This window comes from Quercus lobata, chromosome 8 (genome assembly GCF_001633185.2).
Source record: "Quercus lobata isolate SW786 chromosome 8, ValleyOak3.0 Primary Assembly, whole genome shotgun sequence".
Lineage (NCBI taxonomy): Eukaryota > Viridiplantae > Streptophyta > Magnoliopsida > Fagales > Fagaceae > Quercus > Quercus lobata.
In genome coordinates, this window is record NC_044911.1 from 45,606,915 (window position 1) to 45,679,003 (window position 72,089).

Below are 72,089 nucleotides of genomic sequence, written 5' to 3' on the forward strand. Positions count from 1 at the left end.
AGGGCATACATTAACCGGACCCATTGAAATTTTGGCAAGATTCCGTTGACATATAGGGCAAGTAAAAATCTCTTCACTTCTCTCGCATGCTAAAATAAAATAAAATAAAGAAAACATAGAAAAAAAATATAAATAGACGCACATTAACCGGATCCATTAAAATTTTGACAAGATTCCATAGATATGTATAGGGCAAGTAAAAATCTCTCCATTTCTTTCGCATGCTAAAATAAAATAAAATAAAATAAAGTAAACATAGTGAGAGAAATATAAATCGTCTCAGGAAACTTCACTCGATGTCTGGTCCGTTATGGTTGATTGAAAAATAGCCAATCATGTCCCCAATACGCAGAACCCATCACTATCACAATCCTGAATCCTCACGCGCTACAATGACAGGAAGATTTTTTTTTTTTTTTTTTTTTACGTAGAAGTATAGAACACATCAGAGCAGCCAACCAGGGACGGAACCAGGATTCATAACTGAGGGGGGCAAAGCTTAAAACCAAAAGAAAAAATTATGAAAATAAAAACTAATATTTATTTCATATTCAACAAAATACTACCTACAAAATAAGTATTTCTTAAAAATTTCATATTATAAAACACATCAATAAAGTATAACATACAAAATAAGTGTTTCTTATTTTGTATGCGATTTTTGTTTAGTCCATATATTTTTTTTATATTTTTTTATTTTGGTTTTGTAGTTAAAGGGGCATGAATTTTAATTATTTATTTATTTTCTTGTAGGTCAATATCTAAATATTTTAGAGGAAGAGAGACAAATATATATATATAAGGACAAATCTTAATTTTTTTATACTAGTTTTTATTTTTTATTTTGGGGGGGGGGGGAATGGCCCCCCTCTTACATAGTGTAGGTCCGTCCCTGCAGCCAACAAATTATATCATGTACCGTGTGTAAGAAACATATTTAATTTAATTAAAATAAAATAAAAAGATATTTTCAAAACACGATTTTATGGTTTCTTTAATATAATTAACACGATGTTAATTATAGTGCGTACATAAATCAGAGTATGTATAACAAAATGTCAAAAACTGACGTATGTACTACGCCCGAATATCAATTCTTACCCAAGGGCATATCAGTAAAATCACACTAACCCAATCAATCTAACCTCTTCTTACGTATCTTACAAACAAATTACTATAAAACGTCATTTGACACACTACTAAAAGCCAACGGCTCCTAATGTAAATGGAACAACTACCATACACTGAAGATGACACCACCACCACCACCACCACCACCACCACTAGCACCACAAGCACCGCCTCTCCTCAAAGCCAACGCAGCGGCACACGACACCCGGTGTACCGCGGAGTCCGAAAGCGAAGGTGGGGCAAATGGGTGTCCGAAATCAGAGAGCCCCGCAAAAAATCGCGCATTTGGCTCGGCTCTTTCCCAATCCCAGAAATGGCAGCCAAGGCATACGACGTCGCAGCCTACTGCTTAAAGGGTCGAAAGGCGCAGCTCAATTTCCCCGACGAGGTCGAGCAATTGCCGAGGCCGTCCACGTGTACGGCCAGAGATATTCAGGCGGCAGCAGCCAAAGCAGCGCACATGATCGCTTCGGAGATAACTAGGAAGACGAACATTAAGAATAAGAAGAGCCACGTCGTTAGTTCGGATGCCGATGATTTCTGGGCCGAGATTGAATTGCCAGAGCTCATGATTTCTTCTGGGTCATGTGGGTGGTCCTTTACCAGTGACGGTGCCACGTGGCCTGATGGAGACGTTGCACAACCATTCATGGCATGCCTCTGAATCTTGTTGACGCTAATGTACTGTTGGTAGGGCTCGTATATTTATGTGTGTTTTTTATCTTTTTCTTTTTTTATGAATAGTGTTTTTCATCGGAAGTACTGGTTATTGCTTTTGTTTGCTATTTCTACTTTTAGATATATATGTACGTACTTATTTGTTAATTGTTAGAGAAGGGTTTATCGTCACAAGTACCCTTATTAATTTTGGGCATTCTAGTGCATTAATTTGAGCTCGCTTTGATGGGTTTAAAGCTGTTGAGATTTGTGTCCCTCTTCTCTCAAAATCAACAGTATATGTTTTACAGAGAAACTGTAGAGATTGCTTCATAAAGGAAGTAGGTGCTCAAATATGTATAATTAATATTTATATCAATAAATGTATTATTTAATTAATTCCACAGCTAATAATAAGATGATAGGGTGTGGTTGATAAAACTATGTAAAAATGAAAGTGGACCAATCAAAATTCACTGCTCAAAATAAGTTGGAAAATAAATAATAATTATAATAAAAAGTTGTGGAATTTAAATTTCTTTTTCACTGTTATGATTAATTAGCTGCACAAAAATATGTTAAAAATAGTAGTTTTAGGAACAAAAATTATTCCAAATTTTTTTTTTCCCACAACTCTAACGTAGCAGAGTGTTAATCATCATTTACACACTTTAGACCCAACATTTTTTTCACTAATTAGACTACCATATCAAAGTTGTGGTAAAAAATTGTGAAAATTTTTGTGATTCTAAACTTTTCCTAGTAAAAAATGCTGAGAGAGAGAGAGAGAGAGAGAGAGAGAGAGAGAGAGTTGTTGCAGTCCGTGCGTGTAAAGCCAAAGTGCAATCGCTGTACAACCACCAAACGCATTTACCAGTTAAGTTAATACATCATTATCGTTTTTTTTTTTTTTTTTTTTTTTACCTGGTAAGCAATTTTATCTTCCTTGTCATGACTCATGATAAACGTTTTTACATACTCTATTAGTTGACTAAGATAGGTATATCTCAAGGAAAACCTATATATATATATATATATATATTCTTGAGTCTAATTGAGATCACCTTCATAAAGTCAATACTTAATTACATTAACGTGTTGTGATGCCTTTGATGGTACATTTGAACATAGAAGATTATGATATGACATCTTATAATTTGTGTATAAAATTATTGGCTAATTAATAACAAATATATATAGGAAAGAAAAGGATGTGTTACAACTTACAACTTTCACGGACTTGACCTTTTCTTTAGTGTTTAACTATCATTTGTAGCAATGAGTAGGTTTAGTACCAGCCGTGTAATTTTCTCGTAAGAACATATACATACGTCCCAAGTCACGAACGTTATAGAAAGCAAATTCGGGCAATACATTTTTCAAGGAAGTTCCAAACAGGGCTTCCGTCATATGTTCTTCTTCTTTCTTCTTTCTTCTTTCTTTCTTTCTTTTTCTTTTTCTTTTATTTTTTTATTTTAAAGATGAGATAAAAAAAGAAAGAAGTTTAGGGCCCATTTGGATTGAGGGGAGATGAAGGGAGAGTAGAATGGAGTAGAATTTGTTGAAAATAAGCTAATTTTAAGTCATTTTTACTCTACTCTACTTTACTCTCCCTCATTTCCCCTCAATCCAAACGGATCCTTAGTCTCAAGAGAGAAATTATACAATAACGTGGTATCAATTCCATCCTCTCAGATAATATTGGATTTTAAAATGAAAATTTGTAGTGAAATCCGCTATTCATATAAGATGAAAGAGTACATGGTTTTTTTATTTAAAGAGTGTTAATAATTTTCTAACTCTGGAAAGTCTAAAATAATGTCATTTTTGTTATCATGAATTAGTGGTGAAATTTTTTCTTTTCCCTTATTCATCCGAATTAAGTAAAATAGTAAAGAGAATCGATTTTGAGTTGTCTTACGAAGCCTCAAAAATCATGAATTTAAAAAAAAAAAAAAAAAAAAAAAATCACTCACTGTCTACATCCAACCTTATAGACATCGAACTAGTTGATTCGGGTTGGTTTGCTTTAAATCTTGATCCCAAAGGTAGTATGTCAAGATATCTTTACAATGGTATGTTATAAGATTCTACTAGAAAGACAATTTGTTTCGAGTTGTTCAAAGTGAATTTGATTACTATGAAACTTTTGTCAAACTTGATGGACAATCAACTTCATGGCTATAGAATTAACTTGACTTGACACTTGACTCAATTTATAGCATATCACGAGTCGTCACAATGATGTATGATTTGAGGGTGAAAAGGATTAAAAAAAAATCGCTATTCAAAATGCTCAAAACACTCTATACCACCATGAAATATCTGAAAATTTGAAGTTTGAACCCAACTAGTGCTATGCCCAGTCTTGGCCTTGAGAAAGTATGTGAGACCCACCATAGAATCACATGACAAATTGAGAAGCACACCAATGTTAGTGAATAATTTAGTTAATTTTATATAATCATAATTTATGGATAATTTTTTTTTTCAAGAAATTAATTTAGTTTATATAAAATATAGTAAAAGAAAAGGAGAGAATGAGGACACATGATAAATTTTTTATATTTTTTTTATATAAGTTGATAGCTATAATGGAGAATGAGATATTTGAATCTTGAATTTTTTCATTAAAAATATCAAAAAGTGTTTGTTGAATTACAAAACTCTTGATATTATAAATCGTTTCTTGGTTTACCTAAGTTTGCTTTTCTAAACCTATAAATTGGTCATTTTTGTCATTACCCCCTCTCATTGAATGAGAATACAATTCTTGTGGACCATAGAACTCTAATTTTAAGAACTAGATTTTATTATATTTTATACGTATGACCTGGATTTTAATAACTCATGTAATAATTGATACATTTACCTAATATTAATTGGACAACTAACCATTTGTTTCTCCCAAAATAATAAAAACCATTTGCTTAAAAAGATTTTTTACCCCTAGAAAAAAGGTCGGGTAGAACCACAAAAAGAAATTCTTTTTTTCTAGAAAAAAAGAAAAGAAAAGAAATTCAAATATATGCATTTTATTTGAATAATGGAGAGTGATAATGCTTTATTTAATATAAAATTGACCAATAATCAAAAATTGGCCTTGTGAAATTATCATCCATTTAAATTTCTCAACATCATTTAAATAGACATGGAGACATTTATTTATACCATTAAAAAATTCATATGGCATGTCATGTACATGTGTAAAGTTTGAAAATTATACCCAAGGTTTACAAATATGTGAAAGTATTTAGACAGAGGGAAGTGGTTATTGGTTAACACAAAAAGTTGTAAAAATACCTCCTTGATATTAAAAATAATCCATATAAACTATGTAAAATCAAATAAATATCACGTGTCTCGTAAATCACATCTAACTAAAAACAATTCAAAAATGAGATGGGAGATTATCCTATTCTCTTGTGTGGTATTGAATAGCTAAAACAAAATTTACTTCCTCTTCATATTATGAGATTATGATTGGCAAGCAAAACCACCACTTTAACAAATTTATCTTTCATTTATTTTAAAAGTACGTAGTTGCAATTTTAGTGCCTTAAGAATAATATAGCAATTGAAAGAGAGTGAACTGAATAAAGTTTAGAGTTTTCAGTTGCAAAGCTGTGACACTCAATTGAATGGAACCTTCTCGATGAAGAGGAGAGGTGGTTATATATAGCTAGTGCCAAGAGATTATTTCTCTCACGGTGGACTAATCGCAATCCACAGAAGAAGTACTGGAAAAAGGCAAAAAATATAGATAGAAGAACTAAGGATGACAATAGAACAGGACGGGTTTGGATCATAGGCGTTTCATTTCTGTCCCGTTGCCTCTTTGAATGGTAAAAATCCATGTGAAATGGGTGCGAGACAAGCCGAAGAAAATCTGCACAGGGCAGAGAGTAGTACGGGAGGATGGATCAACATCTTTGTCATCCCAAAGTCAATCACAGTACTGTCATGTAAAAGTTACAGCACTAATTAAATCAGCTGGACAAACAGAGGCCCGCAAGAACATGATCTATTACACTCAAATGAGGATACACTTGCTTGATTGGACAATGAGGCCCAGTAGTAATGTTGTGTATAAGAGAACTGAAGGGTCATCACTGTCGTGATTGTGATTTGTGAAGGTTCTAGCTGCACTTACCATTATAGTTCATCAAACTTTTTCTTTTTCTCTTCTATTGGAGCTTTCAAGCCACGAAAATGACCACGCGTTTCCAGCAGGGATATAAATTCAACCGACAAAGAAGCATAAAAAAAATGGTTTGACAAGACGTGCTGCTCTCAACCAAGAAAAATGAGCCAGCTTGCAATCAATCTCCGATCTCTTAGTTGAGCAATCTTAGGCACAATTTTTTTTTTTTTATTAAAGCATGTTTGGTATTCGATATTTTTATAGATTAGTTATTTGTTAGTTTGGTTATATTTTTATTATAAAAAATAATTATTCCTAATGAAATTATTCATTAAAATAAAAAATAATTATTCTTCTTTAAAAATAATTGTAATAACTATTTCTTAATAGATGTAATAATTTTTAGACAAAAATTTAAAACTAATCCTCTAACTTTCAGTTTTGTCATTTCAGTCCTCTAATTTTTAATCGTTACCAATTTGATATTTTGTTAACCATCTGTTAAGTGTCTTTGTTAAATGAGCAAAACGACGCCGTTTTGGCTTTTTTATTTTTTTATTTTCATAATTAAAAGAAATTAAAAAAATTGTTATTATAAATAAATTATTTAATAATAATAATAATAAAAAAAAACCGAAGTTGAAGAAAGGAAAACTTTGTCTGTCTGGGTAGAATAAAGCAAAGATAACATGAAGAAAGGAAAAGAACCCACGTGCTTGATCGATTTTCGGATGCGAGTTGAGGAAAGTCACGGCCTAGAGAAGTGATGAAGTGGGAAGAGTCCTGAGCAGCGAAGAGAAAGTCAAAAAGGTAGCTTCCGATTTCAACATTGCTAGTGTTTGGTGGCAGTGTCGCCGCGATTTCACTGGATTCAAATAAAGCTGTTAACTTCTTCACAGTCACTTGCATCTAGAAATCAATCAAGCACGTGGGTTCTTTTCCTTTCTTCATGTTCTCTTTGCTCTATTCTACGCAAACGGACCGAGTTTTCCTCTCTTCAACTTTGCTTTTTTTTTAATAACAATTTTTAAATTTCTTTTAATTGCGAAAATTTAAAATAAAATGAGAGCCAAAACGGCGTCGTTTTGCTCATTTAACGGAGATAATTAACAGATGATTAACAGAATACCGAATTGACAATAATTGAAAGTTAAAAGACTAAAATAACAAAACTGAAAGTTAGAGGACTGAAATGAAAAAGGCTGAAAGTTAGAGGGTCAATTTTGGATTTTTGCCTAATTTTTAAAATTAATATATTTTTAAATAAACAATATTTCATATACACATAACAATTATATAAATAAATAACTCATCTTTCTCTCACTTTTAAAAAAAAATTATTTTAAGGAAATATAATTGTATGAGTAAGATAAATCCTAAAATAAATCTTAAGTTTTATTATAATGTTACAACTCATAACCAAATTTATGAATAAGTTTGGTTATGGACAAAATTTAGTTACAAAATTGGTTGTAACCTTAGGCTACAACCTTACTCAATATCTTTTTATTTGAGGTAAATTTTGACAAATTCACCAATTGATTATATATTCTTCTTATATCCTTCATGTGTGCAAACTTTCTAGAAAATTGATTGTAACCTTAGGGTACGACCTTACTCAATATTTTTTTATTGGAGGTAAATTTTGACAAATCCATCAATTAATTATATCTTCTTCTTATATCCTTCATGTTTGCAAAATTTTTAGAAAATTAAAAATCAAAAACTATATCATCAATAAATTGTTTAAATTGTAAGTTTTTGTAATATAAAATTATGAATAAAAACCTTATAGATCATATAGTAAAAAATATCTTATTAACACAAAATTTGACATGCGTATTAAGAGTATAAAAAACATGCAATTCAACGATTGGATTTTCAAAATATGGAGTAATTTTTATTTTATTGAGTAAGGTTAAGCTACAACCAGTTTTGTAGCTCTAGGTTACAATCAACTTTGTAGCTAAATTTTGTCCTTTAATTATTATAATACATTTTAAGTAATAAAAATTATTATTTATGTCGTAATCTTCATTCAGTGTACCAAACGTGCCCCAAGTTGAAGAACAAGTTTTTATTATTTGTCATTTACGTGTATTATTGATATTATTTTATCTATACTGTTTATAAGAGGATTCCTCTCTTTGGACTCGACTTTTATGTGGTTCAAAATACCCCTTAATCTTACGTTTAATAGGGAAAAAACTTGAGGACAATCCACTAAAAATATATTTCAACTCCATTTAAAATACCTACAAAATAGGATACTCTTTTACTAATCCATACCTTCAAAACAAACTTATCTTTTTTTTTTTTTTTTAATAAAAGGGAATTAAGACACTAGACCAAAAAAAAAAATGCTCAACGCATGCGCAAAGCGCGCGTGATGAAGCTAGTTATTTATAAGAGTGTTGTTAATAGGTATCTTTAAGGTAATTGTTAATAAATTATTTTATGAAATTTTTTGCACAACTTTCATGGGAAATATAATTTTTTTTTAAAAACTGTCAAATTTTTTTTTTCTATAAAAAATTTCTAAAAATATTTCATAAACCAATCTCCTTAATCAGACTAGGTCATCCGTTAACTTTCCCTAATTTATAATTAATAACATGTTATTTGTGTACTTGTATGGTATGAGCAATGTTAATCACACAATTTTTTTATAACATTTTTTACAATTTATTAAAATGACAAATAATATTGAAATAACATCATCTCACATCTTATAAAATATAAACATCATTTCACATGGATATTCAGACCAAGCAGGTAAAAAATTGTTTTAAAAAAATCAGAAACAAAATTGATGCTGATATGAAGGCTATCGATAAAAGGGTTATCTTTTTCTTTTTTCTGTCTTTCTTCCTCCCAATAACTGGCAGGTCCGAGGTTGTTTTTATTTATTTTTTTATAATATATATATATATATATATATATAATTGGGTGATTAGGCGGGTGTGAAAATTCTCCGCCTAATAAACTCAACTTAAACACATTTTTTAAAAAAACTTCCCCGTGGCTGCATGCTATTGGATAAGGGGATTTCATCTTATCCCCAATCAGCTAATTCACCTCTCACTCTTTCATTTTCAAATTTTCAAGTATTTACTTGATTTCTCCACCTCTTAGCTATGCGTCTCCAGCTCTCCACCATGTAATCACAGTTACATGGTCGACTCATGTCTCACACCTTTGTAAGTGCGCATGCCATGAGTCGGTAAAAATATTAGATCGAGTGATGATTTGACCCTCATTTATAAATTGGTAGTAACATTTAAATTTTTGTATGCTTGGAAGCACCTATGGTGCATTCCAAAGCCATCCTAAAATCTAAGAATGTGTTTGGTTCAATGGAAAATGTTTTTCAACCATAAAATATATTCAAGTGTTTGATTGCGTTATTAAAAATACTTCAAAAAAAAAATTTCAAGTGTTTGATTTTATTCTTGAAAATGTTATGGAAAACTCATTTTGATTATTTTCTACTACTTTTTTACATTTCTCATCTCCCAAGCTCATATATAATTAACAGCCGCGGGTGGTAGTTGGGTGGGAGACAATGAGTGGAGTGGGTAAATAGTAGAGGTTTGGCTGATAAGTTTTGGGTGAGACAAAATGATTTTTGGAAAATAAAAGCGTAAACTAATTTCTACTATAAATGTCTTTATTTTACGATCAATCGGAAAACAATTTTCGATTGACCTTTCGTTGCTCCAAACATCTATACTAAAATGCATAAAATATTTTTCGTCAAATCCAACATGACCTAAGTTGTCTCAGTAGGTGCTGCTGAAGGATATGAAACAGAGTATAAATAGGAGAGGTCATAAAAATGTAAGACCCTCGTGTTCTGGCTTATTGCAAAGAATAATGTATTGAAAAAAAAATCCCCCTACAAATGACAATTTTAAAATACCTCATGTATTTTAATTTTTTAGTGTAAAATACATTTTTGTTCCTCTAACTTCCATATTGTTTTTCCCTCTCCCTTTTGTGTGTTTGTTTTTAAAAATAAAAATAAAAAACTTCCATATTGTTATACATCTGGTCCCTCAAGATTTAATTTAAACAATTAATATCTTTATATATATATATATATGATGATACATATTTCATTTATGAGGTATGAGTTACATCAGATACAACACAAGAGGATCTGGTTCAAGAAGTCAGGCCTTTCCTCTGTCCATATGCAGTAATCATTGGTCCGAGTATTGGTTTTCTACGTGTTTGTTTTTAAAAATAAAAATAAAAAACTTCCATATTGTTATACATCTGGTCCCTCAAGATTTAATTTAAACAATTAATATCTTTATATATATATATATATATATATATATGATGATGATACATATTTCATTTATGAGGTATGAATTACATCAGATACAACACAAGAGGATCTGGTTCAAGAAGTCAGGCCTTTCCTCTGTCCATATGCAGTAATCATTGGTCCGAGTATTGGTTTTCTACCAATTTTGACAATATTAGTTCAGTTAAGTTCCATCCGGTCATTACACATGGAGAACCAGATCCTTGTATATCCTTATCGATTCCTCAAAAAAAAAACATTGAGTACACAAGCAAAACCAAAATGTTAGACTATTGAGCACAAATGAAGGGCAATTTTAGTACCATGCAAATGCAAATATAATGAGTCGTGGCTTCCCTGAGAACCATATGTTTTAATATTTTGTCAAACATATAATGAGCATATTCCAAGTAAAATATTGGTGATGTGCATGGCTCATGAACAAGAAAGCTCCAATGCAATCCAAATCTCAAATTAAGAGAAATATCAAACTAAAATTGATGCATCAGAATAAGAAACATTACTAACTTCTAACACTCAATTATCAAAAATATGGGTTAATCATGCTTCTTTTTCTTTTTTCGAACTATCAAACAAAAAACAATGGACATTTTCAAAACTCTATAAAAACATGTTTGTGGTTTTGTTCAAGTTCACTGTTTTAACAGAGATGGAATCAAACGTGTGCAAAATAATTAGATACTGTTAGAGCAGTGGGGTTTTGGCAGGATTGGAAGGAGACAAGGAAAAAGAAAAACAAGTGGGAGTTGGATGGGAACAATTAAATTCTCTTGTTTGGTATACAACTAGTAAACATTACTAACTTCTCAACTATCAAAAATATGGGTTAATCATGCTTCTTTTTCATTTTTCGAACTATCAAACAAAAAACAATGGACATTTTCAAAACTCTATAAAAACATGTTTGTGGTTTTGTGCAAGTTCACTGTTTTAACAGAGATGGAATCAAACGTGTGCAAAATAATTAGACACTGTTAGAGCAGTGGGTTTTGGCAGGATTGGAAGGAGAAAAGGAAAAAGAAAAACAAGTGGGAGTTGGATGGGAACAATTAGTACTATTATTATCTTGTTTGGTATACAACTAGTACTATTATTATCAGTGTAATCATACCGCAGAAATCGATAAACAAAATATTCCAACACGTGAGTGAATTTTAACAAAAATAAAAATCAAATACCAAAAAAAATGCATAATTTTTGTCCCAACGGTTCATATGATTGACTCTGATTGAAACAGAAAAATTACTAGCTCTATACGAAAGTTAGAAACAACTAGTCACAATCTACCTAAAGTTGTGAATTTGTTTGCGGTAGAACTCGAATTTTAAGAAAGGATGTAAATGAATATGGAGTCACCCATGCATCAGGATAGCGTATGGTGGTTCCTTTGTCCCACTTGATGTTCCTGCAGCCTTCTGTCTTCAATTTTTTTTTTTTTTTTTTTCCTGTATCATTGAGAGGCTCCTCTAGTCCTTTACCCATGTGGGCCTTGTGTAGTGATGGGTCAATTTCTTTGTTTTAACTTTGGAACCCAAAAAGGACTCTCTCAATAAGTTTTAACAGTACAATTTTTAATTTTTTTAATAAATGAAAGTGTTCTGTCATTGTAACATAGATCGTACCTCTTCTAAAAAAAACCAAAAAAAAGGAACCAAACTCTAATTTAAAATCTGGCTCTACCAAACAAATCTTCTACTCTTTTTTTTTTTTTTCCAATTATTGTAGAATCTTCTTTTAGTTAACTCATGTCATGTTAAATAGTAATTCCACAATATTTTTTTTTTCTACATTTAAGGTAAAATAAGATAATGTTTATATAAAAGTTTATGGTTCTGCCACATCACATGTTAATGCATTTTTTTTTCTTTTCTTTTTACATTTTTTTGTCATTTTAGGTAAATACATAATTATACAAGATAACAATTTTGTCAAATGTCAGTAATTCATGTTTTGTATCCTAAATATTAAAGATAACATATAAGAAACCTATCCCAAAACAAGCATCGTGATGCTATGTGGTTTTTGTTTTTGTTTTTTTTTAATAATGTTATATTTATTATTTCATTAATTTCATCCTAACACATTAATTAAAAATTAAAATGTGAGAAAGTCGATTTTTATTTTTTTTTAAAAGAAAAGAGAGAGTCAGTTTGATGTCTCTATTTATAGACAAAGGAAACAATAAATTACAGTAATTACTAGACTTTTACGTTCAGTTTTGACAGAGTAGATTATAGATAGCCTATCTTAGCGATGTTGGGCTTTAGGTTGTCCGCAACTTAACTCAGCCACAAAAGGTTAGATCATGTGGGCCCCGCTGTCCTTGGGCTTAAGAGTCTGCATGTACAGCCCCAAACTCTGGTTTGCTAGGGCTAAGTCTAGCCAACCAATGGTACAAAGTTTTTGTATGCCGATTGCCTTTCTAGGTGGACATTTTTTAGCCACAACTTGTGACTGAGTTATCAACACTAGGCAAATTAGTTGTGCAAAGTGTGCTTCACATTTGAACCTTCACTTATTAGTAAAACACCAATCTCTACTTCATAGTCAATATTGGTCTCAAACTTGAACTATGATTGCTTATGAAAAATAAAGTATCCATACTCACCCACATAACACTCTAGGTGTTGACATAATCTCTATTAACTAGCATGTTATAACCATGTGTTGATCCTAGTTTTCATAAGAATATTTGAGAATAAGGTTATTTTTATTAGGGAGTGATCTTACTCCCAGTCACACAGGTAAAATATGTTAAGGGTGCTCTGCAACTCTTACACTTCAATTGTAAGAGTTGCAAATTTTCACTAACAATTTAATTATTTAACCCCTAAACATCAAAAAATAAATATTCTTATACCAAAGTGATAGTTTAAATTAAAAAATGTATATTAAAAAAATGATTGCGCATATCATATGGCCACCACAAATTATTTTTTCCCATTAAAGTTATTCTCATTGTCTTTACTCCCTAGTTATTCTTAACTCCTCATATGTGACTCATGATTGCACATACTTTAGTCTTATTCCGCTCAATGTATTTTTTAACTCTCCATCTTATCAATGCTTTGAGATAATCTATATGAATGATTTAATTGCTTAAAAATAGTTTTTTTTTTCCCTTATAAGTCTGTATTATCCATTATAATAATGATTATGTACTCTACCAATGTACTTATGCTTTCATAATAAATCAACACATGTGAATTGGGTGTTCCCAAAGTGGATTTCGTGTAACAAATTTCTTATCCAGTTTGCTTCCTCACAAGCTGAAATTAAAGCTATGTTTTCAACATCTATAATAGAGTTAGCAACAATTGTTTGGATTCTTGATAGGCACAAAGTTGGTCTTCTAATGGTTTGTCAATCAGTTTCTATGTTTTCATAAATTTCTTCTACAAATTTCTAAAATTCGTTACATATTTGAACAATTAATCCTAAATATAAGACTTGTGATCAAATAAGATGTTTTATAAATATTTGTTTTAGTTGAAAAAAATTAATGAATTAATCATGATGTATACATTTCAATTAATTCTTGATAGGATTGAGTCGTAAGCTTCATAAATGGAAAAATATACCATGTTACGGGTATATTACCTCCCCTTTATAGTTAGAGGGTCCCACTCAGCTGTGAGGGAGATAATGCATATACTCATAACAGTAACAAGGTATACTTCCTCTTCATTGACCATTGTAAGAAGGACAAAATTTAGGTACATTACTTTAAGTACTGTTCGTTAGATTCTCATCTTAAGATTCAGTTATGTGGTTATTTAACTAAAAAAATACACTTCCATTTATGAAAAAAAATTTACATGTCAGAACCTTATAAAAGAAATTTAAGAAATAGTACCTAAATATTGTACCTAAGTCTTACTCTCGTAGGAAAAGCCAAAATAAAAATGGTGTTAAACTAGTTGATACTTGATAAGTGATGTAAAGAGTCGAGTATGGGCTGGGCTAGTTTACAAAGTATCTTAACGCAACCAAATTAGATTGGGGCTTGCAAATAAAATCTCATGGAAAAATCACTGGTGGGCTTTGGAACACTTTGGGCTTGGTGAACAGCCCACTTGACTCTCACTCAACCCATCTACAAAGGCCTCAATCAAATTGAAAGTGGTTGTATCTCCAGACTTCAATACAACAAAATTAATAATTTTTTCAAAACCGAAAAAGAAAAAAATGAAAAAAAAATGTGCAAGTTATTTCGTGTTCCAGCCCATCAATATATTCTACAAAAATCAATCCTATGCCCCATAAGAAATTTTGGGCCCTCGTTCGGCCCTTCTTGACTCCCACTTATCTAATCCTGCGTCAAACTACACTTATCTAACAGTTTTTAGCAACTATTTTTTGCCACCCACAGCTTTCATGTCGGTATACTGTGAGTGGTCTATCCTATTTTTTATTTTTTTTATTTTAGAAGACTATCATTTTTATATAGATTTTTTTTTTTTTTACTATTCACAGCCTGTCACGTGAAAACTTTAAAGCCCCAACTTATAGGAAAAAACTATGTGTCTATGAGTTACTTATAGGAAAAAACTATGCGTCTATGAGTTTTATTTGGTAGAAGGAAAAGTAAAAGGATAAAATCAATTGGTAGAATATAAAATATATTTTGTTCACCATACAAATTTGGTAGAGATGGAGAGTAGTTTACTATTTTATATATATATATATATATTTTTTTTTTGAGAATATATATTTATTATTAAAAATAGAAAAATGTCAATGTGGGGTCTTTTCATACTTTTATTTCTCAATGATATTTTATTCCCTCTTTTTTTCCTAATTTAGAGGGAAAAATGGTTGGTTTGGTTGAAAAACTGCATCCACATCCATTTTCTTTCCAATTAAACTATGAAAAATCACATTTTCCTCTTCATTCTCTTTCTTCCATTTTTCATCATATTCATTTTTACCCAAACAAAATAGAGTATAAAATTAAGCTAAGAGAAACATAACTTATCTACACCTTCTCATATTTCTAATAGAAACGTCCAAACTTCAAATATCTTATCAACAATTAAATTAATTTTTATAAAAAAACACAACAACTCAAAGCTATTGCTTACCTTCCATAAACACAAATCAAGATTTGGTAGTGTGTGCAATTGTTCTTTTTTCTCTATAATTTTTTTTCTTTTTTTTAACATTTTTTATTTTAAATTTAAGGGTTGAGATTAAAAACTACTTGTTTATTTCTCGCACCATTTTGCATTATTTGTTTCGATGAAAAACCTTACAAGAATATAAATTTCTACATTTATCTTTATTTGATAGCATCAAAAAATGAAATAGTTTATTAGTTTTACAAGTTGACAATATGAAATACCTTATGATGATTCTCCCTTTATCAGTGGGTTGATAGGACTCGAACGTTGATCTTTAGGCTATTTCCTGTAATACAAAGGACACAGAATCAGAGGGGACCGGTGGGGGACCGGCCAAAAATCCTCCGATGATCAAGTTAGTTACTTTGAACTCTCTGTAACGAAGAAATGTTCTCTCAAAAGTAAAAGTGTCTGACCCCCCTTACCTTTCATCGAAGAAGCCTTATATAGTGTGTGTGTGTATGTGGAACGGTTTATCTGTTTAGGAACCGTTCCCAATGTCGAGGAGTCCGGCGAATTAGGAGTAACTTCCATAACCGCTGTGGAAGTTACCTAGGTCGGACGCTGATGAACTCGTCCATCCATAGTCAGGATGGACGACACCTCAAGGATGATCTCGTCCATCTTCAGTGGAAGATAACGAGATCATCTTGGAAGGCTTGACGTTCATAACTGATAAATAGATCTCACGAGGTATTGCTCGTCCATGTATGGACGAGGTTCGCCAGTACGCTTGTAATTTTCATCGCCTATTGTAGCTTCTTTTGTTGGACGAGACATATGGACGAGTTATGGACTTGGGGATTTATTTATGACACCATCAGTTGCCCCCTCGTCCATGTGAGTCGTCCAAATGGTTGAACGTCTTTGGACTGGTAATTGGTTATTAATTATTCGCACCACGTGTCATTTTTTTATTGGTGGCTAATTTCGTCGATTTATATTTCCGAGGTAGATGCCACGTGTCGCTTTCGTATTGGCTGGGTCGTTTCGATTACCTAGGTCAGCATCCTATAAATAGTGGAATGCCTCCCTTAACCCTTTTCATTCCAGAGATTTTCTTCCTTGACATCCGTCGTCTAGAGCCTCGTCTAGGAGTTTCTCTGCGTCTAGAGTCTTCTTCCGTCTAGAGCCAGGTACTCTTCTTCTCCTCGTCTTTAGGTTTTAAGTTTCTTGTTAGAGATGTCCGCTGCCTCCTCGTCTACTGATAGCCTTAATAAGGCCATAGACGAGTACTGTGAGGATACTAGTGAGAGGTCTAACTCTAGCAGTGCTAGTGATGAGAGTGGAGGAAGCACGGACGAGAACTACTCTTCTGGGGCCCCTGGGCTCCCTATTGAGGTCGTCCAAGAACAGCTTAGGAGAGCTTCTGGCTCTCAAGCTGGTTCTCCGTCCAATCCTACGGACGAGGTAGAAACCGTCTTCAGCTGCGCTGTAGGCGTCCATTCTAAGACGGACGAACAGAGGTTAAATAGCCTTAAATCCTGGTATCAAATCCCAGACGAGTTTAACCCTAGGCTGCCCGTCCGTGGAGAGTGGTGTTGTGAGCCCCGTTTTGGTATAGGCGTCTATGAATCTTACTTTTTAGGTGGCCTTAGGTTTCCTTTAAATGCCTTCGATAGAGAGTTATTAGTTAAGTTAGGTTTAGGTGTTTGTCAATTCAATCCTAACGCATGGAGACTAATTATCTCCATGCAAATTTTGTGGAGGGAAGTTTTTGGTGGGGACCGTCCTCTTACAGTGGACGAGTTCCTTTATTGTTATAAACCTTCTGCCATAAGTCAATCTGAAGGTTTTTATCAGTTTACTGCTAGAGGGAATGATTGTAGGTTGATCAAGTCCCTAGCTTCGTCTGATAGGAAATGGAAGACGGAGTTCATTTTCGTTTCAGGCTTCTGGGCAGGGAACCCTGTGGACGTTGGCAGGGATCCCTTTCCCCCTTACACTGGGGAACTAGGGAACCTTCGTCCAGAAGGTACGTCCCTTCCCCTTGTTTATTTTTATTCTTACTTCTATTTGATATATTTACAATTTCTAACCTTTGTTTGTTCATTGTGTTGTAGCTGCCAAACGTCCGTCCCTGAGTAAATTCCATCGTGACCGCGTCCATAGAGCTCGTCTACATACAGACAGGAGCTTTCGTTCTCTTGTCACGCTAAGACGCTTAGCCAAGTGGGGTTTAGGTCCTGAGCCTTCAGACGAAGCTATCGCCCACGAAGTTACTGTGCGAAAAAGTAAGTTCTTAGCTAAACCTCCTTTTCTTTTTCTTTTTTATGTGTACCTTCCTAACTCGTTCATCTCGTCTTAGGAATGTCAACAATGAAAGAGAATAGAGGGAAGGAGATTGCAGGAGAGGGGAAACGTCCTGAGGGTCAAGCCCAAGATCGTCCTGAGGGTCAGACTCGTCCAACGGTTGGGGACAAAAGGAAGTTCTTGCCAAAAAATATTGACTTGGAAGGGCTCCCCAGTCGTAGGGACAAAAGGGTCAAGTCAGGCTCGTCCAAGGTGGTCAAGTCCAAACCTCCCCAGTCCCAGCCTGCCGTCCAGATAGTTGATGTGGACTCGTCCACTCCAGTGGAGTCCACGCCGTCCAAGACTCCACCCAGAACTCCTTTGGCCAAGTCTACCACGCCTGGCTCGTCCCAGCATTCCACGAACATTATTGAGAACGAAGACCTGGCTTGGAAACGTTTCCAGATGGCTGTCAAGGACGAAGATATAAACGTGCTACAACATGGGTTTAAAGGAATTTGAACATTCAGGCGTCCATGACCTCTTCAAGGTATGTCAGTATCTCTCATCCTTATTTGGGTAGCCACTTTTCCTCATTTAATCACTCTATGTTGCTTTGTCTATTCATAGGCCATGTCCAAGTTTATAGCAGCGTCTAGACAGGCAACAGAGCTGGACAAGACGAGAGTCTTGTTGGAGACGAGGATTCAGCAGGTGAATGCTGAGTGTAAAAAATGGGCTGGGGTTGCTGAAAAAGCTAAGGACGAGGTCAAGGAACGTAACAAGCTGATTGAGGAGCTAAGGACGGATGCAGTGGAGAAGGATACGCGCATTGATCATTTGCAGAAGATGAATGATGAATTGAATGCTCGTCTCTCCAAGGCAAAAGAGGACGCTGTGGCTGAGTTCAAGTCGTCCAAAGAATATACAGACACTTTGGATCGCAATTATGCAGCTGGTTTTGAAGATTTCAGAATGGACGCTATTGAGAACTTCCCTGAAGTTGATTTTAATGCAATCAAGCTTAACCTTGCTGCTGCCACAAGCTCTCTTCTCCAGACTGGCTCTGATGACGTCAACGTGGAAGACGATGCTAGTACCCAGCCTCAGGACGCACCAGTTGTGAATGCTCCCCCTTCTTAGGACGAGACTTTTAACCTTAGTGGTTTTTCTCTTTTTTTTTATTTGGTCCTTTGTTTTTGGACCTTCCTTTATGTAACAAGAATACATTATACTCGTCCATGGTTTTAGGACGGGTTTTTAAGTAGTTTCTGCTTTCCAAACTAATCAGGGTTTTTTGGACGTAGGAAGTCTACCCTTTGAATGAATTTTTATTATCTTTGCATGGACGAGTGATTTCATTTTCATGGACGAATGTTGCCAAGCTATTTTAACTCCAACTTTAGCTCGTCCATATCGAGATTACATATTTTTCATGTAGTCTAACTCGTCTTAGTAGGTAGTATTTTTAATTAGCTTGATTCGTCTTAGGACTTGCAAACTAATTTTACTTACCATCTTACTTATTTTGCCAACTTTTTCTCTCGTCCAGATTTTGGATTGTTTCAGTTGGCTCCGTCTCGTCCATGAGTTGGACGAGTGTGGATGTGGTTTTTTCCTTAGAAAATTTAGACGTTACATCTCTGCGTCTAGAGATTTTGTTCGTCTTGGATCTTTCAACCCTCTTGAGGATTGACTTGGACGATAATATCATGGAGAAATTTCACACAACATTTAGCACATAACATAAATATTGTTTACAGACAAGGCATATGCACACTGATGCCTTTTTATTTAATAAATACATACTTCATGACTTCGTCCATAACCATAACACAACTATAATAAGTAATAAGATCATAGTTTCAAACTCCACACATAAGCAACACCAAATATAATAGTATCAAACACAAACAGCATCATACGTAGTAGTAGGGTAATTAGACTTATAAGACCCAGTCTCGTCCATAGGTTCACTCTTACTGGTAGTACCTCCTCAGGTGCTCCACATTCCAAGGATGTTCCAGCTTTCTCCCGTCCAGGGCCTCCAGGTAGTAGGATCCTTGCCTTTTACAGTTGATAACTTTATAGGGTCCTTCCCAGTTTGGGCCCAATTTCCCATGTGCCGGGTTCTTGGTCGACAAAGAGACCTTTCTCAGGACGAGATCTCCAATGTTGAAACGCCTAGGCTTCACCACCGCGTCGTACTGCATAGCCATGAGATTCTTATACTTTGCTGCCCGGTGTTCTGCATTTGTCCTTACCTCGTCTATTAAATCGAGGTTCAGACGAAGCTGATCTTCATTATCCTTGTCTTGATACATCATCACCCTATGATTAGCCATATGTACTTCTGCAGGTATGACTGCATCACTTCCATAGGCTAGTTTGAAAGGAGTCTCTCCTGTAGGTGTCCTCACTGTGGTCCTATACGCCCATAAAACTCCTGGTAATTCATCTGGCCACACTCCCTTTGCCCCCTCAAGCCGAGTCTTGATGATTTTCAACAAGGATCGGTTTGCAACTTCAGCCTGGCCGTTGGCTTGGGGGTGTGCAGGCGAGGAGTAATGGTTCTGAATTCCAAAATGTGAGCAGAAGTCCTTGAAGAGTGCATTGTCGAATTGTCGTCCGTTATCAGACACCAATACCTTCGGCACTCCAAATCTGCATACGATGTTCTTCCACACGAAGTTTTTCACATTCTGTTGCGTGATATTTGCCAACGGTTCTGCCTCCACCCATTTGGTGAAGTAATCGATGCCCACCACTAGAAACTTCATCTGCCTTACTCCCAAAGGGAAGGGACCCAAAATGTCCAGTCCCCATTGTGCGAAGGGCCACGGTGCCACCATTGGGGTGAGGTATTCCGATGGTTGCCTGGGGACGTTGCTGAATCGCTGGCACTGGTCGCAGACCTTAACGTATGCTTTAGCATCAGCTTGCATGTTCGGCCAGTAGTACCCTGCACGGACGACCTTGTGGACAAGTGATCTTGCTCCCGAATGATTGCCACATGCCCCTTCATGAACTTCTCTCAGCACGTAGTTTGCTTCGTCCGGAGCTAAACATCTAAGGTAAGGTTGAGAGAAACCTCTCTTGTATAGAACTCCATTCATAAGGACGTATCTAGCTGACCTCACCCTCACCTTTCTGGCCTCGTCCTTTTCTTCTGGTAGTTGTCCGTCTTTCAAATAGGATATAATGGGAGTCATCCAATTTTCTTTGTTATCAACCTGCTGTACTTCCTGGGCATCTATACTTGGCACATATTGAACTTCGTCTGACTTCTCTAATGATTCGTCTGCTGAGGCCTCCTTAGCTATAGTATCAGCTTCCACGTTCTCCTCCCTTGGGATTTGAACGAAGTCAGCTTTTTCAAACCTTTTCACAAGGCGCATCACCCTACCAAGATACTTCTTCATTCGTTCTTCCTTCGCCTCATACATCCCATTCACTTGCCCCATGATCAGTTGGGAATCCCCCATGACACATATGGACTTTGCTTCCACGGACTTTGCCAATTCTAGCCCTTTGAGGAGGGCTTCATATTCGACTTCATTGTTTGTCGCTTGGTACTGTAGACGGACTTTATGTTTCAGTTTATCTCCCTCTGGGGACTGCAGGACCACACCAATTCCTCCTGCATGCCGTGTGGACGAACCATCCACATGAACGATCCATCTCTTACTGTCCTCTGTTTCGTTATGACTTGGGGTAAACTCCGCAATAAAATCTGCTAGGGCTTGAGCTTTAATGGCATGCCTTGGTAGATACCTGATATCGAACTCACTTAGCTCCACAGCCCACTGGATTAATCGTCCTGCAGCTTCCGGCCTATTCATTGCCTTTTTAAGAGGATGATCTGTCATAACATTAATGACATGTGCTTGGAAATAATGCCTCAGCTTCCGTGATGCTGTGATTAGTGCGAAGGCCAACTTCTCCATTTGCGGATACCGTCCTTCCGCTCCTTTCAATGCCTTGCTTGTATAGTACACAGGTCTTTGCACTTTATCCTCCTCTCTTATCAATGCCGAGCTCACGGCGTGCGGGGTTACTGCTAGGTACAAATATAGTTCCTCTCCTTCCACTGATGGACTCAGCAGCGGTGCCATGGTAAGGTATACTTTCAAATCTTCAAAAGCTCTCTGACACTCGTCGGTCCATTCGAATGCTTTTTTGAGAACCTTAAAAAATGGCAAACATTTATCAGTAGCTTTAGAGACAAACCTGTTAAGCGCAGCGACTCGTCCAGTGAGGGATTGGATTTCCTTGGTATTTTGCGGTGGCTTCATGTCCAATATTGCTTGAATTTTATCTGGATTCGCTTCAATTCCCCTGTGGGATACCATAAAGCCAAGGAATTTCCCTGATGATACTCCAAAGGCACATTTGCTAGGATTTAGCTTCATGTGATACTGCCTTAATGTCTCGAATGTCTCCTGCAGGTCGTCTAGATGTCTTCCTTCGTCTTGACTTTTCACCAGCATGTCATCTACGTAGACTTCTACATTCCGCCCAATCTGTGGACGAAACATGTGGTTGACCAACCTCTGATATGTTGCCCCTGCATTCTTCAAGCCAAACGGCATCACCTTATAGCAGAATAAGCCTTGACTGGTTACAAAAGATGTCTTCTCTTGGTCAGCCTCATCCATTCTTATCTGATTGTATCCTGAAAAGGCATCCATGAAGCTAAGCAATTTGTGTCCTGCAGTTGAGTCTACTAACTGGTCAATGCGCGGTAGCGGGTAGCTATCCTTGGGGCAAGCCTTGTTCAGATCAGTGAAGTCCACGCACATTCTCCACTTTCCATTCGCTTTTTTGACCATTACTACATTGGCCAACCAATCCGGGTAATACACTTCCCGAATGAACTTTGCTACCATCAGCTTCTGGACCTCGTCCTTGATTGCACTATCTCTCTCAGGGGCAAACACCCTCTTCTTTTGCCGCACAGGCTTAGAGGAAGGACATACATTCAAACGGTGGGTAATGACACTAGGGTCTATACCCGGCATATCCTCGTGACTCCACGCGAACACATCAATGTTTTTCTTCAAAAATTGGACGAGGTCCTTTTTAATCTTCTCTTCTAAATCTGCTCCAACCCTGGTACACCTCTCAGGGTTAACTTCATCCAAGGAAATATCTTCCAATGCTTCAGTAGGCTCTGCTACAACCTTCTTTTCTTCAATATTCATTGCTTGAACTTGTTCATCCATGGCCAGCATGGCCAAGTAACATTCTCTTGCTGCCAGTTGGTCACCTTGTACCTGTCCTACCCCATATTCCATTGGAAACTTGACTGATAAATGGTAAGTGGAGGTAACAGCTTTCCAGCTATTCAAAGTTGGTCTTCCAATGATGGCATTGTAGGAGGATGGACAATCTACCACAAGGAAGTTGACGTCCTTGGTAAGTTGTTGTGGATATGCCCCCACTACCACGGATAAGGAAATGGTACCCACTGGTTGCACCTTCATCCCACCAAAACCTACTAGGGGGGAGTTCACTGGACGGAGCTGGTCTCGTCCTAATCTCATTTGCTGAAAAGCTGGATAGTATAAAATGTCTGCTGAGCTTCCATTGTCCACAAGCACTCTTCTGGTTGTGTAGTTTGCAATTAGTAGGGAGATGACGAGGGCATCATCATGAGGGTGATGAATTCTGTCAGCATCCTCGTCCGTGAAAGTGATTGCCTGCTCGTCCATAGACATTGCTCTCGGTGATCGTCCGGTAAGCTGGACGTTCTGTACTACCTTCAAGTATGCTTTCTTGGACTTGGACGACCGGCCAGTTGAACTTCCCCCAATGATGACTCTTATCTCCCCGAGTGGTGGTCGCGATGAATCTTCCATCTTTCCCTTCTGTTTCTCGTCCATCTGGTCTCGTCCAAGGAAACCCCTCAACTTCCCTTGCCTTATGAGATTTTCAATTTGTTGCTTCAAGTCAAAACACTCGTCCGTGTTATGACCATGATCCCTATGAAAGCGACAGTACTTGTTCCTGTTGCGCTTGTTGGGATCACCCTTCAATTTCTCCGGCCACTTCAGTGAGGGATCATCCTTGATTTGCATAAGGACTTGCTCAAGTGGGGCGTTTAAAGGGGTATACTGCTGGTTCCGTACTGGAGGGCCTGGCTTCTTACTTTCTCGATCTCTCCTTTCCTCCGTCCGTCCCTTCTTTGGACGAGTTCCTTGCTCGTGATGACGACTGGGATTTGCATCCATTCTCTCGGACCTCTTCCTCTTCTTAGCGATGATTGCATCTTCTGCATTCATAAAATTCTGAGCCGAATGGACGAGTTCGGCCATGGACTGGGGCTCTTTTTCATAGAGCTTGTGTATAAACAGATCCGAATTCACCCCGTTGTGGAAGGCTGCCAGTAGAAGCTTATCATCTGCTTCGTCCACACTGAGAGCTTCTCTGTTAAAACGGGTGATAAACGACCGAAGGCTCTCGTTCTCTCCCTGCTCTATCGTCAACAAACTGGACGAGGAACGCTTGTGCCTTTGTCCTCCAATGAAATTGTTAACAAATAACTTACTCAACTCTTCAAAAGAACTCACCGAATTTGGAGGTATTTTGCTAAACCAAACTCGTGCTGAACCCTTAAGGGTGGTAGGGAAGGCTCTACACATTATCTCATCAGGCACCCCTTGAAGATGCATGGTGGTCTTGAAAGTGGCTATGTGATCAAACGGGTCACGTGTTCCATCATATGAATCCAGAGAAGGCAACTTGAACTTTGATGGGAGGGGGTGACCGTTGATGGAAGCCGTGAAGGGAGAGTCAGTCCTGTGAACCAAATCTTCTATCGGATTCGCCCTTTTCATATTTTCCTTCATTTCCTCCATAACTCTCTTCATTTGATCCATTTCTTCCTTCAGGTGTGGTACCGTTCGCGAAGTGGTGCCTCTAAACTGACTTCCAACTTCGGTATTCTCTCTTCCGCCATGACTTTGTGTTTGTCCACCTTCACGCTCTTCATGCGTTTGCCTCCTCATATTGATCTCCATTCGTAATTCTTGGTTTTGGCGAGTCAACTCCGCCATAGCGTCTGCCATAGATTGTGCATGTTGGGCAGATGACTGCATGACCGGGGCAGACTGGCGATCACGATGCGGGTTGCTGCTTCCCTGATGGCCTGGGCTAGTAGCCCTTGATCTAGTCCGAACCATCGACCCTTTGTCGCGGAGAAGTAAACTGTGAAACAATTTCTTCCCACAGACGGCGCCAACTGATGATTCTCCCTTTATCAGTGGGTTGATAGGACTCGAACGTTGATCTTTAGGCTATTTCCTGTAATACAAAGGACACAGAATCAGAGGGGACCGGTGGGGGACCGGCCAAAAATCCTCCGATGATCAAGTTAGTTACTTTGAACTCTCTGTAACGAAGAAATGTTCTCTCAAAAGTAAAAGTGTCTGACCCCCCTTACCTTTCATCGAAGAAGCCTTATATAGTGTGTGTGTGTGAACGGTTTATCTGTTTAGGAACCGTTCCCAATGTCGAGGAGTCCGGCGAATTAGGAGTAACTTCCATAACCGCTGTGGAAGTTACCTAGGTCGGACGCTGATGAACTCGTCCATCCATAGTCAGGATGGACGACACCTCAAGGATGATCTCGTCCATCTTCAGTGGAAGATAACGAGATCATCTTGGAAGGCTTGACGTTCATAACTGATAAATAGATCTCACGAGGTATTGCTCGTCCATGTATGGACGAGGTTCGCCAGTACGCTTGTAATTTTCATCGCCTATTGTAGCTTCTTTTGTTGGACGAGACATATGGACGAGTTATGGACTTGGGGATTTATTTATGACACCATCACCTTACATGATTAAAAAATTATTTTTTCAAATCTCACTTATTTAAAGTTTCTGCTACCAAATTTAAAAAAATGAAATAATTTTTAGGGTAAATTCTACAAACCACCCCTGAGATTTGTGATAATACCAACTAAGTTCATAATATTTTAAAATCTATCTATTTCATCGTAAAAAGACAATTTTGTCCCTGAAGTTAAAAAAAAAAAAACTAAACGTCTCTTCTCTCAGTTTCTCTATCTCAAAAGTCAGAACCCTCTCTCTCCACAACGCCAAGGTCGGAGTATGTTGTTTAGGGCGATCCTGATAAATGGAGGTTGGTTAAGGCCCATGGTTCTGCCGTAGGTCTTCCAACAGAGGTTGACATGGGCAACAGTGAAGTTGGTCACAACGCACTTAGGGCTGGTCGCATCTTCGCTCAATGGTAGGCCTTTGATTCTTCATCTTCAATTCAAATATAGACTAATCATCCAATGGGCTGAGGAAGAAGCTGAAGGATTCGACGGAGAGTTTCAATAATCTCCGGCAACAGTTCTCGTCGGAATATCGGGAGACCGTACAACGCCGGTACTTCACCGTCACCGGCAAAAATCCCGACGACAAAACCGTTGACCTTCTTATTTCCACAGGTCAGCTTTTTTTTTTTCAGATAATTTTCGAATTTTCTGTTGAGATTTTTAGGAGATTTCATTGGGAATTATGTGTGTTGTTTGGCTTGGATTTTTGCTGTTTTTTTTTTTTTTTGGGTTTTGAAAGAGATTTTTATTGGTGGTTTTGTTGATGCCGGTGACCAAATCATGGGCTTCACCGTGGCTAAGTTCCATTACAGATAGAGTTCTGAGATGGAGAACTCAGAGAAGAGAGGGGGAGAGGAAATACAAAAAGTAACGGCGTTTTTTTTTTTTTTTTTTTTTTTTTTTTTTTTTTTTTTTAAGTTCAGGGACAAAATTGTCTTTTTGATGAAATTGGTAGGATTGTGAAATTTACCCCAAAAAAAAAAAGAAAAAAAAAAGAAAAAAAAAGAAACCATTGTATGCAAAACCCTTCGTCAGTAGACGTCTCCTTGACACTTTCCCACTTCCAAAATTTCTCTACGTTTCCCTCTTTTCATTTCAAAAATCTTCTCTACAAACCACCAAAAACCCTAATATCATCAATAACCAGGAAACACTCAAAACCTCTGAAATCTGAAAATCAATTTGGATTGCTATGGAGTGGAACCCTGAAACCCTACAGTTCCTCTCCCAATGCTTCCTCCACACACTCTCCCCAGCCCCCGAGCCCCGCCGCCTCGCAGAGTCCTCACTCTCCAAAGCCGCCGACACTCCCAACTACGGCCTCGTCGTTCTCCGCCTCGTCTCCGAGCCCTCCGTCGACGAGCAGATCCGCCAAGCCGCCTCTGTCAACTTCAAAAACCACCTCCGCGCCCGATGGGCCCCGGCCTCTCCCGACGAATCCAACCCTTTCATCCCCGACTCCGAAAAGGCCGAAATCAAAGCCCTAATCGTCCGCCTCATGCTCTCCTCCACTCCCAAAATCCAATCCCAGCTCAGCGAAGCCCTAGCTCTCATCGGCAAGCACGATTTCCCCAAATCCTGGCCCACATTGCTCCCGGAGCTTATTGCCGAGCTCCAGAAGGCGTCGCAGGCCTCCGATTATGCCTCCATTAACGGTATTCTCGGCACTGCTAACTCTATATTTAAGAAGTTTCGTTATCAGTATAAAACCAATGATCTCTTGCTTGATTTGAAATACTGTTTGGATAATTTCGCCGCGCCTTTGTTAGAAATCTTTCTCAAAACCGCGGCTTTAATTGATTCTGCCGCCACGGTCAGTCCCCCGGCCGTGATCAAGCCGCTTTTCGAGTCTCAGAGGTTGTGTTGTAGGATTTTCTATTCACTGAATTTTCAAGAATTGCCCGAGTTTTTCGAGGACCATATGAAAGAGTGGATGACTGAGTTTAGGAAATATCTAATTACTAATTATCCTGTGCTTGAGAATAGTGGGGCTGATGGGCTAGCCATCGTAGATGAGCTTAGGGCTGCGGTGTGTGAGAATATTAATCTTTACATGGAAAAGAATGAGGAGGAGTTTCAGGTGTACTTGAATGATTTTGCGCTTGCAGTTTGGAGTTTATTGGGGACTGTGACTCAATCTTCGAGTCGTGATCAATTGGCTGTGACTGCGATTAAGTTTTTGACCACGGTGAGCACGAGTGTGCACCATGCTTTGTTTGCGGGTGAGGGAGTGATACCGCAGATTTGTCAGAGTATTGTGGTACCGAATGTGAGGTTGAGAGAGGAGGATGAGGAACTCTTTGAAATGAATTATGTTGAGTTCATTCGGAGGGATATTGAGGGTAGTGATCTTGATACTAGGAGGAGAATTGCATGTGAGCTTCTTAAAGGGATTGCCACCAATTATAAGCAACAGGTCACTGAGATAGTTTCTGCACAGATTCAGCATTTGTTAACTTCGTTTGCTGCAAACCCAGTTGCAAATTGGAAGGATAAGGACTGTGCCATATACTTAGTTGTCTCCCTTGCTACTAAGAAGGCTGGGGGTAGTTTGGTCTCGACAGATCTTGTTGATGTTCAGAGTTTTTTTGCTTCAGTTATTGTGCCAGAGTTGAAGGGTCAGGATGTGAATGGGTTTCCAATGCTTAAGGCAGGTGCACTGAAATTCTTTACAATGTTCAGGAATCAAATATCAAAGGATGTTACAATTCAGATTTTCCGAGATTTGATTCGGTTCCTTGTTGCAGAATCGAATGTAGTTCATTCTTATGCTGCAAGTTGTATTGAGAAACTGTTGCTGGTCAAGGATGAGGGGGGAAGATCTAGGTATACTGCAAACGACATTGCTCCATTTTTTGTTGAGCTGATGACCAACCTATTTAATGCCTTCAAATTTCCAGAGTCCGAGGAGAATCAATATATAATGAAGTGTATCATGCGGGTTCTTGGGGTAGCAGAAATATCTTCTGAGGTTGCTGGAACTTGCATTTCTGGACTGACCTCTATTCTCATGGAAGTTTGCAAAAACCCAAAGAATCCAATTTTTAATCACTATCTGTTTGAGTCTGTGGCCATTCTTGTCAAGCGGACGTGTGAGAGGGACCCCTCTCTTATATCAGCTTTTGAAGCAGGCCTCTTCCCTTCCCTCCAGCTGATATTAGCCAATGATGTAACTGAATTCTTTCCTTATGCGTTTCAACTGCTGGCTCAGCTTGTTGAATTGAATAGACCACCCATTCCACCAAGCTACATGCAGATTTTTGTGATTCTCCTATCACCTGAGTCATGGAAAAAAGCTTCAAATGTCCCAGCACTTGTGCGTCTGCTTCAGGCCTTCCTTCAAAAGGCACCTCATGAGCTTAAGCAAGAGGGGAGGCTTATCAAGGTGCTTGAAATATTCAACACACTTATCTCATCGACTAGTACAGCTGAGCAGGGCTTCTATGTGCTCAACACCGTTATTGAGAGTCTTGAATACGATGTAATTGAACCCAACATTTGTAATATTTGGGCTATCCTTTTTGGACAGCTCCAAAAATGGCGAGCAGTAAAGTTTTTGAAGTCTTTTTTGATACTTATGTCACTCTTTGTAGTCAAACATGGTTCTATGAAGCTTGTAGATTCAATGAATTCTGTTCAGGCCAACATATTTTCCGTGATTGTGAAGCAGTTTTGGATACCTAATCTTAAGCTAATCACTGGAGCCATTGAGCTTAAGTTGACTGCAGTTGCTTCAACCAGGCTTATATGCTTTATAGGTGAATCTCCAGCTCTTTTGGATGCTGCAAATGTTGAACTGTGGGGAAAAATGCTGGATAGCATTGTTACTCTCCTTTCACGGCCAGAGCAGGATAGGGTTGAGGAGGAACAAGAAATGCCAGATATTGCAGAAAATGTGGGTTATACTGCTACCTTTGTCCGTCTTTACAATGCTGGGAAGAAAGAGGAGGATCCTCTGAAAGATATAAAGGATCCAAAGGAGGTTTTGGTAGCATCATTGGCTGGGCTTTCCTCCCGATCTCCTGGTAGATACCCCCAGATCATCAATCAATATCTTGATCCAGCAAATCAAGCAGCATTACTTCAGCTTTGCAACACTTATAATTGCCAAATAGTTTGAGTAAGTACTTATTTGAAACAATTTCCTCACTTTTATTATTTTACTATTGTGTTGCAACCATCATTAGTACATGCAAATTTTTGTTTTGATTACTATTAGGAATACTTGATATTTAAAAAAAAAAAAATGTAAAACACAATGGGGCTTATGCTGAGTCATTTGTAGACTGAGAGATCTGTTCAGATACAGGAAAGCTTTCGTTCTTGTTTCATGTTGCCTGATAGTTACATGCAACCATTATGTATATTGTTATTACACAAACTATGCATAGTGTTATGATATAATCAGCATGATCCTCGTATTTAGTGCATTGGTTTTCTTCTCCATCCCTCTAAAAGTCTGAGTTTTGTGAAAAAATATTTTGTGATCCTCCCTTTTCCATTGTGTACTCCCTGCCCTCCTGTTTCTTTCCCAGTAAATGGCTAAATATTTTTTATTAGAAAATATAGATATTAAGAGAGAAATCAAATAGTACAAATGAAAATTTCTCTAGAGAACATGAATCTTCATCAGATATTTAACATCAAATTTGAGAGATTGACAAGTAGAAAATGAACTAATTTTCTAGAGACATAATAACATTGTATTGAATCCGTGAATCAGGTGTGAAATGAATCCCTGTATTATGATTCTAGTGATGTCCCAAGGGCTAGCTTTCATCTATTTGGCTGTTGTTTGTATTGTAAGCATAAATTAAGAAAGTGAAGTAAATTGGACTTTTAAACTGTATGGTAGAATGAATAAGTTGTCTAATCAACATTAATGCTTATAAAAAGTGAAACTCTTAGTTTTTTTTTTTTTTTTTTTTTTTTTAAGAGTTACAAATTTCAGCTTCAAATTCTTTTGGTTTAACTTAAACATGGAGCAAGGGAATTGTTGTAATTTAGCCACCCTGTTTAAGTGTTTATATACTTACTAACTGCATTATTCTGTTTATCCACTCTTTTTTTCTTTCTTTTTTGATAAGTATGTTTACTCATTCTTCATTCTATTGATAATAGTAGAGAATAGGAAATAATAATCGAGAAGTTGTCTCATTTCTTTAATGATATGAGAAATAGACGTTTTAGGTTTACTCCCTTACATGTTCATACCTTAGATGAAGATCTTATGACTTGAGAATTGTGGCAACTTTGGCCTTTGACTTTACCTGTCACTCATTAAATGCTAAGATATGCTCCCTTGGGATTGTGGATCAGTTACATATGGTGGTAATTGCATGATGAACATAAGTCTTGCTTTTTCTAAAGAGATGGAGAGTTTATGGTAGCATACTGTTTTGTTTTGAAGTCCTACTGGGATTTGAAGTAAGGTGCAAAATTTTCAAATATAATCCCAGTTAGTGTATTTTCTAGTGAAATTTATTATTTACTGACATTCTTAATGAAGCTTCTCTAACATTTTTAGGACAGACGCATGCATAAAAATAAAAATTCTTGACTTCACCCCTAGATTGTAAATAAATTAGTTTTGCCTATTTAAGGTATAGATTGTAAATATGGAAATGAGGATAGTACATTATTTTGTTTGTAGGAGCTATGAGCCTGTTTGGATAGGCTGTTTACAAATCCTTAACGCGCGTTTTACACAAAACATGATTTGCCAAATCATTTGGCTCCACAAAATCAGCATGTTTGCGTTTTCAAAATCCAGAATTTTCACGTTTGCAAAACACTGCGAAGCTTTGCCTCTTCAGAAACACAGATGGGCTAACCGCTATTTTTTTTTCCTTCAGAAAATCAAAATAGAGCCAATACGATAAGAAATAGTGCCAATACGATAGGAAATACCAGCTTTATCCCTTCCCCCATGTATATCTCCTCCTTTATTTTCTCAGTTAGTCTATACTCCTCCATGTATATCTGCTACTCTGTTCTTTCGGTCTCGACAGGCTCTCAATTCTCTGTTCCTAATTCTGCTTCGTTCTTCATCCTGCTTGCCCAGTAACAATTCTCCGTTCCTCTTCTGCTGAATTTATGTTATAGATTTGGGCTTTTTACTGGTGGGTTACATGATTGTTTGAATTTGAAATCAAAATTTTAGAACTTATTTTGGCTGAGAGATTTGTTGCTGCTGCTGTTTTTGTTTCTTCGTGGGTTGTGGATTTATTTGGGTTTTTGGCTGCTTTTGAGACCTGCCCATTTTGGGTTTTGATTATAATTATTGCTTTATATTTGTAGACACATAGATATCATTGGAATCAGACCCCTGTGTTTTGTTTTTGGTGGGTTGGGAATAAATGGATGAAGGAGTTTTCTTTATTAGGTTTCTCATTCAAGAATCATGATTGTGTTTATGGGCTTTTGATAAAAATTCAATTTTTAACATTCTTTAGTGATAAAAAGCTTAATGGGTATTGTAAATGCACTTCCAGTATAGTGTTTGTGTATCCTCTCTATGCGAGGTGGCCCTCTGTGTTTGACAGATTTTGGAATCTATTTATGTGTGCTGCTGGGGAGTTGAGGGTTAGAATGTCTATCTCTATGTGCTTGTAGTGGGCATAGTTCTGATAACAAAGGGGAGAAGAGCAAAAATACTATTTATTGAAACTGACAATTTGCTGTTATGGAGAAAATTTGGAATGATAAAGAATTTTACTTGTGGTCTTTACCAAGAAGTCTGCTATCATGTTTGTCAGCTTTTATATGACCAGATATTGGATACATCTTTTACATGAACCATATATTTCAATACACGTATATGAACCATATATTTTAGCTGAGTTTGTAGAGTTGCACTTGCCCTTGGAAATGGGTGTTTTTCCGATAATTCAACTTTCATGGCTTTTAGACAGAGGGATTATATTGTTAAATTTAAAAATTTGCAAGACCAAAATCTTTAAAATTGAGGGACCAAAAATGCAATTTACCCTCAACACTAAATAGTGGTAGTATAATTATAGTTCTTGAAGCAAACAAAGGCAACAAATATAAATCTACAATTGATATTGCTCAAATTTGAGCTTCACCAAACTTTACAAAGTGCAGTGTTAGAACCTTGATGACAATGCACTGATCTATTGCTTTTTAGCTTCATTTTACTCTAATACACAAAAAATGCATAATCATCTTGCTCATTTAAGCATCAATGAAAAACCAAAAAAAAAAAAAATGATACACATGCATACACCTCTAGGAACAAAAGCAAAAGCACTACAAACAGCCATAACGTTGTTTGTAGTACATGTAGGCTTTTACATTGCTTTTATTATGCTTAAGCGTTGCTGAAGACGGCATATTTGAAATGCTGGAGCTATTTGAAAGTATTGAGTTTTTTTTCGTAGATACCATTGAGTTTTCACTTGTTACTTACAAAAGCTTCTGTTCCGACTACTATAATTGTTTTTCTGTCATGTACATGAGCTGCCATATCTCAATTTGACTTCTTGATGTTGGAATTGGATTCCAGACCAGAGTGGTTGTGTCTTATAGGAAGTTTAGCTTTTATTTGAGAGGTTAGACTAATTTAAGCCTTAATTTGATTCTCTCTTTTTTACATTATCTTGTCCATGGTGTTTTGTGCATTAATCTCAAGCTGAAGATATGGTTTTATGTACTAGACTTAATGTCAAGTGTCTTGGGGGCAGTGGCTGTATGTGGTATAATCTTTGTGTGAGTGAAAATGCAGGTACTTCGGAGACTATTAGGATGTGTATCTCAGTTAATCAAGTTGTTGTTGTAGTAAATTCTTCTTGAAGCGAACTTGCCATGTTTTTTAATGATGTGATTTTCCTAATCCCTCATAATAGCTTGGAAGAGTAAGCTCCCTTCAGCTTGGTTGGGCTCATAATGGCTCCCTGATTGGGTTGGCCTGGGCCCAATATCTAGCACAATTTATAACACTTGATATTGTGCTGGAAACTAACGAAAGAGAGTATCCCATTATTGTGGGGTTTTCACTTTTTTTGGGGTTCAATTTCTTTCTAAGTTTGTTACAACCCAATAAGTTTGATGGTGTTTGTGATGCACTATCCTACGCTTGAAAATGTGCATCATAATTGTTTGTTTACGAGACATCTTACTATTAATGAAATGAGTCATAATTTTCATAGTTTTCAATTCACAAAGTGCTTTCCAAACTTTAGAATTAATTGCAGATTGGATTAGCAATGTTTTGAAATTCTATCAATACACTCTGTTGCTCATTACTCATAAGGTAAGCTAAGTTTTTGCTCGTACTATTTTGGATTCCAGTTTTTGCTCATACTGTTTTGGATTCCAAGAGTCCTGTTGCCCCACTTTGTTATTTTCACCATATTGGATTGTGTACAACTATTAGAGGGAGAAAGAGAGAGAGGAGACATACCAATAATCAGTACTGTCCAAATTTTTAATAGTTTGGCTACTAGGTTCTAGGAACCCAAGTGGAAATCAGACCCCCAGGGTACCAACAAGGCATCTTTCCATTTCTTTGTGCCATATGAGTATCATTTGAGCTGGTTAGTGGAAGGTTGTATAGAGGGAAATTTTATTGTGGATTGGTAAATTACACATGCATCCAATAGCCTTGAACCTGTGATCTCACTCTCTATCCCCTTTTTTATTGGAGGAGGGAGTGCATTTGAGTTAGAGCTTTTTGCTAATACAACTAACTGGAATTAAAAATTATTAAAAATTTCTAGATGTGGCCTTTAAGCTTTCGATCATAATTGATGCGATTCATTGCATTTTGCATAATAGTTGAACTCCATTAGTTTTGTTTTCAGCATTTTGTGAGCCTTCTCTGTATTGTTTTTAGCATTTCGTGAGCCTGCTCTGTTTTGTTTTTCTTACTTGCACATTATCTTACTAAGATTTAGATAATATATGACTAGGTGCTCTACAGATGTAGCTTTGTGCAGCCTTCCTAAGCTTTATATTCATTGGCAATAGCTCTGTAGCCAAACAAGTCAATAAGCTTTGGATCCATATGTCATGATTTAGCTTTGATGATAATTAGCTCTGCTTATTTTTTTTAGTAATTATTTTAATATAATTATTTTCCTAATCATTTTAATATCTTTCTCTTGAAGGTTTTTTTTTTTTTTCCTTTTTCAATTTTAAATTATATAAATTTCTCTCCATGAATTCCAACGACAACATTATTATTGTTATTAAATTATTTTCAATAATAATTAAAACAAACACTAATTAAAGGAAAAATGAAAAAATAACCTTAACAAAATAATTAAGTCTTTTTTTGGAATTTACACTCAAAACAGCCACTTTTAAAATAGCTTATCTAAACACTTAATATAACTTTAAAAATAAAAAATTCATATTTTTACATTTTTACCAAATTCAAAACGCACGTTTTAAAACATTCGTTTTTAAAACGCACTTTTGTGAACAGCCTATCCAAAGGAGCCCTATATCTTCTTTGTTGTTATTGAGCTGGCAACATTGTTGACACCCATAACATGAGAATCCTCTTTTGTACACTGAATTGTTACTTGTATCTGTATTTATTTGTTAGGCTTGTGGCTTCTGTTATTTATTTACTCGTGCACTGAACTCTCAAGCTGGTCTTATGCTGGCTTGGTAGAGAATTAGGTTGAAATGTTCTTCAATCTTTATTTACTAGTGTCACCCGTTTTATGGTTGTCCTCTCTACTATATATTTCGTGCTTTATCTTTTCGGCCAAGAGGATCATCTTATCATCCGATTTTGCTACCTTACAGGATCTTATCAGCAATGGAGTGGGGTTATTTTTGGTCAATGTTTCAATGAGTCATCTTCAGCATGCTTGGTGATCAAATGGTACATTACCGTTGCAGTCAACTGGTCTACATGGTAGCAGCATCATTTGATTGTACAATCTCACAAGATCTTACGCCATAGTGAGATGTGGAATTTTTGTGTGAACTGTTTTCTTAGTCAGATTACCATGCACAGCAAGCAGATGGTGCTTCCACAATGTGGCTCCCTGGGTTTTGGGTTTTTTTTTTTTTTTTCAAAGGGCCTCCATCTTCCTGATGTTTTCATGGTGTCATGTTTAGCCTACATTTGTCAACAAATTGTAGACTATATTGCGATCAACCAAGTTATATTAGCTTCATTATACATGTATGCGATAGTGTCATTTTTGTTTCAATTTTCAACGAGTTATCCAATGGAACTATCAGCATCTTTTGTGATTAACATGTTTTAGCTCAAAGTAGGGTCTTAAAAAGTGGCAAATGTTGCATGGGAAAAAGAATACCCAACAAAATCTAGGCAAAATTCATGGCCAAGAACCTTCTTCCAGGCGGTCGGATTAAGATACAAATCTTCTATTTTACTTTGTGTTTTGTTTTATACTTTGATATATCATGTGTTTGAATTTTATTTTTTCTTTTTTAAACTTGAGATAAGGAAAGTAAAAAGATACGGGTCAAGTGTCTCAAGTAATTGAGAGCACAAAATTATTGAACTCCTGAACATTACTTTGTCCAAGGGAATAGATGTATCATTTTTTTTTTCTTTTTGAGATGGTTAAAAATATATGCATTAATATACTGTTGATTTTACAATTCAAATCCCTCATTTCCTTGTATTCCAAGCACTTCGTGTATGGAAGCACTTCATGTATGGAGAGTTATCATCTTGCCTACAATGGCAAGTGGTTATGAATGTATCAGTTGGTCTATGGACCATTTAAACTTCATTTAATTTTTTGTTCTTTTTTCTGCTGAACTTTCTTGAATTTGTTATTTCAAAGCTGGTGCTGACTTATAATGATCAGGCTTAGCACTTGATATTAATTAGTATTTCAATTTATGAGATGTGTTGGTGTTGACCACTTGGTCATTGGTCCGGATTTGCATGAGAATTTATGTGGGTAGATCTTATTTGGTGCTCCAAATGGGGTGTTTACACTATTTCATGTTCATTTTCATTCAATTCAATTTGGTTTATCCATTTTCTTTTGTTGAGCCCGATGTTATACGTGGGCCAATTGCCCAATAAATCTCTTCCTCGGCAGTTCTGCTCGGGGGCCCACAATGTAGCTAATAATTGTCCTTTTCATTTGGTAAATCCATCTAGTTGTCTTTGTTGTGCACTAGTGCTGGGCTTGCTGGCTCTGGTCGGGTAATTTTATAAGAGAAAACAGAATTAGTTTATGAAATATTTTATTGAAAAAAAATCCATGCTTTTTTGACAGTTTTTTTTATATTTCTCATAAAAATGGTATTAAAACTTTCATAAAATAGTCAATTAACAAATGCTCTAAAGACATCCATTAACAAGACCCATTTTATAATATGTTAGTGGGTGTTTGATTGGACTCCTTCAGGAGGAATCGAGTGGGTCTCATTGCATGGAGAAGTAGTAAAAACAAATAAATAAGTACCTCTTTAATTGAATGTTGTGATTCTCCAAAAAAAAATTGATCAATTACAAATAAAAATTCAACCTTAATCAATGTACTTCAACACTTTGTTAACTGGATTTTTATTATGTTTTAAAATTATGCATGTGTAAGTGACTTTTTTATGAAAACTGTAAATTAATAATTATGGGAGCCTTGGTAATAAGTTTTCACTTAAAAATAAATTATCTAACAGTTTTAATACGTTTATAATAAGTCAAGTATATTGTATAATTTGTAATGTTTAAATTAATATCTATGACTTTTTTTAATGACATAAACACATTTGGAAATATTAAACTTTTATTATATTACATATATATGATAAGGGAGAGAGTCAAGTTAAGACCACAAATGGGCTCCCCCCATCCCCCAAATAATTTGTTTACTAAATAATTTATATATTGTCATTTTACTTTCTAAATATTTGTAAAGTTGTGATTTACAGCTATGTTTTTGTTGACTTTAATTCAATGTCATATTTGATTGTATTTTTGTTCAATCATTTCCCTGTATGTTTGTGGGATTTAATGTAAGGGTTGAGTGTGAAAGTTTGGTGAGGAATTATGAAGACAATGAAGTTCGCGACTTGCTCGCGACTGGCTTGCAAGTGAACAACCCATGAAAGGTCATGTGAGAAGTACAGGCTGGAATTTGAACAATCTTTTGCCAGGCTATATTTTGCGAGTCACTTCGTGACTTAGCCAACCCACGAGTGACTCGCAAAACTCTCTGCTTGGATGTTTTTAAAGAGTGTTTTCCTCATTTCTTTACCCACACTATATAAGTCCACATTAGCCATTAAATTGTAAGGAGACTTTCAGAAAGAAAACCCTAGTAAAACACTTGAGAGTTAGAGATTGTAAACCCGCAATTATCTACACAATTTCTCTCTGTTTTCCTCTACTCCTACCTCTCCAATTACAAATCCTTAAGAGGTTCTTATCCCAAACACTTACATCACCTATTCTGAGTGTTGAGAGAAGTTTTGGTGTGTGTGGGAAGCATTGGAAGAAGCCATTGATTGGTGGGTGTAATTTGGAGCTAATTTCGGGATTTGGATAACTAGTGAAAACCAGACTCGGTGAAGTCTATTGGGAGTTGAAACTCGAAGGGTTTAAGTACATTAGGTAAATTAGGCTTGGAGGGTCTTTTTGATATTCTTGTATTCCAACTTTATTCACTAGTGGATCATTTCAGTTTGGAGGGTAACTAGTGAAAACCAGACTCGGTGAAGTCTATTGGGAGTTGAAACTCGAAGGGTTTAAGTACATTAGGTAAATTAGGCTTGGAGGGTCTTTTTGATATTCTTGTATTCCAACTTTATTCACTAGTGGATCATTTCAGTTTGGAGGGTAGCGGAGAGGTTTTTTGTCAAGTATTTCAATTTCTTCTTTGATAATATGTCTCGGTATTATCTTGTTATTTGCATATCTATTTCCTTACTCTTTTTGCTTTATACTTATTGTCTATTGTATATGCATATGCTTTAGAGTAGTTCCGGCCTCATTGCATTACACTTACTCTTATTTCGCACTTAGTTAAGTAGGGTAAAAGCAATCTAGCTGTAAGTTTAAAATTGACGTCTAAACAAGTAATAGTGTTTAAAATTAGGAGTCTAACCAAGCAATAGTGTTTTACACTATTTGAACTTTTAAGATTAAATTAGTTGAATATTTTAAAAAAAAATAGGTTAATTATCTTATAACTTGTGGTCTTTCTCTAAATAAATTTTTTTTAAACATAAAATACTTTGAAAATAAATGTTTTTTTATGTATTTTGTGTTTACGTAACTAAAATTCTTTAGTAAACAAAGGAAAAAGAAAAAAAATTCTTAATCGGTAAAGATTAAGGGCAAACGAAAAAAAATAAGAGACCAAGGGTATTCAAGAAAATTTACTCTTTTATTTTTATTCTAAATTAGTTTCTTAATCTTATATGTGTATGTATGGGTGTTTGCCCGCATGTTTTCTTCTTTTTTCCCCCTTCAAATTTTTGATCGGATGGTAGAATATTTGTAATACACTTTTGTTTTTATTCTTCATAGTATCTTTTTGAATGGTTCCAAATGGTTTAGTAAGGATTAAAAGATCAATAATCTACCCACTTGTTTATGGAGTTATTTTACTAATAGTTACTTTTTGTATTTCCACTATAATTACAAGATGGGTATTTTCAATAATAAATATTGTCATAACTAGGTATTATAACAAAAAAAGAAAATTACTTTTTACATCAAAAGGGAAATTACTATGAATTTAGTACATAATTCATACATTATTTTCAGGATTTAAAGGAATATTGAATTCTATTTTTTATTAAAAAAATTATTTAAAAATTATTCATAAATAATTACTTTGTGTTTTTCTTTTGTTTAATGAAATGAATACTGATTTTATTTTTCATAGTATATTATACTTGAATCTTAGTATATTTTTTTTTCTTAAATTTAAAAAAAAAATTCATAGTTCATAATCCCCTCAAATTAAAACCCTCACTTCGTCCCTGTATATGCAATTTGCACGTTCTTTCACGATGGTGATCACGAATGCTCTATTTAGTGGAATTTTCATATTCATAGTCTTTTCATATTTTGTGCTTTGTATATGACTTCATTCTCTATCCCCTGTGTGTGAGTGCGTTTGTTTCTAAATAAATAAATAAAAAAAAAAAATTGTGCTTTGTGCAACACATAAAATAAACCATACATAATAACTCTTAGTAAATATGCATAGTGTATTGAGGATCGATACATTTTTTCAAGAGAAATTTCATATATTATACAAAAACAAATTACCAACTAGTTCAACTAGTAAAGTCTTTTATCGACAAATAAGAAATTTGTCTATCCAAAAATTACTTTAAAAAATATGTGTTCTTTTATAGTTAAAAATATATTTTATAAATGATTTTTCCTATCAAATTTATACAAATCTATTTTGATTTACTTATTACCTTTATAGTTATTTATTGTACTTTCTACCGTTATTATCAATATCATTTAAAAAAAAAATCATATATATTTCTCTACAAGTACATTAAAAAATCTATTACCAAAACTTGCAAGTTTGTAGACACCTTCTTTTGCAATCTGTAATTAACCTTATTCATGAGCGAAATGATCATTTCACGTTACAAGAATAGAACTGTAATTTTGATCATATAATTTTCAAATGCAAGGTACTTGTTCTTAGATTGTACTTAGAATTAAAGTCATGTAATGTTTTAGTTGTTTTTCAAAAGATGTACATTCAAATATATCAATAAAAATGTTGTAATTTTTTTCATATGGCTTCTTATTTTTCTTTTAAGTAAAATAAACATCAACTCCATTCCAAACGGTAGAACCTCTACTGTTGAGAGACACCAACACAACTCCAATTGTTCATACGAGTTTGGCCCAAACCTTGATCCAATGGGCCAAGGGCATGATCTCTCAAAAAGTATATAAAATAATTTTTATTATTTATTTATTTTATTTTATTTACTTATATTAAAATAATTAAAATAATTGACCACATAAAATTTTATCACCTAAATTTAAATAGTTTGAAATACCACTTTGATTAACAGTTGATTTACCAAAATTTTCAACAATAAAAAATACTGAAATTTTTTTATTATTTATTCAAAATTATTTTAATCATCTACCAATATTTTTGGTTTTATAAAAATCTGGTCTTAGGCAAGTTGTTTCTACCACATAATTTAAAAAAAAAAATAAAATCTATTTATTATCTATTAAATTTCCATGATATTAATGAAAATTGATTTTAACTAACATAATTTCTCAATTTTAAATTATATATAGTTTTTATTTTTTAACTAACCCATGCATTTCATGTCCATGCTCTAGTATAATATAATATGTTATAATTTGGTTCATGATCTCAGGATTTGGAGTTCCACTACACCACTTTGGGGAAATATGGATTGTCTTTTTAAAATGTCGACTTAGGAAGTTTCTATTTTTTTTAAGTGTGATAATTATGTGTTAGCTCAACTTACCGTTCCATTTGTTTCGATGGAAAACCTAATATAAAGATAGTTTTTTGTATTTTTTAGTGTTTGGTAGCACTAGAAAAAATGAGTTAAAGGAAAACTATTTTTGGTCAACAGAAAAAATATGGCTTATTTTTAGATATTGTTTTCCACTAATTGTTTTTTGGAAAACAACTTTATCATACAGTAAGCTAGATAAGTGAAATTTAGAGATTATTTTTCAATTCATTTAAGGTTGCTACCAAACATAGGAAAATAAGATAGTTTTATATAAAATACTTTTTGAAAAATTACTAATTTTCTAGAAAATATTATTGCCAAAACAAGTATAATTTCCATGTAGCATAATAACAAACACAAATTTCCATCCCTTTTGACAAAGTATAATTTACCATATTTATCTCATGGAATCAAAATGGTATGGAACACACAAAAAGGTGACAAATATTCTACCAAATATTGGTGAAAAAACCTAACAAAAATTGAACTTAAACTTGTTATCCCAACCAGGGGTGTGGCCAGGATTTTTTACCTGGGGGACCTAGTTACATATTCGTATGTTCATCATAATTCATAAATATGTTGTATACAAGATGATCAAATTTAAAATATAACAATATTTCTAAACTCAAATGTGTGTACAAAATTTGTCTAATTTGCTATAAACATGTATCAATTTTTTTTTAAAAATAAAATAAACTTGGCATCTCCTATAAAAGGTATGCTCAACATTGATCCTTCATTAAATAAAATTCCTTCATTATGAATTCTATATGTAAATTCTTAGCAATTTCCTTTTTGAATTTTTAAAAGAAAAGGAAGAATAAATCTTATGTCTATGGCAGATTAATTCTCTTCTAAAAACAAATTAATGTTAGCACAATTTCAAGCAACTACCTATCAAAAAAAAAAAAAACTTATCAAGCAACTAGATCCAATAGTAAAAGATATAATCAGTTAGAGAAAAAATTACATGATGAAAAAAAAGATCAAAAATAAGTTCGAACAATGCACCATGTGCGCTACACTTTAACAATTGAATACACAAATAAAACAATGCACTCTTGTATATTTATAAAATATAAAAAGAAATGACACAAGCCAGCAAGGCATTTATTATAGGTTTTGGTAAAAGACTGTTTTATTTGGGTGGGGCTCTACTAGAGAAATTAACGGTGAGATGTGGGGTTGATTGACTGTACACTACAAGATTTCAAAGCAAAGAAAATAAAAACCAACCGTGGACTTGGGCTTAAATTTTTTTTGGGGGCCAATCATTACAATTTTAGAAGCCCAATTTATTTTTGACCTCAAACCAATATATCATTACAAAGGTTTTCATTAATTTTGAGGGTCCATGGCTCCCCCAATGTTATAGGTGCCTCCTCCCCTGATCCCAACCAAACTCAAACCAAAAAAATAAGGTATGGGTAATAGAAATGGTAACCTGGCTTTGTTTTGATAAAATTTTGACTTGTACATACCAAATTTTTTTCTGACTCGATTAGGTCGAACTTGTACTCAACTTGACCTAATGTGGCCCATTAACCAAGTCTTTATTATAAAATTTTAAACTCAATTTTTTATTAATTCATTTTCAGTATGTATTGTGAGAGCCCGAGAACCAAGGAAGGGATTGCTGAGCCGTTAGTTTTGTTATTGAGACATCACATGCCTGAAGAGGGAGTTCACCCAAGGAGAAGAGGAGAAGAGACAAATGTCTCTTGGGAGCTCCAGGTGGGAAGGATAGGCTGAAGAGAGAGAATTAAGAAGGGTAGGGGAAGTTTCTAGCAAGAAGTAGCCTGTTGCATTTGCATTAAATGGTGGGCACCAGCTTTATCAGCTACATTGATGAGGAAGTGACCTGAACAGTATAATTCACAGCTAAGCAGCTCTTTCTACCACTTTCAACAGATATGTAAAGGGACAGGTGTCATGATGAGAATCTGGTTAGGTAACGATGGGGTCAAGAGGTAAGAAGAAAGGGAGTATATGAGGGAAAGGAAATTTCTAGAAAAGGGGATCCCAGCACAATTCTCAAAAAAAAAAAAAAAAAAAAAGTTAGATTAAGAACATTGAAAGAAGAGCGTGAATAGTGTTTCATTCTAAGTATTATTTGCCTCCTCGAGCAAGTTTGTAATAAGTCTATTACATATATTAATCCATGATCTTTAGTTTTTTTTCCCTGTTTTTGTCCTCGGGCTAAGCCCTCCCTTTTTGTTTGATCAATTCTCTTACAAATATTTTGATTTGGGCATGGTTGAACTGTGCAAACCTCACTGTTCTAAATAGGCTTGGGCTATTTGAAATTTGAGTCCTTACATATATGTTTGTACACTAAAGTTATATTAAATTTTGTATGTTATATATTAAAATATTAATGACATTATTCACTAAAGTTATATCAAATCTACCACAATTAAATTTACTTTTTTTTTTCTTTATCAAACATGTTTATTCTTAAAACAGTATATATTATATGAGTTTGGATTAGCTTTTTAGCTTGCTCATTTACGTACAATTTTTTAAAGGTCTCATCCTTTATAAGTGCCAATTTTTAACAAATAAGCTTTCAACAAAAAGCTATTCCAAAATAGAACTTATATTTTATAGTTGATGTAACTTTATTTCATGTTAACATGTATACATGCTTTATATTTTTCCTTCTTTTGAATTATTACACTAGTAGATTATTAGAATTAATTATTGGACTATAAATTTAAAGATTTACATATTATTCAATTTTATCTTTGAGTATTTTCCTTATTAATTTTTTTATATCGAAATTAAGAAAATCGAAAAAAGACGCTAGAAAGTGTTTCTTTTTATAGGGAAAACTATGGATTATTCAGGATTGATTTGACGCGTCAAAGACTGAGTGAGTGCCATAGGAATAGAAACTTATTTAATCAAATAAAGTTCTATAACTATATAACCGACTTTATTCATATCCGATAAGATCAAACCTGAACCTATCAATCTGACATGTTTGTCAAGTCATGCCACTTCTACTGAGAAAGCCTAGATTTATTTATTTTTATTTTTAACTAGCATTCTTGATGTTTTTAACGTCCAAAGTTTGAATCACTCTACACCTAACTACTAATTTATTTAAAAAAAAAAAAAATTTTAAATTTTCCTATGGGCACTAAGCTAAGCCTAGTACACCTTGGTAGAGTGATTAGTAATGATAATGATTAGTAAATGATTTGTGGTTTACACTGCAGACGCATGTTATCTGCTTTAATTTGCTAACATCATGCATATGACATGCACGCGTTAGCCAGATTTCGACTATTAATCAATACCCAAATTGTTTAACATCAAACTCCCTTAATTTATACGTACGTACAAATAATAAACTTGTGCTATTAATAACGAAGCCTTTTTCTTATTATCAATTTTTATATATCGACGAATCTTTTTTCTTAGAGGCTGTACATAAACGTTTTTGTTTTTATTGGGGGGGATCTTATTGTGTAAAGAGAATGCCATTGTCACAATGATCCTGGCTTTTTTGTTAAGTCCAAAAACAGGCCTCAAAAAAGTTACTAAAGTGAAATTATTAAATTATTATATGCCTTGCCAACTCTGCCCGTAGGATTCCATCTTAATTAACAGACAAACTTTCAATTAATTACAACTTCTTATTTTTTGTGGTTTTATTTTATCATAGTTTAGTTTCACAAACTTTTCAATATATTGTCAAATTTTGACCTCTTAAAATTTGAATTAAAATGAACTCATTAGCAGGTCTTTGGACAATATCCTATTAAATTCATTTTCGTTCAAAATATAAGGGATCAAGTGTAATAATTGAAAATTGATGTACTAAACTATTATATGGTCAAATCACAAGAAATATATTTTACTTTTCTCTTTTCAATAATTGTACAGACACAATCTCTATCACAAATATTTTCAAAACTAAACTTTGGTAATGACAAGTTGTCATTGGTAAATAATAAACTAGTATTAGTGATATACCCATGTGAAAATTAGTAAAAACTTGTCACTTTAACAAGTTGTAGATAAATGTTGTGAAAAAAAATTGTCTATAATATTATTTTTAAATAGTGTGTAGTCCTGTGCATATGTACGAGTATAATTAAAAATAATTACTGTAGGGACTCGATTTGTAACGACCCCAAGATAATATTGGGCTCGTACGTAAAGAGGGCCCAAACAATATCATTTGTAGAGCGTGGGTTTGAAAGGTTAGGCCTTAGTCACCGGACGGTAGTTCGAGTTGGCTCCGATCAGTGAATCTCGTCCAAGGAGTCTAGGGAGCTCTACGCTCTTCTTATTCTCATTGTTTCTAGGACACCATGGCTGGGAGGACGGGTTGTCCCCCCCCCCCCCTTTCTCTCACTGCCTCTCTTATCCTTTTATACGGGCATTTACCCTCTTACCAGCGTCCACATGTAAACTCAATTTCCTAAGACTTAAAACTTGTCCTGTCAGCCCATACCTAGAGTGGTTGGGGGGAGGTTGCAAAAGCTGAAAAGTATGGTCCTGTCAGGTGCAAAATGCTTTATTGCAGTACTGACAGCCTTTTATTTGTGCTGTTTCCGCACTGTGATCATTCTTCCTTTTAAGGGCATTTATGGCATGCCGAGTAGGAGCTCGTCTTCGGCCATTTCCTTAGGCCGTCCTTGACTCTCATGGTGCGTCCTTGACCCTGTATCTCCTCGGCGCAGGCCTTGGGCCTTAACATGAAATGGGCTGGGGTCATAAACTCTCTGGCCCCACAATTACAATTATACGATTTAAATTATACATTTTTTTTAGAAAATGTTCAAATTATACATGATATTGGCTTACATGTTTTTAAACCATACATTTCTAAAATACGTAATGGTTTCTCATTATATATATGATTTAGAATTTAATTGGTTTTAGACTTTTTGATTTTTGCACTCAATAATTCACTTGCCACATAAATTAAAATTTTAGATGGACACTTGGTGAAAAATTGGACTCCAATTGAAATCCGATATAGAATCTAATTGGATTTGGATTCTTCGATTTTTACACTCAATAATTCACTTGGCACAAAATTTAAAATTAAATAGGACACATGACGCAAAATTGAGAATCCAATTAAAATCTAATTGGATTTTCTCTGAGCTTTAGCTATACACACACACACTAGTGTGTCAGGTATAATTAAAAATAATTTCAATTATACGATTCAAATTATACATTTTTTTATAAAAGAGGTTCAAATTATACATGGAATTAGCTCACACATTTTTTAAACCATATATTTCTAAAATATGTAATGGTTTCTCATTATATATATATGAATTAAAATTTAATTAGATTTAGATTCTTCGATTTTTTTTCCAATAATTCACTTGCCACAAAAATTAAAAATTAAATGGACACGTGGTGTATAATTGGACTTCAATTGAAATTTAATTTAGAATCTAATTGGATTTGAACTCATCAATTTTTACACTCAATAATTCATTTGACACAAAAATTAAAAATTCAATAAGACATGTGATGTAAAATTGAGAATCCAATTGAAATCTAATTAGATTTTATCTAAGCTTTGGCTATTAATATATGTATAGACTATAGATTATTATTATTAGCTAAGTTGGTAGCCTCTAGCATTACATTGCAATGAATGAATGATAAAGTTCCATGTAAATGGGCCCTAAGTAGAAATCATGTTGAGTTGATAATATTTTTTTTGTTCATTTTTTTTACGCTAACATGGTTTAAATTAAACCAGCTTTATTTATTATCATATTCATTCATACATGAGCACTTACGACATCCCAGTGCCAACGTGTTACGTGTATATATGTATGGTAAACTAAGATGAAAGTACCTTAAACCACAACATTGTTTTTGGGAAAAAAAAAAAATATTAGTAGAATTAAATTATATTACAACCCCACCAAATGTTTTGTGATCAAAATTTTACTAGACTGGCATCCACTAAAACATTGTTTAATATTTGTTTTGAGTATTAATAATATAAGGTCAATAATAATAAATACATATCTTTAATAAGTGTATGATCGATGCTTCATTACCAGCAAACTCTCTCCAATCCACGGTATCCTTAATGAGATAATCATGAATGTCATTAATTATGTAATGCCTTTTAGGACCCCACCATGGTTCAAGCTCACCCAAATCTGGTCCCCACCAAAAAAAAAAATTTCATAATCTGTTTCAGGCACTAATATGATTGTCCACAGGTCCTTCAATGACCAATTAGAAGTAAACTATATTTTTTTAATTTTGTTTAGTGGTAACTTTACCTAATTTGACTAATCCTTTGCCATTCATATTGCTTTGTGCTATATTCTAAAAGCTTAAATACTTGGGGTTAAGTTTGTTTAAGAAATCAAAAATTGTATGCGTGGGTGGTGGGGTACAAAGAACATAAATCTCAAAAGTAATCCTGGAAGGAAGGAATTTTTTTTTTTTTAAATGACCATATTTATTAATTTAATTCATTTAAGTAAATAAGAAAAGAAGACAAATATAAATTATGTAAAATCAATCATAGTTGATAAAAACACGTAACATACGCGTATGTACGGAACGATAAAAAATGTTCATGTTTGCTTTTTGGTTCTCAACTGAAAGGGAAGGAATATGGTATATATTTTGGAATGGAGATTTTCATTGTGATAGTTACGGAATCAATAGCATAATTCAACTTGTAACATCTGCTCTTGATGATAGTTCCTTATTATCAGACTAAGATACCAATAAGTTTTTAGCGTAGACGGGAATTGAACCCTAGATCTCTTATACAACCATCAGAAACTTTACCAATTGAACTAACTGGAACTTACTATAAATTATTTTATTGTTTTGTGTTTAAGAGTGTTTTTTTTTTTAAAGAAGATTGTACATGTGTTTAAAGGTTGACTAGTTAGTTTGCAAAATTTGTATAATAAATTATTATAAAAGTAAACTTAAACTCATTGCTAGTATGCATGAGTCTAGGATGCAATTATATATCTAAATGGATAATAAAGAATTATTTAAATTTGGTACATTTTCAAGAAAAAAAAAGTTACGTATAGTTTGTGGAGGACAGCTTTTTTTTTTAAAAAAAAATACCTCAATAATGTTTACCCTTTTTGTTTCCATATATATGTATTGTTTTGCTTTGTGCGTAATTAGCAAATTAAGTAATCTCTGAGGTTATAATAAGGACCCCACGAATTTTAGCGATAGTTGGAGATGAGTTGAAGTCTTTTAATTTGCTTCGCAGTAGTGTAAAGGTGACATGAGTTGTTATGTCCATACTCCATAGTGATAAAAAGAATATAAAGGTAGAAAGACAGAGAAGAAATGGAGGTCTAATTAAAACGTCAAAAGATTCTCAGCTTAACAAGTGGATCAAACAGCTAATTAGAAAGCGTCCAAGCAGGTCAAAAGTAAGTCAACATTTGTACGGACAAAAGTGACCCATAGTCCCACTCAGCCCGCCCTTAAACTGTTTTTAAATATTTTATTATTTTACCCAAAAAAAAAAATGCTAAAATATTATAAATTTTATTACCGTTAATCTTATAAATGGATGTGTCAATTTTATACATAAAACGATAAATTTATTTATTATGTTATTGATCTAACTTTAATCTAATTTATTGTCATATCAATTGGTAAGCAATTTATAGTAGAACTTATAGTTGTTTTAGTATTGTTTGTTATCATCGTTATGAATGATATATCAATAACTATAAGTTCTATTTTAAAGAATCCTTTATAGGATTCTTTAAATTTGTGTATGTTTGTAGTTATTTTATATATAAATATATACACACACATACCCATACACATACACATACATACATGAACATGAACATGATATGCAAAAAGCATATGTTTTATTATGTTCAACGATTTTATAAAATTTATTAGAATTTTGATATAAAAAGTGATATTAAAAAGATATATAGAACCAACGAAAGTTGGCCTGAGTGGAAGGGGTTTTAGTCGCTTAAGCAAGTGGTCTCAGTTTCAAACCCTTGTGGATGTAGCAAACTTTCTTGGGAGAGGTCCCCGCCTTGGCGTCCGACAGTACCTCGAAGAATTAGTCATGGGATAAAAACCTGGGAATACCTTGAGAAACCCAAAAAAAAAAAAAAAAAAAAAGATATATAGAAGTACATACGGTATGGATGTATTATAGAATTAATGGGAAAATTCAAAATTGAAAGAACACTTATATATTTTAGATTATTTCTTATATTATATTCTATTTAGTAATATATTTATATTATCTTAATATAATTTCATAATTTATTATAAAAATAATTAATCTATGATATTAATTAATAAAAAAATAAGAATATGTTTCTCTATTTTTTTTTTCCAGACTTTCCAGCAAAGTGAAGAGCACAAATAAATGTTATCTAGTTTCTCATTTATATTATAATTTAAAATAGTTTTATTTTCGATTAATTTAAAATATTATATATATATAAATAATATCTTTTACTTCAACAAATATATTTGACATCAAAATATAATCATCCCATTATTAAAAAAAAAATCATAATAGATCAAAGAAAAATTCAAAAATATAAGTAAAACTAAGATATTGGAGTTTTATATTAATGGTAAAACATATAATTAAAAATATTAATTTTGATAATTTGTTGTCAATGATAATAATATAACTAGGCATAATAAACAACGACAGCGCTAGCGCTAATTAATAAGAATATTAAATTTCAATCAAGTTAGAATACATTTATAAAGATGAAAGGAACTCAACCTGTAACTCATACTACGTACGTACCTCGTTGAATGAAGGCCTGACTCCAAAAATCAAAGTTCCTAAAACCCAAATGTGTATTTGGCATTTGGGTCAAAACCCTAGCCGCCAATCGATAGCAAAGGGGTTTCCTGCCGGCTTTTTGCTTGGCACATCAAGTACCGATTTGCACGGCCTTTTCTCCTTACTTTCCATCTTTCTACAGTAGTTCGTTGAAAACTAAAAACCCTTGTCCCAGATGAGGGGTCAATTCATGTAACAGGATTAATTAGTCAAGTTTAGTTAGGGTTAGCTACTAGCTACTAGCCAGTAGCCACATGCATGTATTAATTAGATTAGGTTGGAGCTCATTTGACACATGTTATATAAGTATGAGAATATAACCGTAATAATGTTTAACATGTGTTAAATGAACAACTAAAACTAGAATTGAGCTAGTCCATATGCATGTATAAGAATGAACTCAATTGTAAACCCCCTAATCTTATTAGTGAATTGTGATGCATTTTCCTGAGTTCTCTCTCTAATTCTCTCTAGAAGTGTATGGCCTAATTCCCCTCCTAAGACCTCCCACACAATACCTGCCACATTCATCATCTCCCTTCATAACAAAACCCTTGTTTAGTTCCATAGCCAATCATATATCTCTAACATCTGAACAGTACTCAACATCTAAACCCCCGCCTTGATCCTTATTATAATAGTATAATATGAAAAAAAAAAAAAAATTAATGCTCCTTGATTTTTTTCAATACCTGCCACATTCATCATCTCCCTTCATAACAAAACCCTTGTTTAGTTCAAGCCAATCATATATCTCTAACATCTGAACAGTACTCAACATCTAAACCCCCGCCTTGATCCTTATTATAATAGTATAATATGAAAAAAAAAAAAAAAATTAATGCTTGTCTTAGGTTAAACAAACAAACATACATATTATGCAAGTGCGGAAAATTAAATAAGACACAATATGATGACCTAGGAAACCTTATGAAACAATTTGTTCCAAAAGAAACTTAGGGGGACTTGACCTAATCAATTCCAAGGTAACAATTTCACTATAAGCTGGAGATTTACAATTAAGAATAACAATTTGAAGTAAATCTAACTTCAGTTATCAAACTGAGTTTTGAATCCCATAATCTTCCTTTACAGTGAACTGCTGCTAAGTTTGGTTACAGTTTGATAATTATTTATTAACCGACCGGAGAAAAAGTTGATTCCGGCAAAAACCCCAGATTAGGAAGAAAGATGATCCGGCGAGAAAAATTCCAGAACCAGCGAAAAAACCCAGATTCAGGCGTATTTCACGAGATCAGGCGAATTTTGACCGGATCTGGTGAGATGAGATTACAGCATGATATCTTAAATCTCATAGATTCCATGATTTATGCAAGTCGGAGTTTAAATAAGACACAATATGAGAACTCTTAGGGGGACTTGACCTTTTCAATTCCCGATAACAATTTCCTATAAGCTGGGATTTGAGATTAAGAAAACAATTTGAAGTAAATCTAACTTCAGTTTCAAACATCCTTTACAGTAACTGCTGCAATGTGAACTTTCAATCTATGCACTTAAAAATCTCATTGAAAATTTAGATCTCTAGTATACTTGATAGCTAAAGGTTAGGAACTTGATTCCACCGATTTATTGAGTATGTGTGTGATCTTCAGTAGAGGCTTGAAAGAGAAGAATGTACATAACCTCTTAGATCTCAAAAGAGCGGCTTCCAAGTCTTAGAAAACCTGCATTAGGGTTTCATTTAAATACTAAGTATAGTTGGACTGAATCCTTAATCACTTACTGGGCTTAATGTGTTGAAAAAAAAATTCTGGAAATTGACTTTCGATCAATTGAACTTTAGTTTCGATTGATCGAAATTGTTAAATTATGATTCCTTGAATCTATAGCTTCAAGTTCTTGTATACTAACTCTTTTTTGGTAAGAAGGAACTTTCATTAACAAACTTGTATGCTAACTTGGCAGCATCTTGAGCATTGTTTAATCATACCTATAGATACTATGTTCTATATCTAAACAAGTTTATGCTTACGTGTTTGCCAATAAACCCATATATATATATATATATATATATATATATTACCTAACAAATAGAACGGGGTTGGTTTTTAGTTACAACTACCATGGGTTGAATTTGGGCCAAGAAAGTTATATTAATTGAATTTAAAAAAAATACCTTAAATCTGAACCAACCCAATCATGCAGACAATGCTGATATGGTAAATGCACTTAAAAAATTACGGAGTTAGACAAACACTGACTTCTATATAAAACAGTTTCAATATGAATTCAAAAACCCTCCTCCCAGGGTTGGTTGTTAGTTGTGCCTTATTTCTTTTAACTGTTTTTTTTTTTTTTTTTTTCCTTTAGTCCAGTAACAAACTGTGGCAAGACTTATTTGGTGACATGCAGAATCAAATGAAGATAGGAAAAGGCGGACTCACTTTCAATTTCCACGATTTGTTTTCACATATTTTAACGGGGATTCGGAATTCCTAGCTACCACGATCGATGCTGATTTCTTAATGTCTCTCCTGGTGCCATGAAAAAATAAACTAATCATAATGGTTATTCTTTAAGTATATTTTAGTAGGGGTTCCCTAGATCAAATGTACTAAGACCTAAGTGGGCATAAAGAAAAATTAAAAATTATAAAGACCAAACCTCGAAAGTATACGTGGGCTGCCACATAATGTGTAAGGTTTAGGGCAGCCAAGGAACACAAACAAATTAAATTCATTTTCACATTGAGCATGCATTCAAAATCCACCAATCATGTATTTTCTCCAATATATTATGTCAAGGAAGGAGGGCACATATTGTAGAGGATGTCAATTCCCAGCTCTCTCTATCTTTCTTAATCACACATATATTCAGCTTTAACATGACCGAAAGTGAAAATTAATTTTGTAATAACCCAAAGTAATTTGAGAAATTTAGATGATTCTGCCAAGATGCCAATTCTTTATCCTTTTTTTTCAAGGAATAGAATCAAAATAAAACACTTGTGCCAAGATAGTAAGAGAAGCCTCTCATTAGCTTTTCTCACCAAATGATTTAATATCAATTTTTTTGTCAATTTTTCCGGATCTAATCTCTAATCCAAAGGGAATTTACAGAGATCAGATGGATAAAGATTATACGATAAGGTTAATTCAACTTTCTTTATAGTTTTTTTTTTTTTTTTGGAGTGATTATGAATTATGACATAATAAATTATGCGGTCCAAATAAAAAATATTAGCTTAATTAAAAAAAAAAATTATCTTGTATACTTTATAGTTATGCTTGGAGCATAGAAATTTCCGTACTGGCAGTGACAGATTGACTTTCCTCTCCATTTCCTTTGAAAACAAAATTATAAAATACATCTTACAGGCTAAAAATGCCATTCTTATGCACGAGACCATAATTTACTTAATTTCTCCTGTGAAGTTTCTTAGTTAGGTTTTTGAGAAAGTTAAATGCAGGAGTTGTGCAAGTTATGATTGACTGCATATCGTTTTCACATGAACTTACCACTTCTTTTTTTTCACTATTCAATGTCATGTAGATAATTGTGTTATTTTATGTGGTCCTAGAATTTTTGTGAATATATAAGAAAAACATAGTTAGGCATGTCTAACCTTGCCAATGCATGGCCACCAATTGACATGCAAATCCTATGTGAATCCTAAGATGGTCTAATATCGGGCTCAACCCCCCACTCTCACCCATAAATAATAATAATAATAATAACAACAACAACAACAAGAAGGACGCTATCTGCAAGTGCCTAGATGCATAACATTCTTTAAGGACGTTTGGTTCACCACGATGTGCCCTTAATTTGATGCACATTACCTTAATGTCATATTAAGGTATTTGTCAAAAGTAGTGTATAAGATCACCTCCATTCAAGAAAGTGATATGATTAAGATGATGTAATATATTTTAAAATCTTAGATTACAATAATGTTAGAAAAAAATTAAATGAACCAAATATCGTAATGTGACATTAAGGTAATGTGCATTACATTAAGAGCACATTATGGTGAACGAAATGCCTATAAGTAGTTATCATGTACAAAAATTGACCGTGTAGCATATTCAAAAAGTCTGCTTTGCTGCAAGCTTCTCCTTTTGCTAGTTCATCCGCTACTCTGTTCACCTCACAGTATATATGAAAAGGACGGATGTACGGCCCATTAAAGAGCTAAAAAGTTCCTACAATTATCAATCAATTAAAGGAAAAATATCCCTAATGCCGCACCCATTTTTACCTTCTCCCACCCATTTGACAAAGTTAGCACCTTACTTATTTAGCTAAAAGGATCTGATTCCCACTCCTCTCCTCACACAGCAACTTGTAAAATTTAATGGGGTAATAAGTTTCTAGTGCTCTCTCTCTCTCTCTCTCTAGGAGAAGAGAGTGTTATTACTTATTAGTCAAAAGAGTTGCTTAAAATTGAAAAGATGCAAAGAATCATATCCTGCTATTTTGGTTAGGTCAAGTCGGTTCTAAAACTGTATCTCTTTTTCCACCAAATGAGAGGGACAAAATGAAGTTCTTAATTTATCAAAGATGCATATTGATAATTTACTCGATCATTATATTGATTTTGTCTCGTAGATGCTTTCACTTTAAAAGATTAAGTTCTCTTGGGGGAAAAGAAAAATGACCCCTATATATTTTATTAGTCAAATAACACCAAATATATAATAGTCAATCAATTAGGGGCATATAAAAGTGTTGATCAAGTTAGGATTAAAACTTCACGTGAGATAAAGGGTGAGTATGTAATAATGTGCGCTAATGAAGGGTTGATTATTCAGTCGATGTTAAGTGAGTTGTTTCCTTGCCTATGATTAGTGAAACATAGAGGCATAATAGAGGGGTATTTAGTGCTTTAATTAATAATAATTAAGAATATGATTTGGATCCCACTCCACCACTAAGCTTTTCTTAATAATATTTAAAAAAATATATATATATTCTCGTCCGTGCTCTTATATACAATAGAATAACATTTTTTTATACAATAGAATAATATTTTGTGCTTAGCCATTGGTTGCTTTGAAAGGAACGGTCCTCAATAAACTTCAAAATTGCATTAAAGAAATAAAATAAAATTTTAATGGTGATTCCTCATCTCCCTCTCTTCTTTTGGTCAAAGAAATTAAATATAAATCTCACGCGTGCTTGGGCATTGGCATATAAATACACAAGTGTAAGCAATTAAGGTCCTCTAATGACTATAAAATTTCCCTTTCATCACCTAAGCACGATATGATAGATCCCTTTTTTTCACCCAAATCTTAGACTTCCAACTTGTCATTGGTTACTCCTCAAAATCTTGTTGCAAATAAACCTTTTGAGAGTTTAGATACACAATCTTCAGAACTGTTTTAGAATATTTTAGACTTGTTAGTGTAATTCCATGATGAAGTTCTTAAAATTTTACTTGTCAATTTTAAAATTAACGGGTTGGATTATGTCACATAATAATAATTCAAATTGAAACCAAAATGACGATAGTTATGTTTGTCCAAATGTTGATGATGTGACAAAACCCAATCCAAATCATCTTAAAATAAATTGATAAGGTTGTAGAAACTTCATGTTGAAATTACCTTAAGAACTCTAGAAGATGCTAATGAGTTATGACTCAATTTTTATATTATTTTCCAAATGTCTTTATAATATAAGATTATAAGTGGGAGAAAGAAACCCAAAAGGAAACACACAATTATTTATGACTCATTATTTATAAAGTGGAGATTCATGTTGAAATTACCTTAAGAACTCTAGAAGATGCTAATGAGTTATGACTCAATTTTTATATTATTTTCCAAATGTCTTTATAATATAAGATTATAAGTGGGAGAAAGAAACCCAAAAGGAAACACACAATTATTTATGACTCATTATTTATAAAGTGGAGATCATTGAGTTTCCCTTCTTCCCCTTTTTTTCCCCTTATTTTATTTTATTAAGAAATAAGGGTATTTAGGTTTCTTCGAGTACCTGACTATTTCCTCAGGTATATGCAGTCCCTGTGTCTCTCACACACTAAATCTTCATAGGGAGGAATCCCTTGGGATGGCATCAAGATGCTAACTAGAGGTTTTGAATCTATAATCTCATAAATTTTGGCCAAAATGGGCATTTGCCCATTTCGCCAAAACTTTCCAGTAAATTTCCCCTTATCTAAAACTATTTAGGGAAATGCCCCTGTTTTGAAACTTGATTTTCTAAAAATTGAGTTTCAATTTAAAAGTCGATTTTTGAACAATCGAGTTATAGCAAACTGAAAATTAAAAAATTAAAAAAAAATTTGTGGAACTTGAGTTCCAGGAAAAAAAAAAAATTTCTAAGTTCAATTTCACTATATCTCAATTGTCCAAAAATTGAGTTTTACATTTGAAACTCGATTTTCTAAAAATCGAGTTTCAAAATAGGGGCATATCCCTAAATAGTTTTAGACAATGAGCATTTTGCTAGAAAGTTTGTGAGAAAGGAGTAAAACTTCATTTTGGCCCATAAATTTTATAAGGTTTTAAGAAACTACTAAATCAACTCCTTGGGATTTTCTAAGCTCTTTCTTTAGGTCACCCATTTATTGTGAAAATAAAGAATTGTGCGAAACTGCTTATATATTATTACATTATAATATATAATGTAATAATATAAAAAGCACAATTCTCTATTTTCTTTGGGTCATCCATGTCCGCAGCGCATTCGTGGGGTTGGAAAACCCAAACTCTAATTAGGGTTTATGGAGGTATTTAGTCTTGATTTTTCACAATACACTTGCACACATGGATTTCCCAAGTCCTAGGGAAAATTTAACAATTTTCCTCTCTCTCTCAAAATGATTGATGTAAGATCCTATAGACACCTTATTTTGCAACAGTAATTTAACCTAAAACCAAGCTTAATTTCACAACATAAGGGCAAAATTATCATTTTGATTATTAGATAAACAAGAGCTTAAAAAAAATCATAAGTCTTGACTATCAAAATGACACATTGAATGTGAAAATGTGACCACCAAATCTTAAAATCAAGCCACCTCAAGTTTAAATGAATAACACACGTTCTTGAAACCTAGAGTTAACCACATGTGATTATACAAATAACACACGTTCTTGAAACCTAGAGCTAACCACATGTGATTATGGATGATTAATAATGATGGACTCTTTAAAGAATTAATTATAATAATTACGTGTTAAAATCTCATTGGTCCAAGCTTAATACAAAAATGTAGATAATTGCATTGGATGATCCTAATAAATAATTAGGTTTTTAATAATTGATTGATTATCTTGAAAAATAAGATGGTTAATTAAAATTTAAAATTATCTCTTAGCATTATATGAATTTGTAATTGCCCCAAAACTTATCAAAAATCAAGAAAAGGAAGGAAATCTAAAATCCTAGGAGAATTAAAGTGCCAATCGACACTCATAATGAGTTGGTAAGCAATTTGTGCCTCTAACTCAAATTTTCAGTTTTTTCCTCAAATTTTTTCTTAAAGAATTATATGCACTTTTATCTTATCAACTTGGGGGATAAATATGAACTGAGATAGCTTTGGAAATGAATTATTTGAATCAAAGTTGATAGCTAGTAGTTTTTAATCCAATAACTCATTGAGCCTTGGGAACCACTTGACCAACCCCCTTGAGATTAATTTTTGCAGAATTTGGATGCTTGCAAACTGACTTAGCAAACAATGTGTTGATGTGCACCATTCAAACCATGTTGTCAACAAAAATACCTATCTAACAATGGAATTTTCCATTTTAAATGTCAAAATATCACTTGCAATTCAAAGGCCTACCCAGATGGATCTTTAACTAGAGTTTATATGGTTCCTCACATTACTGATAAAAAAAAAATCCAATCGGCTTGATAAAATCCAATGTACCCAACCTAACACGTTTTTGTCAATTTTGTCCAATAACTTGGTGAAGATTAGGCTTTATAATAGAGGACAACATATTTCGATTGCAATTCAAAGATGTACCCAAATGGATCTTTAACTAGAGTTTACATGGTTTTTCAAATTTTTGATAAAAAAATTTGGTGCATATGGCACTACTCATTAAGAAATCTAGTACAACAAGTTTAGATCCACAAAAATTTGTGCAAATTTTGTGTTTGGTTCCATGAAAAATATTTTTTTGACCGTAAAACATTTTTAGGTAAAAATATTTTCCGAAAAATAAACTATTTTCAAGTATTTAGTTACGTTTATAAAAATACTCTAAAAAATATTTTTAAGTTTTTGGTTATGGAAAATATATATTTTATTGCTTTCTCACATTTTTCTCAACTCTCAAGCACATTTAATTAAAAACAATCATAATTGGGAATCAGCGATGGCAGGCAGCAGCCGGCTGTCAGTGGCTATTAGCCACTGGTGGCAATGGTTTACCACCAGAGATTAAGGATGTTAGCGGTGGATTGTAATTGAGCGGTAGACGACTGAAAAGCAATTTCCGGCTGACTAATAGTATTTTCCATTAATACCAGTAAATACAAAAAATATTTTTCAAAAATCAATTTACGTCCAATCAAACACAGTAAAATATTTCATAATTGCCTAAACAACAAGTATTTTAATAGTTGATAATAAATTGATATCATGGTACGTGCAAATGAGAACTCATAAAGATGTGCCAACTCAACCATGAGTAAAACTAGTAAGCTGATGACACGTAGGTATGAGAAGGACGAAACCACGTGTACAGTAGGACCACCTACCATATTTCTTTTTAGTAGTATAATATTTTTTTTCTCGAAAGCTGGACCACCTAACAGATCGGAATGGTCAGAAATATAAGGTACCCCACGCCCTTCCAAAGAAAGTATATACCACTCTCCAAAGCACAGAATGTATAAAATCTTGACAACATGTTTAAATAAATATACACAAGGTAGAGTATAAAATGTATAATATGGAGTATTTTGAAAATATAAAAATCAATTCACTCAATTCGTTTTCTATTTTTAAAAAAAAAATGACTCATGATTAGTTCAAGAGATTTTATTCTATCAATAAATGTTATCGAACATTTTTTTTGGTTTGTTCATTTTGAAAGTTTAAGTTCAACATTGTCTTGTATAAGTATAAGAATATTGAAAGTATATTATTATAATTCAAAATGTGTGGTTGAATTTATAGGATTTAACAAAACATTTATCCTAACAAGGAGAATTCTTTGTGACATTGATAGGCACTCTCCTATCATGATCCTAGTTCTTTTATAACTGGCCCTGCAAAAGATAAATTAGGTTCATAAGCAATTTAAACTTCATAAAAAGCAATATAGGAATCAAATAGGTGATAATTCAGTCAATAAATGTATATTTGCCTAAAACTTTTATTTTATTATTATTATTTTTTTTGTCTTGGTTGCTTTTTTTTTTTAATTAACAAAATTACTTTTTTGCTTTTATTTATTTTTTATTTTTAAAATAAGCTATTTTTAGCCTTTTGTTATACATTTTGCATAAAAATTATAAAAAATATATCTTTTGATAAGCATTATACAAATAAGTTACCGGAAACTACAAGGTATCCAAACGCATACTTAGACCTTTATAATATGTTACATATGTTATTAGTTTTAAAATTAAAGGATCAAATTAGTTTGATTCTCTAGTCTTTTGACAAAGTTCTTTGATTAATTTAAGAAGTTTTATTTTTAATGCCCAACTTGCTTATCACTTACTTTAAGCATTTAACTTGAATATTTGACTTCTAAAAATATTTTAAATTTTTTTTATTTATATAATTTGATAATTACAGCAATGAGGTAGGAGGGATTCAAACTATGACCCTTCTAATAAATAAGAGTAGGCTTTGAGCCACAAGGTTCAAGGCTGTCAACAATATTTTAGAAGCTAATATTATTCAAATCGTGCACTGAATTCATTGAAATAAAAAAAAAATTCACTCAACTAACAGAATTCTTATGCAATTAATCTTCTAAAAAAGATGTATAATGTGGTGAATTCTTTTCATTTTCCTTTTGAATGATAACATAATATTAACCTAAAATTAGTATCGATGAAGTATGAGTTGAAACCCAATTGGATGCTTTAGCCCTTAATGATATGGTGCCATTTAAAATAATAATAATTATAAGGTAGTGGTATCCCAATCTTTGACCACACTATTCTACTTTCGTCAATGAGACACCCCAAAAACTTCATGGACCATAATTGTGGTGAATTAAACTTAAAACTTTCGAGTTTACGTCACACTCCAAACTAATGAGCCCATTGCCCACAATGGCGGAGCCAGGAATTTATCTTTAAGGGGGGCATCTATAAAAAATTTTGTGTTTGTATGAAATCTAAAATAATAATGTACAATACTTCATAACTCAATATATGCTATAAACAACAATTAAATACATGTTAATTTTTTTTGAAGTGCTAAATACATATTAATATAGTAGTATATACTTTATATTTTAATCAAACTAATCAAGTACATTTATAAATTATAATGCCATACGGTATATAATATATTGATTATTATAATAACAAATAATGTATTATAAGGAATATAAAAAAGAAAGCAGATGAAAAGTAAAGTAAAGAAAGCAAAAGAAAGCAAATGAAAAGTAAAGTAACACGTATAGGAGCACTATACATGGGTAAAGGGTTTACGGAAGTTTCAAATTTGTCTTTCACTCTTTCTTGTCTAGTTTAGTTACACTGAACTTTTACTTTTATGTTGTAAACACAAAACTGTAGTAGTATTAATATTACTTTTTCATTTACCAATTACTACTCATCACATCTGCCATTTGTAATATCTTTTGTAAAATAGTTTGTATCTCTAGCATTATTTTTCTATTTAAATGAGAGTTATGTTTATTTTTATACTTTCTTAAATATATATGTATATTATTGGGTATGGGGGCCAAAATGATAATTTTCTTTTAAAAATTTTCAAATTATTTAGGATAATTCAAAAAAAAAATATATATTCATTCATTTTTTTCAAAAATTTTGGGGGGCCAAGGCCCCCTTCAGTCCTTGTGATGATCTGCTACTGATTGCCCATATACCTCGTAGGGTTAATGACAAGAGACTCTTAATTCTTAATTTTCCAAACAGAAAAAGAATTGTTTAAGACTTATTATTATTATTATTATTCATACTTTTTTTGAGCTAAATGATAAACATTATTATTCATACTTAACACTCATATCCTTGTATCGAAAGAATTGCAGCTCAACTAATTAGTAATTTTTGGTGTTTTTAATTGAGACATTTATAGTACAAATTTTTCCACCCCTAACTATCGATTTGTATATATAATTTATATACAAACATTCACATCATTGTATTAAAAATAAAATCATTCTTATCCTCACATGTAGGGAAAAAGAACTAATGCCAAGAGGTTTGTACTTTTAAGTGTGAGTTTGGATAGCGTCCCATAGCAGGCCTTTGCATTTTCCTTGGATCTCGCGCACTGTTCACAAGACCTACAAGTATGGAAAACGCAAAAAAAAAAAAAAAAAAAAAAAAAAAAAACAATAAATTTGGGTCCCACGGGTACTATTCATAATTTAAAAATTATTTTGTTATAGTGTTTTCAATAATAAGTGTTCATTTTTCAGCAATAAGTGGTATTCAAACAGACCCTAAATGGAAAATTGCATAAACATTAAAGTACTAGCAATAGTGGTGCTAAATAACTATATAGCTATTTTTAGCACCACCAATTTTAAAAAGTAAGTTACAATAGTGGAGTTATATCCAAAAGTGTTACCTTCTCAGCTACAGTGCACAGCTAAAAATGGCTATGCAATGTAACTCAAAGGAAAAAAAAAAAAATTAATTGGTTTGTCTCTCTTCTTTTATTAAATTAATATTTTCTCTCTTTTCTTCCTTTTCTCTTTCTTTTTCACACTCATTCTTTCTTCTTTACCAAACCCAACCAAGCACTTCTCCCTTTCAATTTTTTTTTGTTCCTTCCTCCGGCCATTTTTTCTTTCTACTTCACCTTTCTTCTTCACTTAACCCAACCCTTCTCTTCTCCACCTCCATTCTTTTATTTCTTTCTTCCTCCAACCCTTCACCACTCCTTAACCCCTACCCGCCAAGTTGCCAACGACCCAAGTCCTAAGCCGTTGCCGACACAAGTCCCAAGCCATTGGCGACCCAAGCCTAGTGGTGGTGATTTTTTTATTTTTTTATTTTAAAATCAAAGTTGTGGGTGGTGGTTGTTGAGGTGGGTTTGTGGTGGTGGTGGTGGGTTGTTGATTAGGTTGTGTTCGTGGGTTGTGTTTATGGTCTGTGTCTGTGGTGGTGATGGGTTGTCCCAAGCCATTATTGTGGGCAGTTGTTGTTGGCTGTGGCAGTGGTGTGGGTTTTTTTTGTTGGTTGTCACTAGGTTTTTTTGTTGTTGGATTTGTGGGTTTGTTGAATTTTGGTTGTTTTTATATGTGATCTTGGTTGGTTTTTGAGATGATTTTATTGCAAATTTGATAGATTTGGGTTGTGTTAATGGTGGCATGTGGACAATGGAGGTGGTTGTGGGTTGTGGGTGGCAGTGGAGGTGGTTGGGGTTTTGGGTTTGCTTATTGTTCTTCAGAATCTTCATATAATCGGTTTGTGGTGTTTTTTTCGTAAAAAGATGTATTATTTGATTATAGTAGATATATTATTTTATTATGTTAAAAACTAAAATAAATCCACTATTACTGAATATTTTGTAAAATGAGTAGATAAAATAGATAAAATAACTTTTTGTAGTCTCGGACCGTAGAAGTTCTTTAGTAAAAAATTCAAATGACCCCACCAATTGGATATTTGTAGCGAGTGGATTGCACATACCCTCCAAAGCGCGGGGCAGAAATGAACGGAAGTACTATCAAATTAATACTACATTCTTGAATACAAATGGGTCCCACAGAGAGAAACAAGGGCAGTGCACGCAATTACCCATTATTAGCAAGGTCAAAAAGTATCATAATAAAAACACAAAAAAAATTTTAAGAAAAAAAATAAAAAAACAAGAAATAGTCTGCCGGGTTTACACGAGCCAATACAAAGTTGCCTGCCACGATGCAGACAAAGAAGGTAGTAGATGGTGTGAGTAGTAAAATGGTAACGGAACGGAAACAATTTCCGTTAAGTATTGTGGTTGTGGTTCAGCCGTTACAGTTCCCAATGCGCCGTCAAGTTATACGGCGCAACAATAGCATTGATGTGATGTGATTTGATGTGGGAGGATGTTATAATTAGAGGGTAATGAATGCTGGGCGTCGTTGTCACTTATCGCACGGCTGCCGTTTGCTTTCCACACCATTTGGAACGCTGATCCCCTTATCCTATATCTATTACCTTCAACCGCAAGTACGGATTATATTCAAAGCAACAAAAAGATTCATTAAAAAAATAAAAAGAGAAGAAGAAGAAGAAGAAGAAGATATTTTTATAGCAAATTCTGTTGTTATGGTCGGGAAAAAAAAGAGTAAGTTGAAATTAAAATTAATAATAATTTAATATTTAAAATTTATTGTAAAAATATTGTGAATGTATTATTTTTTAAGAGAAATAAATTTGCTTAACAATACAGATTATGCCGTTATTTCTTGTTTTTATGTGACAAGCATAAAGAAAATGCTAAAATTAACAAAGTAATTAAGAGACTTACTTAAGAGAGAATTAAGAAATTAATGGTTGATTATTATTTTGAAAAGTTTCTAGAGTGAGGAGATATTTCAACTAATTTTTAGGGTTTTGGGAGACTTGGTTTAAAGGGGAGGTGAAAGGTCACTTAAATATCTCTTACTTATTTTGTTAATTTTGGCATTTCCTTTGCATAGATGTGTATGTATTTTTTATAAAATAACTTGACATTTTAAACTAAAACAAAACTATTTCAAAGTTGTTTTTCTATATTATGATGTATAAAAATGCTTTAAAAAAAAATTTATAATCAATAACTTGAGTTTATATAACACTTTCTTTTGCTTTAAAATTAGTTCAATTGGTAAAGTTTCTGATGGTTGTGTAAGAGATCTAAGGTTCAATCCCCCCTATAGTAAAACTGATTGGTATCTTAGTTTAATGATAAAGAGTTATCATCAAGAACGAATGGCATAAGTTGAAACTCTCTAAAAAAAAAAAAGTATATTAGTGATTTTTCTATTAAATTATTTTTTCTTTTCCAGAAAGAGAGAGTCTCATATCCATTCAATTGAAATAATCAATGGTTAAAACTTAAAAGAAGTTATATTAAAACTTTTGTTAATGAAAAATATAATTATAAATGTATAACAGGTAACACAACACACTAGATTGAAGCTTATCAAAAAAAAAAAAAAAGTAACACAACACACCCTATATAGCTAGTTTTTTTTCCTTCCCAACTCTCATAGGGATGGTTTCTTGGGGGGGGGGGGGGACTTTCACAGGGATGGATTAATTGAAAATGAATGTCTTAATTTATCACATAGGTATGATAACAGATATTTTTTCTATTATCTTTTTACACAGTTCCTTCTTATCTTTTTTCTTTGGTAAACCAGTTACTTCTTATCGATTGTACATGTTTCTATTTTTCATTGATCATGATTGAAACTCATATGCTGTCATTATAATTGTTTCCACCATTCATAGTGCAATCCCATCCATCAAAAGAAGAAAAGACTCCATTTATGCCACAAAAAGCTAGTTTTTGTTCTATCATGTAAAATAATCATGTTACTAGTAAAATTATGTAAAATTGGCATTTGTTGATTGATATATATATATATATATATATTTTTTTTTTATTTACCTCCAGTACTTTTTTAAAAGAAATTTTTTATTTTATTTTAATGAGAGATTGTCATATCATTCATTAACTAAATAAAATGTGGAGATTAAAACCTACTACTACTTGTCATTGTATATTTAAAACAAAAAGACATGTCCAGTTAACAAAGTATTGGAGAAAAGTCAAACTTTTTTTTTTCCCTTGAAACTAGAGGTATATGTTGTTTGATAATATATCTTTTAATTATAATAGAAAATGATTTGAATATTGGATATCTTAGTTATAAATATAAAAAATATCAACTAGTTGAATGATAAAGCTCTTAGCATTTGATACTTTATTTGATTTAGAAGTGTTATTTTGATTATTATTATTGATTGCTGTTTATAACAAGTGTTACTATGATTTGTAGTTGTCTAATAGCTAATAAGTAATAACTTTTCATTATGACATCATTCTTCTAATATAATAACAAACTATATCCTACACTATCTGGATTAAAGAAAGAACATTACTATATATATATATATATATATATTTTTTTTTTTATCAAAGAAAGAACATTACTAGTAGTAAGTAAAGTAGTACTAAAGGTCCATTTGGGTAGTGCGGTTGCGTCCGTGTTTTGCAAGTTTTGAGCGTTTTTTTTTTTAAGTCCAACGCGTTATGCATTGTTCATTGGTCATGAACAGTGATTTTAGGCCAATGAATAATATTAAACAGTAAAAAAAATTATTTTATTATTATTTTTAGTTTTCAATTTTCAGCAAAATAAGCTATATCGAAACGCACACCAAAATAGTAACCCCCAAATAAAATAGATGCCATCACTACTTATAAACTCTACAGAATGTATGTATGTATGTATAATGTATGTAACTCTGTACAGTTGACTGTACTATACCAGTAAAACCTGTAGAAGGAAAAGAAAACATATTTGATGGATGAAAATTTGGTGGGCCAAGTAGGAGTGTTTATCCCGCATCACTGGAGAAAAAAAAGTAACAGAACGGGCATGGCATCATAGGCCAGAGGACTAGACAGACATTTTCTTTTAAAGAGAGAGAGAGAGAGTGGACACTGAAATAGAGTACAACAGTATAGTCTAATATAGAAGGGTAGAAGAAGAGACTAGATAGAGAGAGAAAACAAACAAGTAGAAAGAGACTAGAGAGACAAAGAAACCAGCAGAGAAAGAGAGAGTGTATTAATATATTGACTCTCTCTCTCTCTCTCTCTCTCTCAGTCACACAGGGAAAAAAAAAAAAAAAAAGCAAGCAAATTTGGGGATTTGGTAACGTTGATTCATTTCATTCATTCAGGGTCTCCCTTATGAGAAGAACAAAACCAAACCAAACCCAACGAGAAGAACAAGAACCAAAAACGACAACAGTAAGTAACACCACACAAGGCTGAGGAGTGAAAGAGACAGAGACAGAGACACAGACACGGAGAGAGATTCACAAAGGAAAAAAAAAGGCAAAGTGGTTTTTGGGGACCAAACAAAGACAAAAGCAGAAGAGCCGGTTTTGTAACCGAAGCAGAAGAGAGTGTGGCAGTCGTTACAAAACAACAACAACAACAACAATAACAGCCTCAACAGCAACTAATCATTATGATTACTCGTTGCATAACCGTCCTGTCTGCCTAGGCCTGCCTTTACTCTCTTTCTGGGTTTTCTTGCTTGTAAATGGGGTAGTCTTATATTTCATCATCATCATCATCATCATCATCTTCTTCTTCTTCTACTACTACAGATACTAAAGGATTGACCTTTGAGCTTGCTTTCGTTTGCTGGGTTTTATTTTCTTCTTCTTCTTCACTGTTTTCCTTTGTACGACGTTGTTTGTTTGTGGGGTCTTCAATGGCACATCTGGAAGGGAGTCCTAGGAGCTCGTCGATTTCTCAAGCGGAAACGGGTAAGGAAGCTTTCTGGGTTAGCCGAGAAATTTGGAAAAAGAGAGTAGAAATGAAAGCATTCTCTGTTTGGTTGCCGAGAAAACGCAGGAAAATAATTCGAAAGTGAAAGTTTTGATCTTTTCTTTATAGTAAAACCCTCTTTTCCGTTCTGGGTTTTGAAGAAAAAAAAAAGTGAATAACTTCTACCAGCTGAGTTAAATATTAGTCTTTAAGCTTTGTAGAGTGAAGGTTTTGAATTCTCAGCTCACAAAAATAAATTGATGTTAGAAGTTGTAGCTTACTTCATTCGCCTGTGTTTTCTTGCAACCAAGCGAAGCAGAAACTTTCTCAGCTGCTAAATAAAGCTAAAGCTTAAGATCCACTATATTTATATTTTTTCTGAATTTATTTTTGAAAATTTTATTGGAATTTTGCAGGTTGTGTAAATGATGATCTGTACACGGAGCTGTGGAAGCTATGTGCAGGGCCTCTGGTGGATGTACCAAAGCCTGGGGAGAGAGTGTTTTACTTCCCTCAGGGTCACATGGAACAAGTACAGTACAACCACTCTCTTTGCTTTCAACTGTTTTTGTTTTCCTTGTTTCCAAAAACAGATCAAAATCTGCTTTTGTTTTCGCATGTTTTCAATGTTTTTTTTTTTTTTTTGGTTGCTTTATTGGGTTTTGTAGTTGGAAGCGTCAACAAATCAGGGGCTAAATCAGCAAATCCCTCTGTTTAATCTTCCTCCCAAGATCCTTTGTCGTGTTGTTCACATTCGATTACTGGTATTCTGTTTTTGTTCTTGATTTTCTAGATATCTGTTTTTGTTTTTTCTGTTTTCTATAACTTGGATTTATTAACATTGGTCAATTTATTTGTAGGCTGAACAAGAATCAGATGAGGTTTATGCACAGATCACTCTGCAACCGGAAGCAGAAGTGAGATTATATTTCTTTCTTGTCTTAATTATTTATCTTTTTTTTTTTTTTGGCTCTGCTTGGCTGCTGAGAAAATGTGGAAAAAATAAAGGTAGTTGGACTTGAGAATCTATATTAGGTAGGTGGGCTTGAGAATATAGAATATTTTTTATATTTTTTTTTTGTTTCCCCTAATTTATGAAAGGATGATATCAGATAACTTGTTTTGGAGGAAAAAATTATTATAAGAAAAAAAAATCTAATTTGTCTAGTTGCTAAACACCCTTATTCAGAGAAAGACAATGACAATTTTCTAATTCATTTAATCTTATTCTCCACGATTTCTCTGTAATCAATAGTTGCCTAAAAAAGAATTAGCCAACTCTAGAAATAAGGTCTTTAAGTAGAATGACTTTATATTTGGTTATGGTGAATTGCAGCAAAGTGAGCCTTCAAGTCCTGATATATGCCCACCTGAGCCTCCAAGGCAAACAGTGCACTCGTTTTGTAAAATTTTAACTGCTTCAGATACAAGCACCCATGGAGGGTTCTCTGTTCTTCGAAAGCACGCCACTGAATGCCTGCCTTCATTGGTAATAACTCTCATTTTGATAATCTGTTGTTGAATATACATGTTCTAGTGGCTGATAGAAAACTTTTCACATGCACTTCTTGCTGTTTATATTTTGGTAGGACATGACCCAAGTAACACCAACTCAGGAATTGGTTGCCAAGGATCTTCATGGGTCTGAGTGGAAGTTTAAGCATATATTTAGAGGTAGCACATTTGTTCAATTTCTGGTAGAAGGCTTAGTTTATTTCATTTGGAGCAAACTAGTCCAAAGCACAAGTAGAATTAGATATGTTACTAGGGAATGACTCTGTAGCCTTGTTCTATTGTTAAAGTGATGTTTCTCATTTAAACTGAATGATTAGGCCAACCACGGAGGCATTTGCTTACAACGGGATGGAGTAACTTTGTCACATCCAAGAGATTGGTTGCGGGAGATGCCTTTGTGTTTTTGAGGTACATAAACTAGATGTATTATACGTGCTTTGCTGTTTAGAGTCAGGTGCATGCATCTTGTGGTAGCTTAATCTTTTTGGTTATCAATAACTTGTTGTATAGGGGTGATAATGGGGAATTGCGAGTAGGTGTACGGCGTCTTGCCCGTCAGCAGAGTCCCATGCCTTCATCTGTGATATCCAGCCAGAGCATGCATCTTGGAGTGCTTGCTACCGCTTCTCATGCTGTTATGACCCAAACCCTTTTTGTAGTTTTTTACAAGCCAAGGTTTGATAGATGTGCTCATATATTTGTAAATTTGGATGTGTGTATCAGTTGATTAATCTGTTTATTTAGCTTTGATTTTTTTTTGCTACATGATTTATTCAGGACTAGCCAGTTCATTATTGGTGTAAACAAATATCTAGAGGCTGTTAACAATGCGTTTTCAGTTGGCATGCGCTTTAAGATGAGATTTGAGGGAGAAGACTCTCCAGAAAGAAGGTAACAAATAAAATATGTTTTTGGGGCGTTGGGTCCTACCTCTGTTTAATCTTAATAGTTAATTCCTATGTAATTTGTTTCGTTAGGTTCACAGGCACTATAGTTGGGGTTGGAGATATATCTAAAGAGTGGTCAGATTCTAAATGGCGGTCATTGAAGGTTGAAAATAGTTTTTATTTATGCATTTATATTCTGACATATTTATTATCTTCTTTTTTATACTTGTTTGTCACAATTACTTCCCATTTTAGATTCACTGGGATGAACCTGCGACAATACCAAGGCCAGAGAGGGTTTCCCCCTGGGAGGTAGAGCCTTTTGCTTCTTCTGCATCCTTAAACCTTACTCAACCAGTGGTAAAGAGCAAGAGGCCCCGACCTGTTGATGTTCCATCTTCTGGTATGAGAAACTACTTTGTTGAGTTTGTTCATTGAAATAGGTGAATCTGAGTATTTGATATTTATGTGCAACTATTGGAATGTAGAAATCACCACCAATTCTGCAGCATCAGCATTTTGGTTTCATGGATCAACTCACTCCCATGAGTTAACCCAATTAGGTAGTGCTGCTGAAGTCCAAAGCCGTGAAACCTGTGGTGTCTGGCCTTCTAGCCAGAAAGAAATCAACACTAATGGCTCATGCATCCGAACAGAAGGCAAATGGCCCTCTTCTCCACATGTGAATGTCTCACTAGATCTTTTCTCGGATTCAGCAGAGGACAACAAAACTGGAACAGCACAGTCAACTATCCCTGATTATCTCTCTCCAGGTTCATCTATGCTAAATAATGGTCCCATAAATAACCATGTGGAAAAGCGGACAAAATCTAAGACTTTTCTTGGTTGCCGGCTATTTGGAATTGATTTGACGAAAAATTCCCAAACCACTGCTCCTCCAGAGAGGGAATCAGCAATAATGATGTCCAGTAGTGCTAAAGGATCTAGTTCAACTCCAATACCAGAAGCTGATAGGGTGCATAATCTGGATGCTTCAAAGTCCTCAAACGAACAGAAGCAACTTATACCAGACGTGTCACTGAAGGAGACACAGAGCAAGCAGGGCTCCACTCTTTACATGAGAAGTCGTACCAAGGTATAATTTATTGTTATTGCTGGTTCAATTTGGATTGTGCTGCTACTTCTAGTATTGATGCTGATGACAATGAATATTGTTCTTGTTGAGAAGGTGCAAATGCAAGGGGTTGCTGTTGGCCGTGCTGTTGACTTGACTGTGTTGAAGGGGTACAATGATCTTATAGATGAGCTGGAGAAAATGTTTGAGATTAAAGGGGAACTTCGTACACGGAACAAATGGGCAGTTGTTTTTACTGATGATGAAAATGACAAGATGCTTGTGGGCGATGATCCATGGCCGTAAGTAACTCAAAATTGGTCTGCTACAGTATTCAATTTCCCATTCAATAGACACTGTTTTGTAAATACTGTTTTCTTTCTGATTGCAGGGAATTTGTTAAGATGGTTAGGAAAATCTACATATATTCAAGTGAGGAAGTGAAAAAGATGAGTACGAGATGCAAGCTTAATGCTTCGTCATTTGAAGGTGAAGGAACTGTTGTGAGCTCGGACTCAGAGCATGGGGCTGAAACTTAAATAGTTCAGTCTCCGTTTTACTTTATGGTTTTATATTGTTTTGCTTCCTTTGCTTGTGTTGGGGTGGGTTGCTGGTGGTTTGGTTTGCTCAGATTTTTGGAGCTTTCACAAGGACAGCCAAAAAGAATGCTCAATGGATTGGGTTTTGATGTAAGGGGTAGTAGACTCTTATGTTGAAGTAGAGGAACTTAAAGCATGGGAAATGGAATCTGTGTATACCTTGTTTATGGGTGGTTGGTATAAAACATTATTCTGCCTGTAAGAATACCTATGTATTTGCATTTTGGTTTCAGTTTTACTCTGGTTTTCTTGTGTGTGAATATTCTTTTCTTGCGCTCCTTGTTTAATCTATTCTATTTTATGTTTTTGCTGACCTCCTTGGTTTATCATTTTCCTCCTCACAAAGGACTCTATGTATGTTGTACACATTTTCAAGGACATAAAATGTCCATGCTGTTAATCTTGCTTGCTGAAGGCTCTCTAAATAAAACTTTTTAAGTTGTTTTGGCTCCTTAAAAAGTTGGCAGATTGTCAAGGGATGTGCTATTGGATGGGTGAGCGATGGAGTCAAGGGTTGTGCTATTGATGTGCATAGTTTGACCCTTACATTACAGGTAAAGTTCTGTAGATACAAGTTTGAGTGCATGCATTTTGTACCTTTATTTTTATTTTTATAATGGAGTTAAAACAACACTAGGTTCCTTTCCCAAGCCTATGTTGACGATTTGGTTGGTGAGAGGGCCCGAGGCCAATTATTCTGGTCACTTGAGGAATTCTTGTACTAGGAAGAATTTTACTCTCTCTTTCCTGGAAATGATGAAGAATTAGAAACTCGCGTCCATTGGCAAGTTAGGCCAAGCAGAAGGGTGAACATATAAACAGGAAAGATACGAGTTTATCGCGATTTGAACAACTAAAAACTTGCATCCATGGGCAATACTATTCAAAATTCATCATCAATGATGTAAAATTGTAAATTACTATCATTCACATTCAACGTAACTCTCACAAACAATATTAACGGTGATAAACTCAATATTAACGTACAAATATGTTCACAATCCCTCACAAACATAACTTCAAATCACATTACATCCAAAAAAATCTTTTAATACCAACAATCCGAAATCTAAATGCATCCAATGCTATTTTCATATTTTAAAACTATAAACATGCTTCTAACTCATACGTGTAGGCATATTCTAATTTCACAATCTACCAAGCTAGCTATTTGAAGAAATCTACTTTATGTTCTTCTAAATCTCCTCTTTTTAATATAGAAGCATCACTTGTAAGGCTATAATTCTAACTATACGACTATTAATTGAATAAAAAACGTATTATCAATTTGCAAATCATCTGATTCTTTTTCACAAATGCTTTAATAATCAAAATCATGTTTTCCTACAATAATTTATCACATATTTTACTAAATTCTTAGCTACGTTTTTTAAAATCGTGTTTTCAATTCAAAACGTATGCTTTTTAAATTATTTCCTTCTCAAAATGCACATTCATGACTCAGATGTACACTAAAATCAAATACTCAATAAAAATTTGAGGCAATTTGTTTGAGAAGTACTAGATGGTGTGTGTTAAGTAATTGTTACAGTAGAGAGAGAGAGAGAGATGTTGATTTCTCTTTTGGTTTCAT

The 72,089-nt window shown here is 34.0% G+C and overlaps 6 protein-coding genes across 6 annotated transcripts; 5 read left to right on the forward strand and 1 right to left on the reverse strand.

Annotated features, from left to right (window-relative positions):
- The first annotated feature begins 1,189 nt into the window (after window positions 1-1,189).
- Window positions 1,190-2,053, forward strand: LOC115957339 (ethylene-responsive transcription factor ERF023-like). The gene has a single exon (XM_031075561.1). It carries the CDS (start codon window positions 1,226-1,228, stop codon window positions 1,793-1,795), a length of 570 nt encoding a protein of 189 aa, XP_030931421.1. The 5' UTR covers window positions 1,190-1,225; the 3' UTR covers window positions 1,796-2,053.
- Window positions 2,054-15,622: 13,569 nt separating this feature from the next.
- On the forward strand, window positions 15,623-18,113 carry LOC115956949. Its single transcript, XM_031075210.1, has 4 exons — window positions 15,623-17,366; window positions 17,455-17,625; window positions 17,700-18,036; window positions 18,089-18,113. Exons 1-4 carry the CDS (start codon window positions 16,574-16,576, stop codon window positions 18,111-18,113), a joined length of 1,326 nt encoding a protein of 441 aa, XP_030931070.1. The 5' UTR covers window positions 15,623-16,573.
- Window position 18,114: 1 nt separating this feature from the next.
- Window positions 18,115-18,766, forward strand: LOC115956951. The gene is made up of 2 exons (XM_031075211.1): window positions 18,115-18,173; window positions 18,254-18,766. The coding sequence occupies exons 1-2, from the start codon at window positions 18,126-18,128 to the stop codon at window positions 18,764-18,766; spliced, it is 561 nt and encodes a 186-aa protein (XP_030931071.1). The 5' UTR covers window positions 18,115-18,125.
- A 1,491-nt stretch (window positions 18,767-20,257) lies between these two features.
- On the reverse strand, window positions 20,258-21,738 carry LOC115956952. Its single transcript, XM_031075212.1, has 2 exons — window positions 20,634-21,738; window positions 20,258-20,526 (listed from the first exon to the last, which is right to left on the reverse strand). Exons 1-2 carry the CDS (start codon window positions 21,736-21,738, stop codon window positions 20,258-20,260), a joined length of 1,374 nt encoding a protein of 457 aa, XP_030931072.1.
- A 4,726-nt stretch (window positions 21,739-26,464) lies between these two features.
- On the forward strand, window positions 26,465-35,713 carry LOC115955345 (exportin-2). The gene is made up of 2 exons (XM_031073450.1): window positions 26,465-29,593; window positions 35,254-35,713. The coding sequence occupies exon 1, from the start codon at window positions 26,666-26,668 to the stop codon at window positions 29,591-29,593; it is 2,928 nt and encodes a 975-aa protein (XP_030929310.1). The 5' UTR covers window positions 26,465-26,665; the 3' UTR covers window positions 35,254-35,713.
- Window positions 35,714-65,690: 29,977 nt separating this feature from the next.
- LOC115955693 (auxin response factor 18) lies at window positions 65,691-70,782 on the forward strand. The gene is made up of 14 exons (XM_031073940.1): window positions 65,691-66,418; window positions 66,836-66,951; window positions 67,088-67,183; window positions 67,280-67,336; window positions 67,756-67,908; window positions 68,009-68,093; window positions 68,252-68,342; window positions 68,445-68,609; window positions 68,712-68,825; window positions 68,912-68,984; window positions 69,077-69,224; window positions 69,310-69,917; window positions 70,011-70,198; window positions 70,288-70,782. The coding sequence occupies exons 1-14, from the start codon at window positions 66,364-66,366 to the stop codon at window positions 70,433-70,435; spliced, it is 2,097 nt and encodes a 698-aa protein (XP_030929800.1). The 5' UTR covers window positions 65,691-66,363; the 3' UTR covers window positions 70,436-70,782.
- Window positions 70,783-72,089: the final 1,307 nt, after the last annotated feature.

Excerpts from the sequence above, each read along its gene's own strand:
- LOC115955345 (XM_031073450.1), top strand. The coding sequence starts at position 26,666 with ATGGAGTGGAACCCTGAAACCCTACAGTTCCTCTCCCAATGCTTCCTC.
- LOC115956949 (XM_031075210.1), top strand. The coding sequence starts at position 16,574 with ATGTCCGCTGCCTCCTCGTCTACTGATAGCCTTAATAAGGCCATAGAC. Across the intron at positions 17,367-17,454 it reads AGGGAACCTTCGTCCAGAAG|CTGCCAAACGTCCGTCCCTG; the intron begins GTACGTCCCTTC and ends ATTGTGTTGTAG. Across the intron at positions 17,626-17,699 it reads CGAAGTTACTGTGCGAAAAA|GAATGTCAACAATGAAAGAG; the intron begins GTAAGTTCTTAG and ends ATCTCGTCTTAG.
- LOC115955693 (XM_031073940.1), top strand. The coding sequence starts at position 66,364 with ATGGCACATCTGGAAGGGAGTCCTAGGAGCTCGTCGATTTCTCAAGCG. Across the intron at positions 68,094-68,251 it reads GTTTAAGCATATATTTAGAG|GCCAACCACGGAGGCATTTG; the intron begins GTAGCACATTTG and ends CTGAATGATTAG. Across the intron at positions 68,826-68,911 it reads GAAGACTCTCCAGAAAGAAG|GTTCACAGGCACTATAGTTG; the intron begins GTAACAAATAAA and ends TTGTTTCGTTAG.
- LOC115956951 (XM_031075211.1), top strand. The coding sequence starts at position 18,126 with ATGGGTTTAAAGGAATTTGAACATTCAGGCGTCCATGACCTCTTCAAG. Across the intron at positions 18,174-18,253 it reads GCGTCCATGACCTCTTCAAG|GCCATGTCCAAGTTTATAGC; the intron begins GTATGTCAGTAT and ends GTCTATTCATAG.
- LOC115957339 (XM_031075561.1), top strand. The coding sequence starts at position 1,226 with ATGGAACAACTACCATACACTGAAGATGACACCACCACCACCACCACC.
- LOC115956952 (XM_031075212.1), bottom strand. The coding sequence starts at position 21,738 with ATGGCACCGCTGCTGAGTCCATCAGTGGAAGGAGAGGAACTATATTTG. Across the intron at positions 20,527-20,633 it reads AGTTCATGAAGGGGCATGTG|TGCCAGCGATTCAGCAACGT; the intron begins GCAATCATTCGG and ends GTCTGCGACCAG.